We start from the raw sequence: 72,089 nt of genomic DNA, 5'->3' as shown, positions 1-72,089 counted from the left end.
CAATAAGCTGAAGCTAGGCCAGGGCCTGCACTCTGCATGGACACTGCTTCCTGACTTGTGGACATTCTTTTCTTACAGAGCAACCCAGTCGTGCCATGAAATCCATACAGAGAGAGCATCTAAATGGAAAATAAAAAGGATCCAAATGTTTACCCTGCCTATTAAGAGGTGCTGATTTATTACCAAGTAGTCGGCCAGCAGCGAGAGCTCTACAGGTGGTCGGTATTGCGTGTAATAAGCATGTGACGGAAAAACATTTCTCCCTTTCTCTCACTAGAGGCTGGGTGAGGATTTTCATTCATCCAGAGAAAGGGATAGGGCAAAATGACAAGGGTACTGATCTCAGAGCTGCTGTAAGGCATAAACCGGTCACCTGGTTCAAGGAGGACTCCTGTTTCGCCCTTTCATCAGCTTGTGGGATAACACTGCATGAATACAGGGGGCGCATTATGGAAAGGTCATCCCTTCCTCCAAAGCATCGGGCCGTCTACGTGCACCCCTGCTGGAAGCAGCATTCTATTGGTCTGTTCTGGTACAGCAGGGGACAAGGACACAGCACTGGATGGATCACTGGTCTGATCCAGTGTGGCAGGGAACCAGGATTAGGTGGGCCATTGGCAGCTTCTCTGGTGGATTTCATCCCATCTACACATTCCTTTTCTTACCCCCACATGACTGCTGCAATTTGTTTTCCCTTGGCTGGGAGCCAGTGGAATGTAAACCACGCAGGCAGCCTGAGGACTGACCTAGTCCTCCCAGCGTCCTTCATATGAATGGACTGACCTGGAACAGCGCATGCCGCTGGTGCAGGGTTTCTTTGTGACCAGGCCACCCCGCCACTCATGTGATGGTAGACAGAGAGAATGCCCGGCTCTGGGCTTTGTCAGTGGAAAGGGTGCATCAGTGTTCCCTGTAAGGAACACCAGGTTACAGAAGTCTGGTATGACAGGCATTTACTAGACTGCTGCGTGGTCGGAGTTGGACTGTGTTTTGAAGCCGTTGCTCTCCTGAACTCCTTTGAACGCCCAGATTGGAGTGTCTCCACCGGACCCCTCCCATCCTGTTTGAGTGTCCCCTCTGGAAATTCCCCGCCCTTTCTGAACGTCCCAGTGGGCTGTGAATGGATATGTGTGCTGTATGACTCCACCACTAGATGGGACTCTACAGCATTTTCCCTATAAACCTGGGTAATCTCCAAGCAAATCAAAGATTCAGCTTGGAACCGCTCCCCAAAATGGGGGTGGGGCTTATCTGACGCTTGTCTAAACTTTCCAAGCCTCCTTAATTTGCCAGACTGGGCTAGAAATGTTGTGGCAACCAGCTTTCTGGTGATGACCTAGAATAAGAAAGTCCTGGCCTAAACAGCTCACAATCCTGGTCTAATACAAAATACAATAGGAGGGTGAAACAAATGGGCAGGCAGGAAGGCTGAGGGTTTAGACTAGCTGTGCACTCAGCTTCTAGGCACTGAGGGTTTTCTGTTAGTTTGTCTCTAATTAACACAATCATAAATCTTATTTTCTTCTAAAAATCCTCTGTAAACTCTTCAGACACAGAAAATCCAGGACAGGAAAACTGTACCCAAAGTTATACACACAAATCTCCTGGGCCTAATGGCCTCGTAACCCACACAGGATCCCTATCCTGGTTACCATGATGCAAACTGTATCACTTGAACTCTTTGATGTCGCTGAAGTAGTGGTGAGTGTCACCAACCTCAAGCATTCAGGAGTCAGGCCCCAAAATATCATGAGACTGACTTTAAAATAATGAGATTTTAAAAAGTAATCATTTTGGGGGGTTCTTTTTATTTGCCTCTTAGTATTTGAGCCTTCAGGTTCATATTTTCAAGCTTTTCTGGCCTAAGTGGAAGAAGAGCATCTTCACGATCTTATGACCCACCATGTAGTTTAGTGCAGATAGCAGGAAACTACAGTCAGCCCATGCATTTAATCCACAGGGAGTGAAGCTGTTGATAGTTGCCTTTGCTGTGGAAGGAGAGAGGAGTAACTCTGACATGGTACTTAAAAGGAGAGAGGAGTGTTTCCTTCCCAAAAGGGATAGAAAAAATGTGGATGCTAGTGCCTGGAAGCCAACATAAGGCCATATCTAAACAAGCACAGCACTGTGATTCTGGTATCAGTAAGTGGTAATACATAAGAGACTGTCTAGTGATTTTAACTAAGGACATTACAGAAAAATTACAGTTAACGTTTGAGCTTCCTCTATTCCAGACAGTGCATCTGAGACGACAGTCTGAGCTACTGAAATGCCAGTCACTCAGCAAGAAAGTAGTGAAAGCCTAGTGCAAGACATAGCAATGTAAACATCCCCCCGGGAAAAGAGAAGCACTGTAAAAAATGCCCTAAAGTGCACTGAGTTCCATGGGTACAAATTGGCTAGTGTGTTGAGGATGGGAGGACTACTGGAGGGCACAGTCCTCTGGTTATTTTGGGCGACAGGGACTCAGAGGTGGCCAGGATAACTGTTGTAATGTACAGCAATCCCAAGGGCTGTTCAAAATTGCACTGGGTGCTGGGCCCAGAGTTCAGGGCGCACAGAAGTAGCATTAAGCCATCTTTGCCCTTCCACTGTCCAGGCTGAACCACCCGAGAGACACAACGGAGAATCCGGTCCTATGCTTCCAGCACCCTCAACATGCACATTCTAGGACCTTGTTGATATACTGATTTAGGGCTCATCTACACTTGACATGTAACATGGATTAAGGTCTAGTGTGAAGTTAAAGTGCAGAGGCCATTCCGGAATAACTCCATGTGTAGGCAAGCCCTTAGAGAGATGTAGGCTCACACCCTTGTTCCAAGATGCAACTTGCAAGCCCTTTGCAACATCACCCCTGAATTTAACCGACTGAGGCTCCAGCTACACCACAATCAGGGGTGTCATTAACAGCTTGCGTACATGTACCGCTGCTAGCTGTGGTCTAGCGAGCGCGCTAAAAGCTAGGTTGCAGTGACATGAACTTCAGAGGGGGCTGTCCAAGCCTGCTTGGCTTCCCAACAACATACATGCACTGCGAGCCAGTGCCACCATGTCCTCACTGCTGTTTTCAGTGAGCTAGCTAGATTATAGCTAATGCAAGCTGCAAATTACACCCCTGGGGGCAGCGTAGATGCAGACTCACTGAAAGTCAGCTCAGCACTGGTGTGAGCACTGCCTCCTGGACAGGGGGCGCAAGGGCCAGAAGAGAGGAGTGTAGCAGGAGAAACAACTGCGAGGAGGGTGAAAAGAGGTGTAAGTTTAGGAACTGTAGGGTTGGAGATCACTGCAGGGTTGGGACAGTGCTTCTGCCTTATGGTCCAATAGCTCTGGGGAGGGAGGTTATTGGACCCCACCCCGCCCTACCAGCTGACAACGGTGGTACGGAAAAGCGGGATTACTCAGCCTTCTCCCTGCCTCTCCAGCTGTCACTCATTTGGAGAGACTCTGCCTCCCTGGGCGTGGAGCCGGACCAGGCTGCAGAGCTGCAGCAGGGCTCCATGCCCTCTGAGAATGGAGTCAGGAGTTGGCCTGGAGTGAGGCTGCAGCTTTGAGAAACCTGGAGCCTGTTCAAATGGCTAGAAAGGATCTGGTTTATAAGAGAAAAGGGAGGAAGAGTGCCTTCCCCAGTGACTCACTTGGGGCGTGTGCATGCCACAGAATGGCTCCAAGCTTCTTCCAGAGAGAGAGAGAGAGAGAGAGAAAGCAGTGTGCAAAGGAACTGGGCTCACAGACATCACCAGCCATTTGTTAGCTCTGGTTATTTGTTATGGAAAGTTGTTACATACATTATCTAGAATAATAAACCCAGTGACACACTAGTTTAATAAAAAAAAAAAAAAAAAAAAAAAGGAGAGTCTTTGGGGTTGGGCTGAAGAATGTAACAGACCAAGAAGGCACAGATGTCCATCCCAAATGAGCTGGTACAGCATGTTCTCCGCAGAAGTTAGATCTGCCTTGACAAGGGAGGCACCCTGCAGGTGCAGGTGCGGTCAGGTCATATACAAAAGGCCAGTCACTCCTATTAAGAGAGCTAGACTAAAGGAGAGAAAAGCCATGCCTCAGGTTAGAACTGGTTGGAACATTGTGAACTTTTCACGAGACAAAAAAATAAACAAACTGTTCAGGAAAACCATGAGGATCCCCTATCGCTTCCATCCAGCTGGTGCTCAGGTAGAAAAAGCAGCTTTGAAGATGATGTCTGGGATTACATTTCCCAAAGGGTGGCTCTCTTTCTGCAGGCACCACTTGTGCCTGCAAGACTGTGTGAGGGCATTTTTTGCACCTGCAATTGAATTTCTGGCATACATTTAAGCTATCTGATTGTGAGTGCCAATTCAGGCATGAGTAGCACAAGAACGCCGCTTTCTACCTGGAGCTTGGTTTTGTGGTTTTTAAAGAAGGGAGAGTTGAAACTCTTAAAGTTTATCAAATGTCACCAAATGAAATTAATATGCAGAAGGTTTAAAAAACAAACAAAAGGAAGTATTTTTTTCACACAACGCACAGTCAACCTGTGGAACTCCTTGCCAGAGGATGTTGTGAAGGCCAAGACTATACCAGGGTTCAAAAAAGAACTAGATAAATTCATGGAGGATAGGTTCATCAATGGCTATTAGCCAGGATGGGCAGGATGGTGTCCCTAGACTCTGTTTGCCAGAAGCTGGGAATGGGTGACAGGGGATGGATCACTTGATGATTGCCTGTTCTGTTCATTCCCTCTGGAGCACCTGGCACTGGCCCCTGTCAGAAGACAGGACACTGGGCTAGGTGGACCTCTGGTCTGACCCAGTATGGCCGATCTTATGTTCTTATCCCTTGGAATCAAGAAATTCCATCAGCTTCTGCCTGAGAGGATGTTTGTAATTAGGGAGGCAATTAATTAAAACAACGTGGCTTCCTCAGATGGTGCATAATGTATGGATTTATGTACAGTATATCCTAAATATAAATCCCAGACAGCCAAAGACATGGCCCAGTGTTGCTGAGTCTCATGCCATTTATTGGAAATCTTGTGATATTTGGTGTTTTTTCCCCAAGCTCAAGCTCCTGGTGTCATGTGATTAGATGAAAATCTCAGCTTTTAGGGTTTTAAAAAAGTTTCTAGTGCAAATGGTTTCAGAGAAACGCTTGAAAACGGGACCCAGATGTACCCCAAAGGCTCCAGAACCAGAAAGCAAAGAAGAAAAAAAGCCACCTAAATCTCATGTTTTTTTAAGCCAATCTTGTGAGTTTTGGGGCTTGGCTCATGACTTCTGAGCACTTCAGAAGGGTGGGAGGGGCAGTACTGATAGTAACAGGCAGGCCATGGTGGGAGGGGCCAGAGGGAGAGGCGATTAAGGCGATGTATTTGCATTGGCTTGTAATTTACCTCTGGTCATTTTCTTGCAAAGCAGCCATGCTAACTCTGACCCCATTAGCACCTCAGAGCTGGAGGCCCTTGAGCACGGTTTACAGATATAGGTTTCAGAATAGCAGCCGTGTTAGTCTGTATCAGCAGAAAGAAGGAGGAGTCCTTGTGGCACCTTAGAGACTAACCAATTTATGTGAGCATAAACTTTCGTTGGCTAAAGCCCACTTAATCAGATGCATGGAGTGGAAATACAGTAGATATATATATATATATTAGTTTACAGGGACCCTAAATAAATTAGTTGAGAGAATAAGAGAGAGAGAGAGAAAAAAAGTGATTGTTGCAGGACTAGGATCTAATGTAACTGGGCTAAGCCTCTACTGCCCTCGTGTGGCCATTTCAAGCACCAATTTATGCAAGCTGCAGTAATGCAAAACCATAATCCAGCTTCTCCCCTCAGCTTTCTTTACTTCCTGCTTAACTTGTTTCCTCACACAATAAATAGCTTCATTTCCATTCCCTGGTGTCTAGTTCTGCTTATCTTATTCTCAGGCAGTTCGTTCTGACGTCAGTACTTGAAACCGCTGGCAACGGAGTTTCTCGCTAAGTGGATTATGGAAGAGCAAAGTAACTCAGGCTTCAACAAAGGGAAATGTCTCCAAACAGTGCTGAGGATTTCCACCGCTGCAGGAGTTTGGCTAGGAATGAACTCCACATATCCCCCCTACACTTCCACTTGCTGTTCTCATTCCACAGCATGAGGAAGATCAGGGGACCCATCCCTGCCTGCTCCCCCCACTCTCTAGTTTCAAGGGGGACATCCTCCTCCCCCCCACAAAGTGGCGCTCGTTTGACAAACTTTTCCTTTGACCTACCTCAAGGTGAGCCTGCTGGCCATCTTGGCTTCTGACAATGAAATCAACGGTTGCACATTCTACAGGAGGTTCCTGCATGTTCATGCAGAAGTAAAGTGGCCTTAGTTGATATTAGCTTAATATTCCTACCCAAACCCTCAGTCTTCTCTTGCTCCCATGTTATAGCGGGAGGGCAGAAGGAAGAGGCAGACAGAAGAGGAGACTTGGATCTGGTTAGGTCTGAGCTACAAGACACCACACCCCAGCTTTGCTCCTGCAGCCCCTTCCCCAAGTCACTTGGAACCAGCTGGACGGGAGTTCTGTTTTACCCAACCAGAGGTGGCTTGTCAGGCTGAGGAGGGTAAAGGCTCCCACAGCTAGAGGATACTTAATGATGGCTGCAGAAAGGCAAGCTCATAACGGAAATTCAGCGGCAATCTTACGACGGAGTGACTCCATGGCTGTAATAGTTCACGGGTACAGAGGAGCACTCAGCTTTGCTAACAAGTCAACAATGACACAAGGGGACAAGGGAATTCCCCATGGTCTAACTGTGATGTTCATTTTCCTTCTTTAGCTTTCTGTGTAAGACGACACATAAGAAATGTCACGTTTGTCCTTTTAAAAATTAATTTTCCCAAAGAAACAAAATAAAAAGGTAAGTGACCTGGCCCCCAGCTTGATCCTTGGCAATACTCCCGCAACCTTTCAACACTTGAGGAAAGATATATTCTGAGACATGCTCCTCTCTCACTTCCCTGCCCGAAGGTTTAGTTGGCTCTAGCTTCCAGCTCCTGCCTCTGGCTCCCCCGACGCCTGCTCTGACCACTGGGCCTGAAACCGCTACCTGCTCCCCCTTATCAACAGGCTCTTAGACCTGCTATATGCAGCCCATATGTTCAAAGTTAGACCTGTGCCAGGCCTATAACCTGGTGTGTATGTGTGAGGGATATGAGTGGAAGACTGCCTGTCATACCTGATACGGCCACTACGGCTATCTAGTCATGCCATTCAGCCTACGCAACACTCCAGCAACCTTTCAACGCTTTATGAACGATATATTCTGAGATATGCTGGACCACTTTATTACCTACCTTGAGGACATTCTGATTTTCTCCAAAGACCTGGCTCTTTATGACAAGCACATGCTTAGTGTTTTTGAAAGACTATGCCAGAATCATCTATATGCCAAGCCAGAAAAAATGCAAGTTTGGCAGGGACACCCTGAAATTTCTTGGATATATTATCTCATCCAAGGGACTGGCAATGGTCCCCTGCAAGGTGATGATCATCACCAATAGGGTGGCACTGAAGAATGTCTGCAGAATCCAATGCCTCTTGGGTTTTGCTAATTTTAATAAATGACTTATCCCAAGATTCTCTGCTTTGGCCACTCCTCTCACTGCTTTGCTGTGAATGGGAGTCCAGTTTCCATGGTCCCCAAAAGCACAGGCTGCCTTTGATCATTTGAAACAGAGTCATCGCCATTCCCATCTCAACCCGCCCAGAGTCTGCCAGACCATTTACGGTGGAGGCAGATGCTTCAAACTTCACCCGGGGGAGGAGGTGGGGGGGGGGGGGACGGGGACAGAGAGATCAGCACCAATCCTTTCCCAACACGCTGCTCCCAATGATCAGCTTCACCTGCGTGCTTTTTATGTGTGAACACTCACTCCCACAGAGAGGAATTATGACATCTTGGACAAGGAACTGCTGGCCATCAAAGCAGCCTTTGAAGAATGGCACCATCTTCCAGGGAAAGAGTGGGACTAGGTTCCCAGTCCACATTCTGATGGATCACAAACATTTGCAATACCTAAAAATGACCAGGCACCTTAACCGGCAGTAGGCATGCATCACATGATTCAAGTTTGTGGTTACCTACCAGCTGGGGACAAGAAACAGGAAGGTGGATGCATTGTTGCAAGAGGATGAGTACTACAAACCTGGTGAGGAGACTATGGCCATAATTCTCAAGAGGAGCTCAGCCAGCAGCCGCGCCCTGCTGCTTCCTCCTCCCTCGCACTGCATGGACACAGAGTGCTGTTGCCGGAGGGAGCGCTGCCCCCTTGTGGCTGGGCGTCCCCACCAGAGGCCTCCCAAGAAATCTGGGGAGGAGGCATGTGACCCCTCCCAGAACCTTTCATTTGTGCCTCCCACTAGGCACCAAACAACCACCAAACTTGCTAGCCATTTGCACCAAAGAGATGATTTGGCAGGGCACTTATAAGCCACTTCATTTAAGGTTATGACTAGCTCAGGAGAACGCTTCGCAGCAAGTTAAGGGGAAGCTTTTAGCAAACCCTGAGTTCTAAAGGTGCTTGTGTGGGAGGGAGGATTAGAAGGGTGGAGGAGGAAGAAGCAGATACCCCAACAGGCGAACCCAAACATCTGATTGACGGGAATGTGAGACAGAACAGAATGGGTTTTCCCTTCAAGAGAGTACTTGTCTCCCTCCCGGGGGACCAAACCTCATCCTCCCACACAACAGGTGGGGACATACAAGATGCTAGAGACAAGGAAAGAGGTGGTTTTAGGGCCCACACAGAGACCTAAGAAACCAGCAAGGGCAGCTACATGGTCCCCACCAGGCAAGAGCGCTCCTTTCTCACTTCCCTGCCCAAAGGTTTAGTTGCAGCAACAGCTGCATAGCAAGGCAGGTATTGCTTCACTCATGCACACAATTTACTCCTTGGGCCATCAAGTGGCTGGACTGCATGCCCCTTGGAGTTGGGAGGGCAGCAAAGATCATGTGCTTGGTTCCTGGGAGAGCACAGGGCCCTGTCTTAAGCATCTTCTCCTGTTGGAGCAGTGCCCTGGGAATCAAGCTCTCAAACACTGGAGCAAGGCTCTGGGGTGTGAGCACTCAGCCCCTCTTGGAGGGAAGGGCTCTAGGGTCAGTGGGGTCACACCCTCCAGCATGGGAGGACTCTGCAATCCACAAGTGGTGTCACAGAGCACTCATCCTCCTGGCAGGGGAAGATTCTGGTCCGAGTTCAGCTCTTGGCAGTGGAGATAGCTCTGCACTCACCCCCTATGGGAAGGGAAGACTCTGCTTGCTGGGTTATTGTAATACAGAGAGACTGCCACCATCTGAGGGTGGGATGAAGACATAATCACTATTGGGAGACACTGCCACCTAGTGGTGAGTTTGAGACACAAACACACAAACTACCATCCCATGCAGGATTAGACACTTTCAGCATTTCTCAAATGCAGCCACAGCCTCCTGAGCTGTGATGGTAGAGGACAGGGGGAAGCAGTGGCCCCTCCCCCTCCCTGGTGCTCCTGGTTACACCGCCTTGGTGTTGGTTGCTGGGTCCACCAGCAGGGGTTGGACCCTCCCCCCTCTGGAGACACCTCGGGCACAACACTCGAGGAGCAGCTGTTGAGTTCCCCACCTTCCAAGGAGCAGTGGGACTCAGGCTTTGGGCTTCAGGCCTGGGGTGGCGGGCTCTGGCTGTGGGGCTTCAGACTCCAGCCATGGGCTCTAGCTGCATGGTGGCAGGCCCCAGGCTCTGTCCTTCGGCCACGGGGCTTCAGGCTCTGGCCCCCCACTGCCCAGCCCCAGCTGCCCCTCCGGACCCCCCCATCCAGGGCTTAATTTGTCCCCAAACTTGCTAGGGGTGAGTAAGTCTGCTGTGAAAAGTGATACCTGTATGCAGTGATGAGCTGCCAAAATCTGAAGAACCAGTTCATAGATATTAAGATCAGAAGGGACCATTATGATCATCCAGTCTGAGCCCCTGCACAACACAGGCCACAGAATCTCACCCACCCATTCTTGAGATAAACCTCTCACCTATGTCTGAGCTACTGAAGTCCTCATATCATGGTTTAAAGACTTCAAGGTGCAGAGAATCCTCCAGCAAGTGACCCGTGCTACAGAGGAAGGCGAAAAACTTCCAGGGCCTCTTCCAATCTGCCCTGGAGGAAAATTCCTTCCCGACCCCAAATATGGCGATCAGCTGAACCCTGAGCATATGGGCAAGATTCACCAGCCAGATACCCAGGAAAGAATTCTCTGTAGTAACTCAGATCCCACCCCATCTAACACCCCTTCACAGGCCATTGGGCCTATTTACCATTGGGCCTATTAACCAGTCGCTCCGGGTCTTCGGCGGCACGTCCTTCACTCGGTCCGGGTCTTTGGCGGTACCGAAGTACCTGTCGCCGAAGTGCCGCCGAAGACCCAGAGCGCTGCCGGATGAGTGAAAATTAAAAAGGGGAGCCTCCCCAGCTGGGAACTCAGGCGGGCTGGACAGGACGGTCCTGCGGGCCGGAGTTTGCCCACCCCTTTAACAACCGGTTCTAAACCGGCTTCAAAATTTAACAACCGGTTTGTGCAAACCAGCTCCAGCTCACAACTGCTTGTATGTTTGTTAATATCACTTTTCAGAACAGACTTGCCAGCTAGCAATAAATAAATTACAATGATTTGGACATGTAGATGTGCATATGTATTTGTTTTTCCCTACAGCTAATTAAGTATTTTAGGAAAAAGCGTGAGAGCGGCCACCAGCAAGAGTTGGTGGCTACACTCTGAAGCCACCAAATAATTTGTCCCGAGAACCCTGGATTAGATACAGAACAGCAGTGCAGAGTCACTCTCCCCATCTGGGTGGATTAGAGTAAACAGCAAGGCAGAAACTGCCCTCCTGAGACAACCACAAACACAGGGAGGATGGCCTCCCTATGGCGGATTAGAGACGTTACTGCCATGCAGAAGATGCACCTGCTTAGAAGGTTAGGCACAAAGCAGTAATGCAGAGATAGGGCCACCCCTTGGTGAGACAATGACATTACAGTAACACAGAAACTGCCAACAAAATGCTGGATTAGATGTGTCACCGCAATGAAGAGACATTGCCACCCTGTGGTGAGTTAGTAAGATAACAGCTATTCATACACTGTCCTTCTGTCACCACCCTTCCTGTCTGGCTAGATCCATGACAACAGTGGGGGGCTTAGAGAAATCACAGTATTGCAAATACTCCTCCTGTGTTGTTGGATAGAGACATAAGAATGAGGCAAGTACACCATCCTCCCCCTCCCAGTTTTAGGTTAGAGACATAACAGCAATGCAGATAATGCTCCCCTCATGAGAGCATTGTGTTTGCAACCAGTTTAAGAGCTGCTTGCCAAAAACCAAATGAAGGGCACTCGTATTAGAGACACACATGGTTAGGGCTCCCAGCAGTTCTGTATTATAAGGGATGTCCCTTATTTGTATAAAAAATTGCCTGTCCCTTATTAAATCAGTGCAGATGTCTTTTATCCCACATGTCAAGCAGGGGCTAGTAGCGCCAGAGTGGTCCAGAGAGTTGCTGTGGCAACTGAAATCCGGGAGAAAACAGCACGCCACTTTGCAAAGTGCCGCTGGGTTGAAACTCACTCCCTTGTCGTAGACTTCAGAGTCACCCATCCCAGGCATCTCTGGCGCTCCTGCTTCTGGCAGCTTCCCAGGTTTTGTCAGCTCTGCTCCCGTCCCAGGGCTGCTTCCCTGTGCACCTGGCCCCTTACTCCAGGGACCCACCACCGGACTCCACTCCACTCCACTCCACTCCACTCCAGCTTCCCTTCCCCATGCAGAGCATGTCTCAATCACTCCTCCCTCCACCTCTCATTTCCTGCCCTTCATAGGCCCAGGTGCAGCTTAGCCCCCTTTAATTGGCTGGATTGGGCTCACCTGCTCTGACATACAGCACAGGGTCCAGCTCGACTTACAGGGACCAGGTTTTTTCTCTGTTCTTTTTACAAAACATTCTTTTTAACACTCCAGGACCCCAACGTTCCCCCAGACCAACCAAAACATTCCTCTTAGTGTTTTAACATACCACGGTTCTCCCAGTCCCAGGAACCCTAGCACAGTCCCTCCATCACAATCCCATGGCTCCCGTCACCCCGAGTCTAATACAGGGGGGCAAAATCACATCCCCAGCCTCACCGGGCACATGCAACATGCAGTCTTATCTTTGCTGCCTGGATTCAAGGTCCCTGCATGCTTAGGCCTTTCTGTCTCTGCGCACAGAGTTTCTACCTCAGCCTCAAGTTCATGAACCATGAAGAGTAAACGTCCTTTTTCCTCCTGGGTGTACAGAGGATCTGTGGTAAGTTGTTCTTTCTTGAACTTCAGGTATTGTAATTCATGGTCTGCTGCTTCTAATCACTCTTTAAGTTCCCTGGCCCTCAGGACAGGAGACATAAAACAGGTACCTGCTATCTCCTTCCCCATACCAGAGCCCTGGTTCCACTGCTGGCCCTTCATCTGGGCATCTATTTGTTGGTGTGGGCTGTTTGAATCCCCATGCTAGTTTGCTTAATGGGAAGTCCAATCTAGGTCCTCTCAGCCCGCTGCCTTCATCCCCTCTCAAATATTCACAGGAAGGCCTCGAGGTTCTGGTCTGAGCTTTGCTAGGCCCGGAGCCAGCTGGCCCATGGTCACCTCACTGACTGCGTGTCCTGGTGCCTGTTGGTCCAATCATTTCTGCAGCCACTTGTACGGTTGGAAGTGGACTTCTTGCCACCTCTGTTGTGCTGCAAATTGGGCCTCCTGCTGCTTTTCCATTAACAGCACGAACAGGGCCCCAAGTCTGCTTTTGCTGCTGCTGCCCAGTCACTAACAGGTGCATTACCTCCTCATTCTGTCCTTTGCCTCCCAGACTAGATGACGTCAGCTCAGCTTTCTTCTCCACACTTCCCTTATATCAGGGCCAGTCTCTCCACCCATATGTCGCAGCGCAGGGCTTCTCCCTGGCTTCCAAGCACACGCTGCCACACCTACACAGTCTCCGTTAGGGAGATTTATTTTCTTAAACCAGGCAAGTAAACAAAGAGAAACTTGTAATTCAGTCCTTTTTCTCTCAGGCTTCAGGATCACGCCTTTCCCCCATCCATGTCTCTGCTGCTCCTGCTCCTGGCAGCTTCCAAATGTTAGTCAATGCCGCTGTCTTCCTGGAGGAGCAGACCCAGGGCCGCTTCCCTGTACACTACACCTGCCCCTTGCTCCAGGGACCCACCACCAGAGTTGACTTGACTGCCCTGCACTGTGGCTTTTACTCACAGGGACCAGCTTCCCTGTGACACTGTTTTACTCATAGGAAGCCTTTGCCAATTAGACATTCAAAGTGGAATGTCAATCCAAATATCACAGCCAAAGCATGGGTGTTTCCTGGCTTGTGCACCCTAAAGCCAGATATACGTCTGTAGCCCAGCAATCACATTGCTTTATCTTTGGCAAAGAAAAATGTTTGTGATAAACACGTGATGTACTGCGTCACCCTTTGAAAGACATGGGTGTGTTATCAATCCAGAGGAGCCCTTGTGGAAAGGCAGTAACGAGACCCATACGTATACCAGACAGACACACATGGCTTGTGTTTGAGGCAGTGGATACTGCTTGAAGGCATTTGGAAATCAGACATGACATATTTAGATGATGGCTTGAAAAACACTTTTTAATAAACAATTTATTTCAAAAGTTTTAACAAGTTTACAAATCCTTGCCTAGTAAATATCAGAAACAAAACAATCATTACAGCAGTTAGCTTTTGCTTAAAGAGGCATTACACAGGAATATAGGCATCAGAAGATCTTTCTATTAGACAGGGTGTTATATTACATAGTGAGTGTCATTTCTAGTGATTTTATTATGTTGAGTGAAATCTCAATATACACAGGTTTAACAGACCAGGCATATCTAGCGAATGTTAATATCAAAGATAAAATTGAATAGGTATGCTGGGTTGGTTTTTTTTTGGCAGGTGAATGTACTTTTCCTGAGTATTGAATAAAAGGCAACCAGATATCTAAGTATCTATCTGTCCTCTCTTTATTTTCCTGGGTATCTCCCTTTTTTTTTTTTTTGAACCATTTGTCTCGCTATGGACTATTTTTCTTTTCCCAGTGAGAGGCTATCACTAGCCAAGCAGTTACCCAGGAAATTAATTCTTCATTTCCTTTTGTGTGACCATTTCCAATGGCAAACCCCAGGAGGATTACCATGGGATCATTTGGTAATAAATGTCCACTGATGTGTGATATTTGGTTACAGATTGCATCCCAATACTCTCTGACTGGACATGTCCACCAAATATGCACAAAATAGCTTCTTTCACCGTATATCCCCATTCAGTCTCTCTATATTATTTAATCTGATGGGTGTAAGGTAACACTGAAACAGTATCTTAAAAAAAACAACAACACTTTTTTTATTGTGCTACAGACTCAGGTTGTTGATCATCTTTTCCAGATCATACCCCAGTCCTTTGGTACAATTTGTCTATCCACATCCTTTCCCCCAACATGTCATATATGGACATTTTTTGTTAGGAAAGCGGTCTGCAAACATTGATATAAATTAGCTATAATTTTTTTGGTTTCTCAGTTGACTAGATGCCATTTTTTTTAGTAGAATGAGCTTTCTGTAGAGAACAGATTTTATAGTAAGCTTAGAAATGTAATGCCTTACTTGAAAGTACTGGTACTAGGGGAGAGTCAAATTCATTTTGATTTCTAAGTTAGAAAAATTTCTTTACTGGATAGTTGGCCAACTATGTGTATTGCATGGCTCTGCCAATCTTTGAAACTCTCTGCTTCGCACTTTGAGTTAAGATCGGGATTATTTGCAATCTGTGTCATTGGGGAGGGAAAAGCATTGATCTATCTGTAGTTCTATCCCAAACTCACAGAGCAGCCTTTGTTAAAGGATCTGTGTAAATTTCTGGAGGTGAGATTTTTTATTTATCTATGGTAGCCTTGTGATATTTACAGTGCCGCAATTTTCTTGTTCAATCAAGACCCCGTGTTTGTCTGGGTTAGGGCGCTCCCAGTCCACTACTGCTTTGAGCTGGCCGGCTTGATAGTACCATAGAACAGCTAGTCCACCCTGTTTAATGGATCTGTAAAAAGTATCTGCATACACTCTTGGTCTCTTCTTATTCCATACAAATTCTAACATCCTCTGTATTCCTGCTATGGTTTTATATGGGATAATCACAGAAAGATTTTGAAACAAGAACAAGATCCTTGGCAGAATGGTCATTTTGAATGTGGCTTTTCCTCCTAATCGAGACATTACATATTTCCCCTAGCACTCCTAGTCTTTTTTCATTTGCTGAACCAGCGGATTGCCATTTAAATCATAGAACTCTTCCAGGATGTTTGAGAATTGAATTCCCAGGTATCTTATAGAATGTGTTGCCCATTTGTATCCAAATGTTTTCTGGATGAATGCCTTCTCAGAGGCCAGCAAATGTATAGCTGGCATTTTAGATTTTGCAATATTTATTGTACATCCAGGCACATTCCCGAAGTCCTGGATTTTCTTAGCAACTAACTCTAAGGAAATATTTGATTTAGATAAAAATATTACATCATCTGCATATAATGCTCTTTTCTGATGTGTTCCTGCAAGTTTTATTCCTGTGATGACTCCATGGCTCCTTATCCTCTGAGGCCATTCCCAGTGCAAAAAGTAGAGAAGACATAGGACATCTCTGTCTAATCCCTCTTTAAAAAGAATAGGAGGACTTGTGGCACCTTGGAGACTAACAAATTTATTTGAGCATAAGCTTTTGTGGGCTACAGCTCACTTCATCGGATGCATGCAGTGGAAAATACAGTGGGGAGATTTTATATACACAGAGAACATGACACAATGGGTGTTACCATACACAGTATAAGGAGAGTGATCAGGTAAGGTGAGCTATTACCAGCAGGAGAGAAAAAACAACCACCCCTTTTGTAGTGATAATCAAGATGGGCCATTTCCAGCAGTTGACAAGAACGTGTGAGGAACAGTGGGGGGGGAAATAGTTTTACTTTGTGTAATGACACATCCACTCCCAGTTTTTATTCAAGCCTAATTTAATGGTGTCCAGTTTGCAAATTAATTCCAATTCAATAGTCTCTCATTGGAGCCTGTTTTTGAAGATTTTTTGTTGTAATATTGTGACTGACCACTATACTGACCTACATGCCTCCAGCTTTCATCCAGACCACACCACACGATCTATTGTCTACAGCCAAGATCTACAATACAACCGCTTTTGCTCCAACCCCTCAGACAGAGACAAACACCTACAAGATCTCTATCAAGCATTCTTACAACTACAATACCCACCTGCGGAAGTGAAGAAACAGATTGACAGAGCCAGAAGAGTTCCCAGAAGTCACCTACTACAGGACAGGCCTAACAAAGAAAATAACAGAACGCCACTAGCCGTCACCTTCAGCCCCCAACTAAAACCCCTCCAACGCATCATCAAGGATCTACAACCTATCCTGAAGGACGACTCATCACAGATCTTGGGAGACAGGCCAGTCCTTGCCAACAGACAGCCCCCCAACCTGAAGCAAATACTCACCAGCAACCACACACCACACAACAGAACCACTAACCCAGGAACCTATCCTTGCAACAAAGCCCGTTGCCAACTGTGCCCACATATCTATTCAGGGGACACCATCATAGGGCCTAATCACGTCAGCCAAAATATCAGAGGCTCGTTCACCTGCACATCTACCAATGTGATACATGCCATCATGTGCCAGCAATGCCCCTCTGCCATGTACATTGGCCAAACTGGACAGTCTCTACGTAAAAGACTAAATGGACACAAATCAGACGTCAAGAATTATAACATTCAAAAACCAGTCGGAGAACACTTCAATCTCTCTGGTCACTCGATTACAGACCTAAAAGTTGCAATTCTTCAACAAAAAAACTTCAAAAACAGACTCCAATGAGAGACTTCTGAATTGGAATTAATTTGCAAACTGGACACCATTAACTTAGGCTTGAATAAAGACTGGGAGTGGATGTGTCATTACACAAAGTAAAACTATTTCCCCATGTTTATTCCCCCCCCCCACACACACACACACTGTTCTTCACACGTTCTTGTCAACTGCTGGAAATGGCCCATCTTGACTATCACTACAAAAGGGTTTTTTTTTTTCTTTCCTGCTGGTAATAGCTCACCTTAACTGCTCACTCTCATTATAGTGTGTATGGTAACACCCATTGTTTCATGTTCTCTGTGTATATAAAATCGTCCTGCTGTATTCTCCACTGCATGCATCCGATGAAGTGAGCTGTAGCCCACGAAAGCTTATGCTCAAATAAATTGGTTAGTCTCTAAGGTGCCACAAGTCCTCCTGTTCTTTTTGCAGATACAGACTAACATGGCTGCTACTCTGAAATCGAATCCCTCTTTGTAGGTCAAATAGGAGAGGTTTAACCCTATTAACTGGCACAGCTGCTTTTGGGCAGTGTGAAGAGCAGTTATCCACGGAAGGAACTGTGGGGAGGGGATCAAAATCCATATGCGACAGAACCTGAAACAGAATGTTCCATTCTATTCCATCAAAGGCTTCCTCTGCGTCTAGTGATAACCAAAGAAATTGATATTTTTTTTCCATCTGGCATTACAGAGGATTGCAAGTACTCTCTGAATATTGTCTAATATTTTTCTATCCTTAATTAATCCAGTTTGATCTGGATTTATATAAACTGAGAGCACAGACTGCAGTTGGCTAGCTAGAATTTTAGCTAAAATATTTTATGTTGTGAGTCTTCTCCATCTTTAGAAAGAACAACCACAGTAGTTGTGGAAGTGCTTTCCCTAACAGAATAGTGTTGAAGGTTCCTCTCAAGGGACCCACTAATACCTCCTTAAATACCTTGCAAATTCAGCTGGAAAGCCATCAGGTCCTGGAGTTTTACCACTTTTCACACTTGCTGTTGCCTCTCGGCTTTCGTCTTCAGTTATTTATCTGAAGTTTCTTTATCAGGTTTGCTTGTCTTTGGCAAGCCTGCTACTTCCAGATAGTTTTGAATAACTTCAGAGCTTGGACTACCTGCAGTGTAGAGGTTTTTATAATAAGCAGCAAAAATGGCACATATTTCATTAAGGTGTGAAATAATCGTTTGCTGATTATTCTTGACTGGTGATTGCTCTTGATTCCCTTTGTGCTTTCGAGCCAATAGCCTATCACTTCTATTTCCTTTTTCATACAACTGTTTTGTATATCAAAGGGCTTTTTCAAGTGGCATCTGTGGTCAACATATTCAGTTTCCCCCTAATATTAATTAACTGTTGACATGTTTTTTTTTAACCTGTGTTTTTATTATTGTCTGGTATCCTTTTTATCTCCTGTTCTAGTTCTATTTATTCTGTTTCCATTGAAGGGCTCTGCTTATTAACTGACCCCTATATCCTGCTTTACCTGCCTCCCAGAGCAGGGCTCTTTTTATACTGTCTGTACCATTTATTGTCAAGTATTGAGCAATGTCCTATTTAACTGCTGCAACCCGAGCTTTGTCTTGGAGAAGCAAACAGTTCATTTACTAAAAAAGTGATCTTTGGGACTGTAACCGTGACTTTGCGGATCACAACTGAGGATGCCAAATTCAGGACGAACTGCTCAGAAATAGGGCAAACACAACCCAAAACTGGTGGTTATTTCTCCATAAGATATACCAAACCAGCCACAAAAGTAAACTCCTGTTTCACCACACTGGCTAACAAGAAAACAAAGGCAGTTTCCTCAGGCATTCTAGTTCTTAGATCACCACCAAAAACACTGGATTCAGAGATGAGTGGTTCTTTACAACCAGACTCATCAAATAATAGGTTCTTCTGACCCCAAAGGACCAGCCACACACCCAGGTCAATATATAACTGAGATCTTACCCAAAAATCACGCAGATGCCAATCCTTTAATATCTAAAATCTAAAGATTTATTTATAAAAAGAAAAAAAAAGGTGAGAGCTAGAATTGGTTAAATGGAATCAATTACATACAGTAATGGCAAAGTTCTTGGTTCAGGCTTGTAGCAGTGATGGAATATATTGCTGGCTTACGTCAAGTCTCTGAAGTACATCTACAGCTGGGATGGGTCATTCAATCCTTTGTTCAGAGCTTCAGTTTGTAGCAAGATTCCTCCAGAGGTAAGAAGCAGGACTGAAGACAAAATGGAGGTGTTTCCAGGGCCTTTTATAGCTTTTGCCATGTGGAGGGCATCTCAATGTTCTTACTGTGGAAAATTCTAGCAACAAGATGGAGTTTGGAGTCACATGATGAAGTCACATGTCCATGCATTTCACCTGGTCACAGCAGGAAATTTCATTAATTGTAGATAGGCGTCTCCCATTGTCCATTGTCAGTTAAATGTTCTTTCCGCGGGCCACTCAATTTGAATAGTCCCTCCAAGATGCGCTGGCTAATTACTGGGTGTTACCCCAGGAGCAAACATTTGAAATCCAAGTTTAGAGCCAATACTTATAACTTCACATACAAAAATGATGCATGCATACAGATAGCAGAATCATAACCAGAAAAGCGTAACCTTTTCATGGACACCTCACTCGACAACCTTTGTACAATATTTGCTGCAAATATATAACAGTGGTTGCAACAATGATCTATATCAGAGGTGGGCAAACTATGGCCCGTGGACCACATCCGGCCCGCGGGTCCATCCTGCCTGGCCCTTGAGCTCCTGGCCAGGGAGGCTAGCCCCCCTCCCCTGCAGCCTCAGCTCGCCATGCCGCCAGCGCTGTGGGCGGCGGGTTCTGCGAGCTCCTGCCAGGCAGCGCGGCTGTGAGAGCCACCGGGGCTCTAGACTGTGTGGAGGCATGGCTGGCTCTGGCCGGGCAGTGCAGCTGCCAGTTCTGGTGCTCTGAGAGGCGTGGTAAGGGGGCAGGAAGCTGGGGGGTTGGATAAGGGGTAGGGGGTCCTGGGGGGCAGTCAGGGGACAGAGAGCAGAGGACAGTTGGATAGGCGGGAATCCCAGGGGGCCTGTCAGGGGGTGGGGGTGTGGATAGGGGTCAGGGCAGTCAGGGGACAAGGAGCAGGTGGGGTTGGATAGGGGGTGGGGTCTGGGGGTGGTGGTTAGGGGCGGGGGGTCCAGGAGGGGGTGGTCAGGGGACAAGGAGCAGGGGCGGTTGGATGGGTCGGGAGTTCTGACGGGGGTGGATGGGGGCGGGAGCCAGGCTGTTTGGGGAGGCACAGCCTTCCCTACCCGACCCTCCATACAGTTTCGGAACCCTGATGTGGCCCTCAAGCCAAAAAGTTTGCTCACCCCTGATCTGTATGGTTATATTGTAATCAGATAACGTCACAGGGACCCATCCCAGCTATCAAAATACACTGTACCCATAAAGGCTCTTTCACATCCCTTCTCTCCTTTCTCCAGTATCCTTCATCCTTGGAATTCCCCTCTATGTTCCCCCTTTAATGTCCTTTATTCCCTCTACATTTTGAGATACAGAACACAGCTATTACAGATCACCCCAGTTAAAGCAAATTTCATATGGTTTTCTTTATGACGTTAATATAGCTACTGGTCAACTCTTCATTCCTAGTGACACCTTTCTGGCTAGTCTTTAGGTTACTCCTCAGGTATCATAGAATCATAGAATATTAGGGTTGAAAGAGACCTCAGGAGGTCATCTAGTCCAACCCCCTGCTCAAAGCAGGACCAACACCAACTAAATCATCCCAGCCAGGGCTTTGTCAAGCCGGGCCTTAAAAACCTTTAAGGCTGGAGATTCCACCACCTCCCTAGGTAACCCATTCCAGTGCTTCACCACCCTCCTAGTGAAATAGTGTTTCCTAATATCCAACCTAAACCTCCCCCTCTGCAACTTGAGACCACTGCTCCTTGTTCTGTTATCTGCCACCACTGAGAACAGCTGAGCTCCATCCTCTTTGGAACCCCCCTTCAGGTAGTTGAAGGCTGCTATCAAATCCCCCCCTCGCTCTTCTCTTCTGCAGACTAAACAATCCCAGCTCCCTCAGCCTCTCCTCATAAGTCACGTGCCCCAGCCCCCTAATCATTTTCGTTGCCCTCTGCTGGACTCTCTCCAATTTGTCCACATCCCTTCTGTAGTGGGGGTCCCAAAGCTGGATGCAGTACTCCAGGTGTGGCCTCACCAGTGCCTAATAGAGGGGAATAATCACTTCCCTCAATCCGCTGGCAATGCTCCTACTAATACAGCCCAATATGCCGTTAGCCTTCTTAGCAACAAGGGCACCCTGTTGACTCATATCCAGCTTCTCGTCCACTGTAATCCCCAGGGCCACTGTATCCAAGGTCTCTTGTTCAGCTTCACTTCTGCCATTGCCAGTACAGTTTCTAGTCTTTTGTCTTTTCTTTCTTATCTTCTTTTTCCTGGGTTTCACTGTTTGCCACCCAAACGTTTTTCAGAAGCCTATTTGTAGTCACGACTTCTGGAGGGTCTTTTTGTACAGCCGAGGTTTGAATTTCTCTCCCAAGTGAGTGGACTGGACTTTTTCCATGTTTAAAGTCTCTTACTATAGAATACTGATTTTGGAAGCCGAATGAGAGTTTCAGTGGGAATCCCCATCTGTAGTAGATCTCTGCCCTCCCGTGTGCTGCTGTAATTTACTCTAGCTCTCTTCTCTTTTTTAAAGTTAGGGCAAAGAGGTCAGGGAAAATGTACCGCTTGTGGCCTTTGCGTATGAGCTCTGAATGCTCTCTGGCTTTTTTCATAATTCGATTTTTCTGCGGGTATTCGTGACATTTCACAGTTGGGTTTATGATGATGACGACGACGACGAGGCCCAGGTAGGGGAAGCAGTGCCCTGTGTGCGCTCTGCACTTTTACCTCTTCCAGGGAGCTCAGATGTAACACCTCCACAATTAAAGTGTTTACACATCAGTTTGGGAATCCTCCTTCAGCGTTTTCAGGCCGTCCCCTGATTCTGATGTTGTTCCTTCTCGGATTGTTTTCTTGATCATCCACTTTAAGCTACATCTCTCTCTCATTGCTCCATCTCTCTCTCCTTGCCCCATCAGTGCCACGCAGCTGTTTCTCTCTCACTTGCTTCTCTTAGGCTGGTCTCTAGCAGTGACTCGCTCTTCCAAATCAGCACTTTCCTTCTTTACTGTGAGAAGTTTGGTCGTCAGCTCATCTCGCATGGCCTTCAACTCAGAGGTCATCTCCAGAATGTCTGCTTGTAGCCATTTGATTTCCCAAACGTTTCTGCCTGATTTGGCTGCCTTGTGTTCATGTGGGGTCCGAGAGGTCTCTCCATGCTGTGAGCCAGAAACACTCTTCTTAGTGAGGTATCTTTAAATTTCTGGGTTTTCTTGGAGAATCCATCCTCTGCAACTCTGCATTCTATTTTCTGGGAGAGTTTAATAGGTTTAGAGCAGGGGTGGCCAACCTGAGCCTGAGGAAGGAGCCAGAATTTACCAGTGTACATTGCCAAAGAGCCACAGTAATACATCAGCAGCCCCCCATCAGCGCCTCCCACCCACCAGCAGCCCCACTGATCAGCGCCTCCCTCTCCATCCCCACACCTCCCAATCAGCTGTTTTGTGTCATGCAGGACGCTCTGGGGGGGGGAGGGGAGAGAGGGCACAGCAGACTGAAAGGAGGGGGCGTGAGGGGGTGGAGTGGGGGCAGGGCCTGTGGTAGAGCCAGGGGCTGAGGAGTGAGCACCCCCCCTGCACATTGGAAAGTTGGCACCTGTAGCTCTAGCTCTGGAGTCGGTGCCCATACAAGGAGCCGCATATTAACTTCTGAAGAGCCACATGTGGCTCCGGAGCCACAGGTTGGCCACCCCTGAGTTTAGGGGGTCAGTGGAGGCAGATTGCTTTGCTATCCCTTCGGAGCTCAGACTTCAGGCAGCCATGTTATTCTGGCCCCCTGCTGCTCCACTGAAAATCAAGAAAACACTTTTTATTTTAACAACAGACCGCAGCATTGGCAAGGAACAGGATGTGGAGGACGCACCCCTTAAGGTGAAAGTCCAAACAACTGGAGATTGTATGCAAATAATTTAACATCCTCATTTGCATATGTCATTATGTTTTTCAGCCCCCTCCCCCTTCTAAAATTTCTTCTGCAGTTTTAATGGGCGTCACCTTCCCCTCCCCACATTTCCTTGTGTCCCTGTCATGCTGCATCTCCCGCTCTTGTGTGAAACACCCACACCCACTCAGCGATCCCCATTGCACTCCAGCTGCTGCTATTTGTATTTGCTGAGCCCCAAGCGGGGCTCTTTCCCTTCCCGTTCCACATCTGTGGCTCTTGGCTCTTTCGTGCTGCAGGGACCTTGCTGCCATTGTTCTATGCTTCTCTAAGGCCAGGGCCGTCCTTAACCATACGCAAAGTATGCAGCTCCGTAGGACACCAGGAAATTTGGGGCACCAAATTTCCTGGTGGCCTGTGCAACTGCATGCTGCTCCAGCCCCTGCCCTGCTCTTCCCCATGGCCTCTGTCCCAGCCCCGCTCCCGCCTCTTCCCCAAAGCCCCTTCCCTTCCCACCCCAGCCCTGCCTCTTCCCGCCCCTAAGGACTACAGCAGGGTCGGGCCTGCACTCACCAGCGGCGGGAAGTGCAACAACCTGGCCCCAGATGCACCGCCGGTGAGTGCTGGGGGGCGGATCCCCCCTGCCCCCCAAGCCAGCCTCTCCCCCGCGGAGGCCTGGGGCCAGCCCTCCCCCCCCAGAGGCCTGGCCCCCTCCCTGCGTGGGGGGGGGCTGCGTAGGGCCCCAGAATAGCTAGGGACAGCCCTGTCTAAGGCCATTGTCCATCATGCGAGGCCTATGCTTGGGATCATTGCCTGTCCACAAGGGCGATCTAGGCAGCTAGTGGAGAGCCCTTCAGCGAGCACACAATGTTGGGGTGTCCCAAGAGACTGAGGCACCCAGCAGATGTTGGGGAGGGATGTGCGGGGCACCAGAGCACACAGCGACAGGGCCAGATTAACTTTTTGTGGGAATATATTTGTGGGCTCCCATGGGGCATGGTGCAGGGGGGTGGGATGGTCAGTCTCGGGAATGAAGGGTGGGCTGGGGGCAATGATGAGGCACAGCACGGCGGGAGCAGCCCTGCTCTGCGCAGCCCAGCAGGAGGGCACTGTTTACGAACCTGCAGCTGCCAGATGCACACAGGCCTGCTCAGCCCTGTGCTGCCAGCATGTCCCTTCCCCAGCGCCCCCTCACCCAGAGGCCTCCACCACAGATCTCTATGCCCAGCCCCCACCCCTCCCAGAGACCTCCCACCACAACTGTACAGCACTCTGCACACCACACTGCTCGCCCAGCGCCCCCTGTCCATAGACCTCCCTACTGCCCACCACCTTTCTCACAGTCCCACCATGACAGCTGCACAGCACCCCATATTCCTGAGGGGATTCTGCACCAAAAAATTAAAAATTCTGTGCACAATATTTTAAAATTCTGCAAATTTTATTTGTCAATAAATAAATGTGGAGGCTCCACCATGGCAGTTGGGAGCACAGGCCACTGGTTGCATGGAGGTGGGAGATTACCCTGCAGCCTCCCCCCACCCCACCCCGGGACAGGGACTCGGCAGTGAGGTTGCACCCGACTCTGACACAGTGCAAGGGCCAGGCCTGCCCCCAAAATACCCTGGGGCCCTGCCCCCTGTGCCAGGCGCACCAGGTGTGGGTGAGTAGGCTCAGCCCGGCAGCAGGATCCAAGAGCAGAGGGACTTAGTGTGGGGGGATCCAGGTGGGGGTAAGAGAGTTCTCTGTGGGGCAATCTGGGTGCGGGCGGCTCAGTGGGGGATCTGGATGCACAGAAGCTCATTGAGGGTTCCCGGTGCAGGGGCAATGGGACTCTGCAGGGGATCCAGGTGAAGGCGTGTGGGGCTCAGCGCACGGGGCTAGGTGCAGGGGAGGTGGGGTTCATGTGAGTGGGGGTCCAGGTGCAGGTGGTTGGGGCTCAGTGGGGAGGGTGTCTGGGGGGGGCTCACCGGGATCGTACAGATGCAGGGGAGGTGGGGCTTGTCAGGGTGAGGGTTCAATGGGCCTGCTTAACAGGGGAGCCCCAGCTTCTGCCAAGGGGATGCCGCATGCTGGGGTCCAGCTTCCCCCCTGCCCCCGCTTCCCCTATCCCCTTCTCTTCTCCACCCCACCCCCTTCCTTCCCCACTGCCTCTTTCCTCCTAGCCCCAGCCTGCCCCTGCCCTTCCCCACCATAGGCACTCACTGTCGTACAGAAAACAAGATGGCTCCCAGCAGGCAGAAGGGGAGCTCAACCAGCACTAGGACCCAGAAGGTGGCATCTTCTGAGCAGCGCCCTCTTTTTTCAGGTGGGCAGCTCTGTGCTTGGAAGAATCCCTTACCAGAGCCTTGGTGGGGGATTACTAGGTGAATGGGAAGCCCCGGGCAGATGTTTTGAAGATCTTTCCATCCGAGGATAGGACTTCTGGGGCATTATGATAGGTCTTCCGGGGACCCTTATTTCTGGCAGCAGTAGGTTCTGTAGCACTAGATGTGTTTAATAGTTTTCAGTTAACTCAGGCAGAGGAGGCTAACTATGAAATTATAGTACAGAAATTTGAGGAGTATTGGGCTCCATGCAAAAATAAAACACCAGAGAGATGTTTTGATATGATATTCCTGCTGAATAAACTCTGAGAAGACTGAAAGTCCTGAATACTTCAAGGATAATAAATAGTCAGGAATGGATGTCTTTAAGGATTGAAGGTCACACTGAGCTGCCAAAGCAAAAAACCTTTCCCTTTGGATCTACTTGTGACTCTTGTAGAAGCCTTTCTGCTTTGAATCAAAGTATCAGAACAGCTCCTGTCTAAAGCACTTAACCAGCTAGCATCCAGGCGGTCAGATAGAGAGACAAGGGGGTACAGGTGTAGGATCAGGCTCGGATTCTGTAACATAACGTTCAGGAGATCTGGAAGAGCAATGGGCAACTGAATCGATAGGTGCATCTGTTCTGAATACCGGAACGGACACACCCACACGGATGCTATCAGCATTAGTAGGGCTTTGTCCCATCTAACTTTTCTGAGGCCCTCTGGGGATTAATGGGATTGGCAGGAAGACATACATCAGGTCTGTATCCCACTAGCTCAAGAATGCATCTGTAAGGGAGCCTGGGCTCATGCTGCTTCAGAACAAAAATGTGTGGCTCTTGTGCAAATTGGTGGCTGTATGTCGGGGGACCAGTACCTCCCATCACCCTGGGGTGGGATACGTGTGTGGTAGCCCCACAGTTAAGTCAATATGGTTGTGCTCAGCCACTGGGCTGCATAGTCCAATAGCCAGAGTCAACAGGACTCCCCTTAACTGCAGGGGAGTGTGGCCCAATGGTCAGAGTCAGTAGGACTCCCCTTAATTGCAGGGGAGTGTGGCCCAATGGCTGGAGCCAATACAACCACCCTCGACTGTAGGGTGGTGTGATCTAGTGGCTGGAATCAATATAATCACCCTTGGAGGCAGGGTAGGGTGGCATAGCAGCCCAAGTCAATACAGCCACCCTTGGAGGCAGGGCAGGATGACCTAGTGGCTGGTGCCTGGGAGCAGTCACTGGGGGGGGGGGGGAAGGGAGTGGCCCCGGTAGGGTGGCCCGGGCCCACCCGACTCTACCGGGTCCTGACCCAGGGCCCTAACAGCAGTTGAGCAGCCCACCACTGGGTAGGCAGGGAATCCCACCGAAACATGCTGACCTCCTGCGGGTGGGAGGAACCACTCCCTTACCCTCCCTGAGACAGTTCCTCCCGGCTTTCCTACAGCAGAGGTATCAGGGCTTCCAGGCTCCTCAGTGCCGGACACTCCCTGGGGTTCTACTGGTGGCAGGCCTCCGGTTTGGGTCTCAGGGTCTTCGACTCCCATTGGTAAGGGCTCTAACAGCTCCTGGGCTGGAGCCCCTACCAAGCATCCTTCCTCCTCAGCAGAGTGCCCAGACTGAGCTATGCTGCTCCTTTTTATGCTGCAGCAGCAGTTGGAGCATGCCCAGCAGGGTCAAGGGGGTGTGGCTTTGGCTGCTGAGAGCACTGCTTTAACCCCTTTTGCTCCAGTGCGGGGCCAGTCTACCCGGTCACACTGTAGTAGGAAGAGAGCCTGAGACATAAGCTCTTGTATCAGAGGCCTGGTATGAGGCAGGACCTGCTCACACAATCTGGCAAGAACAGGGCTGAAATTGCAGAAGTACACATTCCTAAGAAGTGCTAGTCACAGAGTGCTTGCGCAAACACATCCCGATATCAAGTGGTATCAGAACATCCCGATATCAAGGATGGTACAAAAACATTCCCCAAGGATAACAGGATCACATTGATCCCTCCTAAATGGTAAGGTCAGGATGACAGTACGTAATAAAGATGTTTTGATCGAACCAACATGTACAAGGTGATGGGTGATAACTAGCATCGGCGGGAAGCGGTAACTAACTATGTCAAACGGGCAGTACTAACTTGTTTGTATCAGGTGGAACAAAGCTCTGTCCTTGTCTCCGTGCGTCCCGCGTTTCCTGGTGGATTTCGCTAGCCTCAGAGGCTCACTATGACCCTCCACGTAACCCTTCTCTCTCTAGAGCAGTGGTTCCCAAATTTTAACCACCTGTGAACCCCTTTCATTAAAATGTCAAGTTTCACGAACCCTCTCCTAAAAATGAATATTTCCAGAGATTTTCTCCTTTACTGAGTATAAATTATAAAAGCAGTCATCTTAGAAATATAAAATTTGTTTTTATGACATGCTTATTACACACTATTAATTATGTATAATTACAGTATTTTTATTACATTATGAAAATGGCAACACTCTTCCAAGATCTCACTTTCGTAGCATGTATCATTTTGAATAAGCCTGTTAGAAGACAAGGCTCCTATGTTTCATCAAGGAGTATCAGATGTGAAATAGCAGGACGGTATTTAAGAAGCCAACTCAAAGAGTTCCTCCTACACAAGCATTCAGGTCTTGAGCAGTCCAGGCAAACACCACACGTTACAACAAAGCTTAAACTTGTTCTTCATAATAATTTTAAAAACAATACTAGCTGCCTATTTAATTTTAAAAACAGAAAAATATCCACCTCCCTTTTTATTTTGTATAAGGACTCTTGAAGTTTAAATCTCCTCAGTGTGATAGATATGCTTGCTTTGAGCTGCTTAGCTCTTGGAAGTTCAGGGCCTCTGGGCTGCTGGCCCCATGCTGCCTGCAGTCCCTAGAGACAGCTCTGTCTGCCATTAGGGAATTTTTTCCTGAGAACCCCTGTAACATTTCACAAACCCTCAGGGGTTCACAAACCCCAGTTTTGGAACCACTGTTCTCGAGGCAAGGGTCACAGCTTACTGAGCCATTTTCATCATAAGCCAGCAAGGGAGATGAGGAGAAGCAACCCTCCCTCACACAGTCTTTGTCGTCTCCCAGCCTCAGTGATTAATCAGGGAAGGGAGGGGGGAGCCCGGGTCCACCCTCTACTCCGGGCTCCAGCCCAGGGACCCTAATAGTAGCAGCTAGAGTAGCTGACTTTTTGGAAATAGGATGTGTACAATTCTCTGGGCCACTTCCCCACGGCAGCCCCCACTCAATATCTTCTTCACCGTTACCTCAGGGCCTCCTTCCTTGTGCCGGATATGGATTTGTACTGCTTAGTTCCTCCAACAGCATGGCTTCCTCCTACAGCTCCTGACGCGTGCACCTCACTGACTAACTGGGAGGCTTTTAACTAGTTCCAGCCAGCCCTTGATTGGCTTCAGGTGTTCCAATCAACCTAGCTATCTCCACTGCTTTCTAGAAGGATCTTAATTGGCCCCAGGTGTCTTGATTAACCTGGAGCAACTGCCATTTGGTTACCATGGTACCAGGGATTTGTTTAGCCTGGGGCTAACATACTTATTCCTCACTACTTTACTATAGCCATCTGGCCTTGCCCCGTCACACAGGGTATAAAGATGCATCTCAGAGGGAGTATCTTTGTCCAGCCGAGGGGGGAATGGAAAGTCCCGCCATTCACTGAGCTGCGTCCACTGTCACTGGCATTAGGACCTACAAAGTTCATGCTGTGGCTGCCTGGTTGACAAACTAATTTCAACTGCCCCAGAAGAGGCCAAAGATAAAGTCTGGATGTAGCAAAAGTACAAGGGGCCACGTGGCCCAAAAACCCAAGACAGACTTTCACTGAAGTCCTTGGGTGTTCATGTAGATTTGAAATGAGTGCATTACACTGCAAAATCTGTCCTGTGGGAAATAAGCTCTCACGGGCCTTGAACTGAACCTATGAACAGTTTGAGTGGGAGTGAGAGTTGACTTGTCCTGATTGATCTGGAGGCCTGAAATGGCAAAGAGGTGGAGAACCATTCATACTGCATTGTGTTAACCAATATATGCTAGCTAGCATGTATATATATCGTATTAATAATACATATTATTTGTTCATATAAGGGATGTGAACATTGGTTAAAAAAGTTAATTGGTTAAACTATTAAAATTATATAATTTAACCGGTTAACTGAGGTCACTCCGGCGGGCTGATGCAGGACAGCAGGGGCTGCGGTCCTGCTGGCCCGGCATGGCCGGGGCTGGGGCTGGGGCAGCTCCAGCCCGCTCAGCATGGCTCAACAAGGGCTATGGCCACTCCGGCCAGGCCGAGGCTGAGGTCCTGCCAGTCTGGCCTGGTGCGGCTGGGGCTGGGGTCCCAGCAGCCGGCCGGCCCGACTCGGCCAGGGCTGCTAAGGCTGGGGAGCTTTCGGCCAGCCGCCAGGGTTAACGGTTAAGGTCCGGTTAACAGTAAGCCTAATGCTTAACCATTTAACCTTTTACATTTCCCCCCCCCCCACACACACACACACTCTGTTAATAATAGTTATATAGCCCAAAGTGGCCTATACCTTTTATAATTGTGTACAATTGTGCTAAGTGTCCCATAATAACTGGCATTAGCTGAAGTAAGTTTTGGCTTAAGTAGATAGGAAAATTGTCAGAATCAGTATATATGAGTGTTTTACCATAGCAACAGCTAGAGAGTTATTCCCACAGGCCAGTACTGGAATGTCCCAAAGGAAATGGACAAGATATATGTGTTTTCTACCCTGATACAAATCAAGGAGATGCATTCACAGACTAGTACCTGGAATGCTAGTATCCAAAACAAACAAGGAAAGGAACATAAGTCAAGGAACTGGGATGGACTGCTGGGTTGGATTTTAGTGATGTGTCAAGAGTTTTATAACTTTTAAAATATCTTATAACTAGTCCTTGCTGCACTGTGTAACTTTGGGAGCTCACTTTCTGTGTAAGGTGAATGTAACATTGCTGTACAAGATGGCTTCCCAGAGACTGGTATCAAATAGAACTTTTTTTCTGTACGATATTATTATTGGCTTAGAGCAATAAACCTGACTGATATTGCTTATTTGGTCTCTTGAATGTATTTCATAATGAAGCAAAGTATGGTTGAGCAACTGACTATACAATTTATCAACTACTAAGAACCCAAAGAGAGGATTAAGAAAAACCTTTTCACTAGGAGGGTGCTGAAGCACTGGAATGCGTTACCTAGGGAGTTGGTGGAATCTCCTTCCTTTGAGGTTTTTAAGGTCAGGCTTGACAAAGCCCTGGCTGGGATGATTTAGTTGGGGATTGGTCCTGCTTTGAGGACTAGATGACCTCCTAAAGTCCCTTCCAACTCTGATATTCTATGTTTTGCCCCAAATCAGCCAATCTTTGAGATATAGGTAAATGTGCAGTCCTTGTCTTCACAAATGAGCTGCTAAGATTGATAGGCATTCAAATAAAAACTCTTGGTGCCATGGAAAGGCCAAACTGTAATGCTCTGTAGAGCTAAGTAGACAAGCACTTCACTGGGTAATGTACTGACTTTTAAGCATCTAATGGATGAGGCAGACAAGATTTTCATCGGGTGTCCTCTTGTTCTTGCTGTTCATCTCATTCTGTGAAGGTGCTGTGTTGTAGATACAAAACAGAAAGAAAGATGGCTGCCAAATGGGGGCGGGGGGGGAAGGGATTTATGTATCAGTCTCGGACTCTTGACTGTGGACTCAAACTTGCTCCTGAGGCGAGGTGTCATGTGATCAGCAACGGTAGATGAGGCCGAACTTCTCCTTCTCTGGTTCCGAGGTCTTTTCTTGGGAGGTTTTAAGGACTTTTTTGGGTAATGATATAAGGAGGCTGGTCTTTGCTGTAAAAGGTTTGAGGCCTAACCCACCTCTTCTGGGCTGGAGTGTAGAGGCCTAAACCCAGATACTCAAAGGTCGTGTTCAACTTCCATTGGTTTCAAGAGGAGTGGAGTGCTTTGTCAATACTGGAGTTAAAAAGATCATGACCTCCCAACGGTAGGGTCTCAATTGTGCTGTGAATCTCATTTGGTTTGCCTAATGATTGCAGGCAGGATGCCTTGTGCATGGTGACAGAAGTAGCCCTTGTCCTTGTGGCTAGGTCAAAAGCATCTAGTGCTACAGACAATACTGTCTTGGCAATCAGCTGACCTTCAGTATAAACGGACTTCAGTTCGTCTTTTTGAGTCCTGTGTAAGTCTGTCCACAAACTGGGAGATTTTGTCCAATCTGAGGTGATCATATTTCACTAGCAAAGCTTGATAATTTGCTGTGTGAACCTGGAGGCTAGCAGAACTGATCTTCCTTCCAAATAAGGAAAGTTTCTTTGGCTATTTATCATCAGGCATCAGTTTAGAAGGCTGGCACTATTTTGTTTTCTTGTGTACTGCAGCCACTAGTAGAGATCCAGGGACAGGGTGGATATAAAGACCCTTTTGGAGGGACTTGATAATTGTGATTTGTTCTTTTAGAAGTGGCTGCGATAGAGGCCAGGGTCTGACACAGATCCTGGCCAGCTCAAAGATGCCCTCATTAACGGGCTATTACTCTGCCTCCTTCACCACTAACAGGTACTACTGTGAGGGCCAAACTGTGCCCTGAGATACACAGGCCTGGGCCACCGCCTCAGCTCATGTCACTTAGCATAGCTGTGTTGATTAACACCAGACATGGAGCTAATCCACCCCTGAAGCCACAACAGCACAGGTTGTAATCTAATCAAAAGTCATATACTAAGCCAAGCTGGGCTTGGTAAGATTTTGATTCACTTTCAAGAAAAGCCCAGCAGCTGCCTGCAATAGTGCTAGGAATTCCTTACTCCTCCTGCTGAGTGAGTACAGAACCACTATCCCAGAATGGAGCTCGTGGACTAGCATAATTGGCCTCTTTCAGATGTGAGGTAAAATTAGGGTCATGACCAATTGTGTTCATGGGTTATGTGACCCAGGGTGCCTGGGCAGCCCTCACTGAAAATGCCAAGGGCAGGGCAGGCTGCAAAAAGGAGAACAGATTCTCCCAAAGATGTGTGGTTAACACTGAAGTTAAATTCACCAACCAGTCACAAACTGTGCTCCTGATCCCCCACATTGGTTATCAAGAAGCACACAGGTCCAGTACAGGCAGAAGTTATTTGAAACTCTGCTCACTATACAAAATGTTCTTCTGACCCCAAAAGGCCAGCTACGTAACCAGGTCAATATTAGTTTGGATCTTACCCAAAATACCACGCTGCCAGCCAATCCTTTAGTGTCTAAAACTCAAGGTTTATTATAAAAGAAAAGAAGAACAAGAAGAGAGTTGTTAAATGGTAAAGCAATCACATACATAGAGACTTCAAAAGTCCATATATCAGATTCTTAGTAGCATTGGTGAGTTTGCTGGCTTGAAAGTCCCTCTGGAACACACCCACAGTTTGAAAGGGTAATTCAGTCCTTTGCAGTGGTGCAAGTAGGATCCATTTCTTACCGGTACGGGGGTGGGGGGGCACCAGCTAAAGTGGGGGATGTGACCTTCCCACTGACCCTCCATGTGACTTCTCTCAGCCCGGGGCCCCCATGCTCTCCCCATCCCCTCCCCATGATTCATCCCACATCACTGGGGCGGGGGCTCTGTCCTTCTCCTGCTGCCGGAGGAGCTGCCGGCGTTCTGCAGAACCCCCAGCCCCGCCCCCTGCCCTTCCACGGAGCTGCATCTCCTCTGGCGCCATCTGTACAGCAGCAGCCCTGCCGGAGGACAGGGCTGGGGGTTCTGCCCCTTTCCCCGCTGGGAGGGGCAGCAGGGAAAGGAGCACAACACGGGCAGCTCCTCCGGCAGCAGTACTGCCCCCAGCCTCCCCATGCCAGCCCCGTCCTCCAGCAGGGCTGCTGCTGTACACACGGAGGAGACGCAGCTCTGTGGAAGGGCAGGGGGCGGTACAGCCGCGCCAGAGCAGCTCGGCTCCTCCTGTGTCTTTAAATACCTTGCTGGTATGGTGTACCACACCGGACCACCCTACTTGCACTGCTGGTCCTCTGTTCAGAGCTTCAGTCTGCAGAAAAGTTCCTCCAGAGGTGAGAAGCAGGAATGAAGACAAAATGGCCTTTTAATATCCTTTGCCATGTAGGGTGACCAGACAGCAAATGTGAAAAATCGGGATGGGGCTTGGGGGGTAATAGGAGCCTAGATAAGAAAAAGACCCAAAAATCGGGACTGTCCCTATAAGATCGGGACATCTGGTCACACGATTGCCACGTGGCCTTTGTCCCAAACACAAGCCTCACAGCACGTGGCATGGAAAAGCCTTAGAGTTCTGCCCAGAGGCATGCCCCTGCTTGTCTTGACGACTCATAAGGTGTAGTCCTTGGCTTTTTCAATGGGTTCATTGTACAGCTGATGACCCTTGATGGCCATCAAACCGGCTAGGCAGTGCTGATGCCAATCTGTCTGGGGGTGTCACCCAGAAACAAGCACAAGTTTGGAAATAGAGCAATACCCTATGTATCTATAACTCAGAATACAAAGGTGATAAAAATATATAAACAAGATCATACTTGGCAAATTGTAACATTTTCACAGATACCTTACACAGCATATCTGGTCCGATTCCTTGCAATTTTATATTATTGGCATCAACAATATCTTGAAGTGTCTCCCATATTCCATACAGCATCACAGGTTATCCCACAGTTACTTTTCATAAGAGTTGTACAATCAAATCTGGTGTCCTGGTCAGAGTCCATTGTTCAGGATGACATTGTGCATACCTCAAATCCCCTCTGCAGTTTCAGGTGGATTCAGTCTGCTTCACTTCTTGTCATAAATTACCGTATGGCGGAGGTGCGTATTGGTAAACCGCTGCTGTGTGCCGTAGCAGCAGAGGCTCCATATGAGTGGTGGGGGAAGAGAGAGGAGCACCACTAAGCCCTTCATCCACAAGATGTCACGTCCATCTTCTGTGGTTGGTGGTACGGTAGGTACGAGGCACCTGTCCCAGCTCCGTGGCTCTTAGAAGTCATTCCTAGCACCAGAGATGTGGGACAGGCCCTGATTCCCTCCACACAAACCCCTGCTCTGAGCTGCCTCAAGGGATACTAATATAAACCTTCCTTGACCTGGGACCAGTGCTCCCTGCACAACAAGCCTTCCAAACACAGGTTTCAGCCACGTGGCACCCAGGCAGTCTTCTAAAGGCTAATGAGTGGGGGCTGGTCGTGAACTTTTGAAAAAAATTTTGTCAGAAAATGCTGATGCATCAAAACTGGCACTTTTTGCTGAAACCTATCCGTGTCAATGCAGCTTCCATTGGGAAGGCGCCTTGGGTCCAGGGTGGAATTTCTGGTCAAAACCAGAGTTCACCTCAGAGACTAGACAATACCCTGTAATTATAACCCTCACCTGGGAGACCTTCAAGTTCTTCCTGTCAGTCAGACAGAAGAGGGACTTGAACCTGGCTCTCTCCTAGACTGGGCTGTAGTGGGGCCAGATTGCACTGCAATGGCATACCTGCATTTTCGCTGCATGGAGAACAAAATGGCGTTCTCCAAATGGCATCCTCCACTTAGCATGACCTCTCATGCACTATTTAGGACTTCACCACTACTCTTATGCCAGGGGAGTGCCCTAACCAAAAGGCTATTCTGGAGTCGGGCCTGATCAATCACTCCTGTTGGAGTTGTTCCATTTTGTATAAATTATTAAATATTCATTGGGCCACAAAAAGCAATAGACAGACTCTGTAGTCCAATGGCTAAGGTACTCACCTGGACTGTATGAGACCCATGTTCACATCCCTGTGCTGAATCACACTCTGATAGGGTGGTGCTGGGTGTCTTTTCTTTTTTTGAACTTCTTGATTTCATCCCAGGGTTGAATGGAAAAACAGTTGTGAACCTTTTTGAGAGTTCAATGGATAGGAAAAGCAGTTCCTACCCAGCTCTGAGAAAGAAGCATGGGGCAAACCTCAAAGGCTAGGGATCTGGATTTGATAAATAGCCAAACTCCCATCCCTGTGCTCTGGACCATGAGACCTGAACAAACTCAGAGATGTGTTGCTTCCATTTATAAAATCAAGGAGAGAGAAAAGGCAGACTATAGAAAAAGTATTCGTGGCCATACCACAACTTGATGCTAGAGGGTGCTGCAAGTCCACAATTACCAGTATAGGTGGAAACTTGGCGTTCCCCAGCCCCTTCCATCACTTTTCAAGTTCTTTGCAGCCCTACTGTCATCTTCTGTTCATCTTCACTATGTGGGTGACTGTAGGATGGGGAAGAGGCCAACCTGGCGAATGGACGGGTCTCTTTATAGCTATTTTGGAAGCTCTCCATTTCCTTTTTTCTCTCCATCTGGGGACTGGGCAGAGAAGGGGTTGTAACTGAATGCAACCCCTCTCCCACCCTTACAGAATTATAAAGGGTGGCAGAGATGACAAGAGAAACAGCGAAGGAGCAGTAGTGACTGCTGTACAAGCAGAAGCTGCAAGCTTGCATGAGATTTGCATACCACGCATGCTGAAGGGGGAAGGTTTGAAAAGACCCACAAGGAAGGACCTATCATGGAGATGAAACAAATTTTCCCTGAGTGCAGTGATCACATCAGGCAGAGTCATCTTTGTTGGTGCTGCTAATGGAGACCTCTTTTATCGAACTCACATTGAATTCCCTTCCCAGCATGAGTGCTGAGAGGAGGTGAAAGACAGGCAGGTGCTGTAGGGGAACTGCCTTAAACAAGACAGTAAGTTCTGGGGAAAGGAGGAGAGAGGGGAAAGCGGCTGGAGGTGAAAAAGAGTAGTCTGGGGCAGGAGGATGGAACTGGAGGACAGAGAATGATGGTATCCTGCTACCAACTCAGAAATGGACAGTGATACAAAAATGAGCCTATCAAATCCACGAGACCTCCTTCGAGACAGACTCTCAGGCTGTTAGCTTGGATGACACTTGTATTCCTTGTCATGTCAATGATGTTATTGAAGTGAGGGTTTGGGAGAGAGAGTATGAGAGGGCCAGACATGGGCAAAAAGCATCCTTGGATATGAGAGAGAACTGGGACAAAGATGGCCTTTGAGAAGGAAGGGCTGGAAAGAGACATGGGGAGGGAGCTGGAAACAGATTATTATTAGTAGGGCTGTCAAGCAATTAAAAAAAATTAGTTGTGATTAATCGCATGATTAATTGCACTGTTAAACAATAATAGAATACCACTTATTTAAATATTTTTGGATGTTTTCTACATTTTCAAATATATTGATTTCAGTTACAACACAGAATATAAAATGTACAGTGCTCACTTTGTATTTATATTTATTACAAATATTTGTGCTGAAAAAAACAAAATAGTATTTTTCAATTCACCTAATACAAGTACTGTAATGAAATCTCTATCATGAAAGTTGAACTTACAAATGTAGAATTATGTACAAAAAAATAACTATTCAAAAATAAAATGTAAAACTTTAGAGAGTCTACAAGTCCACTCAGTCCTACTTCTTGTTCAGCCAGTCACTCAGAAAAACAAGTTTATTTACATTTACAGGGGATAATGCTGCCCGCTTCTTGTTTACATTGTCACCTGAAAGTGAGAACAGACGTTCACATGGCACTGTTGTAGCTGTCGTTTCAAGATATTTATGTGCCAGAGGCACTAAAGATTCATATGTCCCTTCATGCTTCAACCACCATTCCGGAGGACATGCGTCCATGCTGATGACGGGTTCTGCTCGATAATGATCCAAATTGGAGTGGACCGATGCATGTTCACTTTCATCATCTGAATCAGATGCCACCGGCAGAAGGTTGATTTTCTTTTTTGATGGTTCGGATTCTGTAGTTTCCGCATAAGAGTGTTGCTTTTTTAAGACTTCTGAAAGCAGGCGCCACACCTCTCACCCCTCTCAGATTTTAGATGGCACTTCAGATTCTGAAACCTTGGGTCAATTGTTGTAGCTATCTTTAGAAATCTCACATTGGTACCTTCTTTGCGTTTTGTAAAATCTGCAGTGAAAATGTTCTTAAAATGAACAACATGTGTTGAGTCATCATCCCAGATTGCTATAATATGAAATACATGGCAGAATGTGAGTAAAACAGAGCAGGAAACATGCAATTCTCCCCCAAGGAGTTCAGTCACAAATTTAATTTACACATTGTTTTTTTAACGAGAGTCATCAGCAGGGAAGCATGTCCCCTGGAAAGGCTGCCAAAGAATGAAGGGCATAGGAATGTTTATCATATCTGGCACGTAAATACCTTGTAATGCCTGCTACAAAAGTGCCCTGTGAACACCTGTTTTCACTTGCAGGTGACATTGTAAATAAGAAGACGGCAGCAGTATCTCCCGCAAATGCAAATAAATTTGTTTGTCTTAGCGATTGGCTGAACAAGAAGTAGGATTGAGTGGACTTATAGGCTCTAAAGTTTTACATTGTTTTGTTTTTGAATGCAGTTCCGTAACAAAAAAAAAAATCTACATTTGTAAGTTGCGCTTTCATGATAAAGAGATTGCTCTACAGTATGAGGTGAATTGAAAAATACTATTTCTTTTGTTTATCCTTTTTACAATGCAAATATTTGTAATGTGACAGGGTCGGGCCAGATGGCTACAGGAGAGTGATAGAAGACATATATTAGCCCCAGGTTGAGTAGGTCCCCTTTCCCTGGGTAAGGCAACAGGGAAGGTTCCAGAACAATCAGGAACTTTCTGGAAACAATTAAGACAGACAGGCTGATTAGAACACCTGCAGCCAATCAAGAAGCTGCTAGAATCAATTAAGGCTGGCTAATCAGTGCACCTGAGTTTAAAAAGGACCTCACTTCAGTTTGTGGCATGCATGTGAGGAGCTGGGAGCAATAGGCACTAGGAGCAGAGAGTGAGAATGTGTACTGCTGGAGGACTGAGGAGTACAAGCATTATCAGACACCAAGAGGAAGGTCCTAGGGTGAGGATAAAGAAAGTGTTGGGAGGAGGCCATGGGGAAGTAGCCCAGGGAGTTGTAGCTGTCGCACAGCTCTTCCAGGAGGCACGCTAGACAGCTGCATTCCACAGGGTCCTGGGCTGAAACCCAGAGTAGAGGGTGGGCCCAGGTTCCCCCCAAACCTCCCAACTCCTGGGCAGACACAGGAGGAGTTGACCTGGACTGTGGGTTCATGAAAACGGCCAAACTGAGGGCTGCCATGAATCTCCGAGGCGAGCAAATCCTCCAATAAGCACAAGACTCACCAAGGTAGAGGAGGAACTTTGTCACAGTAATAAAAATAATAATATAAAGTGATCACTGTACACTTTGTACTCTGTGTTGTAATTTAAATCAATATATTGAAAAATGTAGAAAAACATCCAAAAATGGTTAATAAATTTCAATGGGTATTCTATTGTGTAACAGTACGATTAAAACTGCGATTAATCACGATTACTTTTTTTAATCACGATTAATTTTTTTTTATTTAATTGCGTGAGTTAACAGCGATTAGTCGACAGCCCTAATTATTATCTATATTGTGGGAGGCCTCGCTGCCCCAATCAAGGATCATTGTGTTGGGTGCTGTATGCACTCATCATGAAAAGACAGACCCTGCCCCAAAGAGCTTACAATCACATGAAAAGGTGTAAGGGGCTAGAGCAGAGCTCATGATGATCCCCAGGCCATGATAGCTAAGAGAAGGTTTCTTTTTAAATTATGTGAGCATGTTATAATCCAGCCAGCAATTTACGGTTCTAGAAAATAAAACACTTGATTTTAAATTTGAGTCATTTAAGAACATTAAACACAACATTCACTTTAGAACTTTTTTTTGTTTCTTTTCTCAAAACACTAGCACTTTATTTTTTATATGTTATTTATATAAAGCTCTGGAATCCTCTGCAACTAGGAACCTTTGACAAATTCTCCTTCTGTCTCTAACAGCACTCAGAAATATACAGGTGCTAAAAGGTGAGAGATCAGTTCGTCCCCCAGACAGCTGGGCAGAGCCAGATGTGCTAGAGAGCTCTGTCACAGCAAACGCCGCCGGGGGCTGACAGCATGGCACTACACAGGTGGCAAAGGCAAACCCGGGAAGCCTGCCCCAAGCAAAACGTGAGACAAAAAGACCACGAGGGAAAGGCAAAAAACAGTATCTGAACTATTCAACACTTATCAATTAAACTCTCTTTACCATGAGGGCGGGACCCACATTTAATTGTGGAGGGAGGTGAGAGAGACTGGCTCTAACAATAACACCTTGTGATTGTACCGAGGTCTCCATCTGAGTATCTCATTGCACTGTACAAACATTCATTCAGTCTCACAACAATGCTGTCAGGTAGGTAGGTATTAATTCCATTTTACAGATGGGCGAGGAGGCAGCATAGAGGAGTCAAGTGATGAACAGAAGGCCTCACAGCGAGTAGGTGGCAGAGTAAGGTCTCCTGATTGCTAGTCCCCTGCTCTTACCACTAGACCACTCTGCATTTTGGCCTATGAGCCATAGGACTAGTGACAAACAGTGGGGCAGTATCTAGTCTGGTTTGTTTTGGGGATCTGGATGGCAGTGGCTCCAAGACAGGCAGCTCAAGCTGTAGAAAGCAAATTGCAATGGCTGGGCATCAAGAAACCCTCTAGTTTTGTCCTCTTACTGCTCTCAGTTTGACTCTTCTCTTCCATACTGCACGTGCCACATGTCTCACGTTCAAGGTCACAGCATCTACTGAAAGGTCAGGAAGAACAACTACAGACAACAAGAAGGGCCAGGTAGTAAAACAAGATTGGGATAGCAGGTTCTCCCTGCCTCAGTCCAGGCAGAGCACGGGGTTCTCCAGGAAGACGGCGAGCTTGCCTGCCACTAGGTCCAGGTCGCTGGTGTTGGCATACTTGAGCAGGTTGGTGCCCCTGACGAAGTAATGCTTCAGGAAGTGCTGGCTCACGCACTTGTGCAGCTTCTGCACCATGCGCAGGAAGCCTTCCCGGAAGCAGAGCCAGTCCTTGGTGCGCGGGTACTTCTCACATGTCCAGAACAGCACCATCTGCAAGAGGCAGATGGGAGGGAAGGAGGAAGGAGAGATGTTACAGGGATGCTGCCAAAGATTCACACAATTAGCGAAGGTAATTTTTCTGCTGATGAAAAGTGCTGGAGTGACTGCCCTGAAGACTGAAGGCAATGGCAACGCAAGCGTCTCCTGCCACTTTACCTCCCCCCGACACAGAGGGATCATGCTAAGTCAATCCTAGCCCTCCTCTCTAATTACCATACCAACAAGGATACTAGTGGTTCACCGGGGGCTGGGGAGTGAGACCCACCAAATTCATTTCAGAGAGGCCACCAAACAGCCATCCATTGGGAACAATTTTCAGTCACTACTGACCTCGGCAGGCTTGGAACCAGTGACCACCACCAGCATTCACTGTGTGACCCTGGACAAGTCACTTCCCCTTTCTGTGCTTGTTTCCTACCTCCGTACTTACCTTGCTATCTCAGAGATGGTTCCGAGCATGACCAGGTAAAAACTTTGAGCTCCTCAGACAGAAGTCTCAGTAGAAATGCAAAGTGGGTTAGGTTGTAGCAGGCAAAGTAGAGTATAATATAGGATATTGGTCAAGAAATAGTGTGTGATCATGCAGTTGAAAGCTGTACTGTAATGCATATGGGGACTTAAGGTAGCCATGGGCAGCCTTATCTCTGAGACTGCCTGACTTGTGTGTGTTTACCTGTAACTGTGCAATCATAATGTTCTTTTAACAAATCTTTTTGTATGGAATGTAGACAAACAACAATTCTCACACCATGTAAGGAAAATAGATTAATGTGATGAGGGTCGTTACCTTTGGTGTTTGCTAGGGGGCACTATAGCCACTTAGGCCAATTATTGTATTGTAATTGTTGCTACAGGCCTCCCGCAGGAAAGACACTGTGGCTGCTGCTCTCTCCTGATGACAGTATATTCCCCTGCCCCGCTCAGACTTCACCACTCTTGCCTGCTATACACACCTGTAGGTGATAGGTCGTCAGGACTGGCTTATTTCCTGTACACCAGACATCCTCCTTCATTTGTCTCATGACCCGGAAGCACTTCAGGCGGCAGCCACCGTCCTCGTCAAGGCCCTCTATCAGCATGCGCTCAGCTCGGGAGAAGCCCAGCTGCCAGTGGTAATTGGAGCGGGCCAGGAGATTAAAGCCAAATGACTGCAGAAGAAAGGGGGAGAAGCTACAGAAGGGGAGATACAAACTTATCTTCAGAGCAGCATGAAGGGAGGATAAGGGAAGGATCCACTGCACCTGCCTTTTACCGCTTGAGATCAGGTTGTGCATTATGGACTGAGTTACAAGGGACAGCAAGTTTGGGTTTCCTAATTCCCAGTGGACGTCTGTCCACATCAAACCAGGCCAGTTCCTCACACGTGGATATTACTCACTCCAGAGAGACCCAGCTCCAAAGCAGAAGGGGGAGCTGCAAGCAGTGCTGCACTGGCAGAACTGTCTGGGGATGTGGTAATGGAACAGCAGGGCCCACTGCACATCAGGATGAAGAGGCAATTGAGTTACATGGGAAATCCCTGTACTAGAACAGCAGGAATCAACCAACATTGTTCACTATGTCAGGATCGAGGTGGCCAGAGCTCTGCCAGGGGTGTAAGACCGGACTCACCATGTACAGGGCAGGACAAGATGGAGGGCCATGTGCAGAGAGGGGTGTGTGGGGGACAGTAAGAGGCAGAGTGAGAAGACCAGAACAACAAGGATGGTGCTGGTAAGGACTGAGTGGCATTCGCAGAGTTGAGGGAGAGGCGTGGGGAGTCTTGCTCAACATCTGTCTATACAGTTCCATACATTATCAAACCTGCACAGGATTCACAAACGCTAATATTAAGAAACCTAGTACACTTAAAAACATCTGAATACTTAGAAATGCTTATACTAAAGACAGTAGCCCTTCTGGGCATTTAAGAAGCATGACTCTTTCTCAAGCTCTTTCTAGGTCTGATTTCAGGCCAGGAAGATCATTTTAGATGGATACAGAACAGGGAGACCTGAAACCTTAAAACTGACCCCCCTAGAAAGAGAATGATGCCACTAATTGGAAATCCAGTACTGGCTGCTTGGCACTCCTCCTCCTCTGGGGAGCAATATCTGCAGACTATGGAAGTCAACAGAGCTCTCAGTGCCTGATGGAAAATGGTCTCTTCCTCCCCATAAAGGGCCTGGTTCTCCCATCTTGCACCTTGTGTTATTATTTACATCTGTGCCAAATGAGTGACAAGTGGGTAGAAAATGCTGCTGTTCTGATTTGGGTCAAGCCACACTGACAACAGTGTGCCTCAACTTTTGTGCTTCTCAGAAGCATTTAACGCTGATATCTTCTGAGAGTTCCAGCAGGTTTCCCAGCTCTCAGCTGGGAGAGGTTTTCGACAATATGGTAAGACCTTTCACAGCGTTACTGGCCCTTTAAGTCCCCCTCTTGTGCCAACCTGCTTTGTACCTTGATGCACTGTACTTTCTCCTGGGAAGGCCAGCGCTTGAAGCAGCGGGGCCACCGGGCTCTCTCAGGCCAGCAGGTTGGGATTTCCACAGTAGGGACCAGCTCCACCTCTACCTGGGAGTCTGGTGTCTCCACAGCAACACGGACCACTGAGCTGAAACTCTCCAGAATGCTGACTTTACCTGGGAAGGAAAGACGGGAGGAGATGATAAAGACAGGGCTGACCTTATGCATAGGTCAAGCAAGAGGCCGTTTGGGGCTATGTATCCCTTGCAAACCCTGCCCCTCATGGACCTGCTTCCACTCTCACTTTCCAGCAGTGGGACCAAAGAAAACAACTCACCACCTGGATCCCCCCCGGGGCACCAGGACAAGAGGAGGAGGGGGCAGCAACTCAACATCTTGTTTCCCCCTCAGCCTCGACCCTTTGTGTGGGGCCAAGCACATCACAAGACCAGCCCAAGATAAAGAGGAGCAGAATTGCTGCAACCTAAATGTCTTCAACAACCCACTGGCACAAGAGGCAGCAAGGGAGTTCAGTGAGTCTGAGTGGAGAAGAGTCTCGATTGAGCCCTCAGCTTCAAAGATCCCCTCCTCTTTAGGGGAAGTCCAGATCCATGAAACTCTGCTGTGAGGCGTATCTCTGCCCCTAGTGGTTATTAAGGCTATTGGGAGAGTTAGGCATACTCTGGTCTGGCTGGGAACTCACAGGGAAGCCAACTCCTGTGGACAGTCTGACCAGTCTGAAGTGACGATGGCAAACTGAGGCACTGCAAAGCCTCCAAATCTGCTACTGCGTGGCAAAGAGGCAACAGTGAAATCAGGCAAGTGTTCAGGTAACTTAAGCTGTCTTTGACAGAGTTTGTCCTATTTGAAACCAGTTAATCACACTGTCCTCCTTCAGTCCCTTTCTTCTCCCATCTGTTGTGTTCCAGAGGAGTCAGCACCATATGCCCAGACATCTTTGATCCAAACAGTTTTGGAGCTGTTGCTTTAAAGATTGCTAGGTTTTCACCCTGACCCCTTGCCTTCCACATAAGTAAAATATCTGAGGCAAGAAACCAAAACATTTGACTTTCTGCCAAGCCATAGCATCTGCTTGGTGGTGGGATTTTTTTTTCTCACCACTCCATCTCCCTCAATAGTAATAAATATTTGCTACAGGAATGAGTTGCTAAATGAATTGGTTGAACACTGAGTTTGATGTTAACCGGTCTCTCCAGGATCTTGCAAGACCAAAATTCAGTTACATTTGGGTAGGGAATGTGGAATCTGTGCGTTTGCAATGCCAGGATGCAGTGTCATCCCACTGAAAGGAAAAGTTGTCCTTAGAAGAGAGGCATCATGGTCTGAGGTCGGCCTTGGACAAGATACAACCGATGTGCCTCAGTTTCCCCAGCAAAAGAATGGAGATAATCATACTTACTCACACCAGAGGGTGTGGGTTTAATAAGTTGAAGCCAGTAAAGTGCTTCAAAGACGACAACTGGTAAGTATGATTATTACTATTATTAAGGTGGCCACACATAAGCTAGCAGTTAGAGATGTCTGCAGCCACAGCTCTAAAGGAGTATTTAAAACACAGCACAAAGCACATCACATCTGCAATCAATTCTTCAATTTCTTTCGTATGGAAGGCTGGGATGTAAACACATATTTTGGAGCTGCCTATGAGAGGTAGCAGCAATGTTGCTAAAGTGACCTTGGGTGACATTACCTCGAAGCACGATGGGGTGGGAGCAGCCTGGGCATAGCTAATATTGGTCTAAAGTCTGAATAAAGATAAAGGGTTTTCCACAAGGAGAAGATCTGCCACCCAGTCACTCAACTCTACAAGCTGGCAAGCTATGAAAGCCTGGGGCTTCTCTAGGGGAATACTCACCTCCAAGCAGTGGTGCCTGCAGCCGAACGCACATTACACACGGTGCAAGCCACTGGCAGGGGTGGCAAGTTGTCAGCGTTGGGCCCTTCCCAGGGCAGGAACAGTGCTGGCTGCCCCACCGCCCACTCAGGTTTGACCCCACCGGCCCTGCATCATGATGGGAGGGCAGCAGTGCCAAAACAGAGTGAGCGGCATTGCAACATGGTGTACGGGAGTTGTAGCACTATTCAGATTTGGCACCACAACCCCTGCATCCAAACCCGAGCGGCACGGCAACCCCCATGCACCAGGTCGCAATGATACTCACTCAATTTTGGCCCTGCCGCTCTCTCGCCCCTGCCATAATTGAGCGGTCGTGGGGCCAAACCTGAAGGGGCAGCGCGGCAGCCAGCACTGCTCCTGCTTACCACTGCCATGGGGCTGGCTCCTGCACTAGGCTCCCTACCCAGCCTCACCCCACAGCAGCCCAGGTCCCCTCTGCTCTGCCCACAGGATACACTCAGTGACAGCCTCGAGAGCTGGCTGGGAGCGGGCAGCAGGGAGTCTTGGGGCGTACCATGTCAAAAATACCTGACGGTGCCCCTGGCTCCCAGTACCATTCCCAGTCCTCTCTCCGTTCACTGTCCTAACCTTCATCCACACCAGAGAGTGTCTTTCTGGTTGGTCTAGGCCCACAAAGGAATGGACTTAAACACCAGCTGGTCATGGACACAGGTTTCAACCTCAGCTGCCTTCATTTAAAGACATTTGTAGGCAAAGAGGTACCAGTGCTTGCCCTCTGCAGAGGGCACAAGGACACCCCATGGAAGCTCTGCAGCTTGGCCTGGAGAAGCCTAGAAGGCCTATCGGACCCACATAATTTCTGGCCCAGCAGAAAAGCAGGTTATTTTCTGAAAATTTAGGCCAAAGAAAATGTTGGTTGATTTTTTTGGGGTGGTGCTGAGGGAGGACGGGGTCCAAATTCATAACAGAATCCAAACATCCCTGAGCACTGAGAGCTTGTAATCTGAACCTGGGTCGAGAGGTCTTACTTGTGCAAATGGACCTCATCTTCATCAAGGTGTCTCCTCAACTCTGGCGTGTGTGAGCCAATCTCTGTTCACAAGGAGTGAGGCAAGTGGCCAAACACCCGCTAGGGGTAGTGATCACAGTCCCATCAGAGGACTGCACTTGAGAGGCAGACTCATTTCACACCTTTCCCGCTCAACTCACTGGAGAGGTTACAGGAGGTAATTGACTTCTCCATCAACTCCCTGAAGATGGCAAGGACCTTGGCTGGAACGAGATCACCTTCGATGTTCACCTCTGTCTCATGCCACTGCTGCAGACTCTTTGAGAACTGCTCCACCTCCAGCCACTGCTGCAGCTCCTCTGGGTCCCGTACTGGGGAAAGGAGCTTTGCTCCATGCACGGTGTAATACCGCCAGTGCCGTACCTGGCGCTCCCGGTACCCTGTCAGGCCGCGCAGTGGGACTGTGATGAGAAAGTGGCTGGGCGCTAAGACCTAGAAGAGTTCAGAGAGATTGAGAGAGGAAATGAGGGCAGATTTACAACCTGGATTCGGGATACATGGTCACAACAGGTAGAATCACTGGGGCTTCTCAGCAAAAGGGAAAGTCACGCTGGAATGGAAGCAGCTCTGTGCAGATAGGTCCTACTCCAGGCCTATCTGGCTAGGACGCGGTCTTAGAATAAGGCTGGAGGCTAGAATGTGTCAGCCATGTGCTATTTAGGTTCACAAAACAAGAAAACTGTCATTAGAAGGAAGCTGAAGTGACCATCACAGGCAATGCTACCAACGTCAAATTGGAACACCATTGGCTGATTTGTTACCTCTCCCTCCACCTTCCCCTCCTTACCCTTCGTTGGATCCATAATCTTCCATGGTTAGCTCTGCAATTGCAAAAGATGCAGTTACAGAGAGAGATGCTAGGACGGAAGGCAAGATATGTGTAAATTATTGCCTGAGTATTCTTTCTAGAGATGGCCCGAGAGATTGCTAGTAGTAGTAATAATGTCAATGCTCACTTCTCTAGCCCCTTTCACCCAAGAATCCAAAAGTCCCTTAAAGACATTAGTAAAATAAGCCTTTTACAGCCTGCTTTGTAGTGGGGAAATACTGTCCCCATCTCACAGATGGGGAAGCTGAAACAGAGAAAAGTGAAGTGACTTTCCCAAGGCCACACAGTGAGTCAGTGGCAGAGCCAGGAAGAGAATCCAGTAGTCTGGTCACCTATGTCACATGGAATTGTTTCTGCTCTTTGATTTGGTGACAGAAACTTTTAAAACATGAATGTAATAAACAAGGTGATAAATAACAAATAGCCACTAGTCTTGTTTGCATATCAATACGGTCTTCATATGAAGAACAGCCATTCTCCAATAAAAAACTCTTTGTGAATAGTGAATTAGCAGGGGAATGAACATAGTCAAACCTATTAGCTACTCAGAATTTGAACAAATGTTTCCTAACGCTGTTTTTGGAGATTTTAAACCATCTCAGCTCTCTCGGTCCAAACAACGTGGCTAAAATATCCAGACGTTTACCACTCTGAAGCTTTTCAGCTTTGCTTATCACTAATCATAACTCACCCTGACATTATTAGAGGAAAACCTACGAGAGAAACAGAATCTAAACTGACAGCAATTGCTGGAAGGTGGTTACCCCAAGGTAAACAAAACACTACGCCATTCTCCAGTAATGGTCCAAAGCACTGTAGTAACACTTTTGGTAGCTCCACTCACTTAGGGTATTGCTACTGAACACGGTAGGATTTTTTTTAAAACCGAGACTACCAGCAGGAAGCATAGAAATGGCAAATGCAACAGCGGAAACCTTTGCTTAGTCAAATCCAGTTCACCGTTTATATAAGGGCAGGAGGAGGAAAGAGGACAGTCACCACAGGAAATTTCAGAACAAAATGGACCCCACAAGAAATTTTTTTTTGTTTCTGGGTGTTGAGAAATAAGCAAAGCCAATCTAGGAGCTACATGCTACACTCATTAAGAACAGAATACAGCAGTTTTCATAGGACGACTGGCTTATTTTACAGTGCATCTCCTTAAAATCACATCTGCACAGAAAAAATCGTGCAGGACAGAATCCATTTTCCCCCCAGCCTTTTCCTGTTCTAAGATGTCTGCTTTTACCTGCTCACCCTGATTGTAATGTAATTGTTCGGATGTAACCTGGGAACCACAAACGCTCCCCTCCTAGTGAATTACTGGTGATCCACAGGCTAAGAAACGCTAGTCCAGTGATCCGAGCCAGATCCCAGGCCCTAATGTGAACTCAGCCATTGCTTAAGCCTTGCTCAGACTGAGATTCACTTGTCACTTCGAATTACTCTTAAAGTGTTGTAAGGCCTCTCTCACTCATGATGACTGATTCTCCTGCAGTGTGTTTCAAGGAGATATTTTAAAATCTCACTTCTTCAAGCTGTCCTGGCTTGGGAGAGAATCTCTGTGTGCATGGCCTCGGGGCAGGGCTGCTTTGTGCCACATGATCACTCCTGCCTCAAACATTGGGCTTAAAACAACAGCAGGGCCTCAGTGAATGAAACATCATTGAATCTGTGCTGGGTAATGTCATACATGAATCTTACTTTTCAGAAGGCTGGAGATGCAGTGAGCAAGCCCCAGTGTATTGAACAACCACATTGCCATTCCCCAACTTTCAAAAATCATGAGTCGAGCCATAAGAGATCATGAGATTTAAACAAAATAGTAATGATCTGGGGGGTCTTTATATTCACCTTCTGGTTTCTGAGCCCCGGGGGCTGCACTCAAGTCGTGCTTTCAAGCTTTTCTCTGCAACCGTGAGCACTAGAAATGTACTTTTTTGTTTTTCAAATGAAACCTGAGATTCTCATGGAATCACAAGACTCCTGCAGATGGGGCTTTAGCAGAAAACACCAAATATCAAAAGACTCCAGACAGAATCACGAGAGTTAGCAATAACGGAAGAGGTGCATTCACACTGCAGCCCATTGGCTAAATAGGACTCACACCCACCTTTGTCTTTCATATGGACATTCTGTACCTGCTGAATTTACTACAAGCCCCAGCATGCCATGTACCACTTTTATCTGAGCAATGCCACTGGGAGCAAACTAGAGCAATCTGTGCTGGCACCTGTAGTCTGCTGCCCATTCTCCTGTATTAAAAACAGTTGGTACAGTTATGCAAATTAGGTGCAGCCCAGCCCTTGGGCTCCTGGCCATATACAAAGCATTCCTTAGATGGGTACCTCAGTATAGCAAGAAGGAAGCAGTAAGTTAGAAACAAGAGTCCTGTGCTCCGAGCTCCCTTGCAAGGAGGCTGGGAAGGTCAGAGGGGAGATTAGTTATGTGGAGAAGAGGAATGGATGAGGATGAAGCAGGCATGGGGGCAACTGTTTGGAGGAGTCTGTGTGAGGTATTTGTACCTGGACAGATGGGTGAAATGGGCGTTTCCCCCGAAGCAGAGCGGACCACTTGGCCAGTAAAGCTAGCTGATCCTGAGAGAAGCAGAGAGGAAAATAAGAAGTATACATGGAGAGAAAGCACGTGCCATACAGTTAGTTCTTGCGGCATTTTGGAGTTTCTGCCGAGCCTAATAATAAAGAAAAGGTTGCACAGCTATTGTCCACAGAGAAAATACACTATAGGCCTTATCAGTGCTGGTGGAAAGTGCTACAGCTCTGGAGAGGGAGCTAAGCTGCCCAGCTCTGCCTCACCAACACCCCTCAAACTGTCCCATCTGCCCCGGATTGACCACCCCTACTGCAGGAGGGGAGTCCCATCTCTACAGCTTGTTTAATCTGTAGGGTCTGTGTTGAGGCCACCAACATGGTGTCAACTGTGTGATGGTGGTTTTGCAATCTGGAATCTCTCCGCCAGGAACTGAATTGAGACCCCTAAACTCCTTTTGTACAGGCAATAATATTTGAATCAGTGACCTATATGTGAAAGGCTTGAGACCTGATTAAATCTCTCCCTGTGTAATCTACCAACTGGACAGATATTGCCACTAGAGTACTATTTCCTGATGACAACCATGGGGTATGTTCCCTTTTTGTTGGGTGTAAGAGGTATTACTTACCTGTAATTGTTGTTTTCTGAAATTCTGACCTGTATATAAATTCACATTCTTGCGCCTGTTATAGCTGCTATCGCTGAAGAACTCCCACTGGCAGGCATAGGAAATAAACAGTGCAAATACTGGGCAGGGAGATGAAAATAAAGCCCTTTTCTGAAGAATAAACCATGTCCACACTGGAGCATCTGGCTACCAGGAGCAGGTGAGATTTGCTTTGGCAAGAGCCTTTGACATACTTGCACTAAACAGTTTCTGGGTAGAGCTGATCAGAAATTCTTCAACAAAATGATTTTCTGTCAAAAAATGCCAATTTGTCAAAACTAAAACTTTTTGTGAAAGGGAAAGGGTCAGTTTCGACAAATTCCTCCTCTTGACAAATTGAAAAAGTTTTGAAATTGTTGAAATGAAAAGTTCCATTTTTTTGGTTCAACATGGACTTTTCGTTTCCGAGTTTAAGTTAACGTATACTAAAAATAGTTTTTAAAATAAAAAAGGTCAAAATCAAAAGAAATCTTATTTTATCAAAACAAAATGCTTCTGTTGACCTAAATTGATTTCCCCCTCCCAGGTATTTAGTTTGTGAACATTTTCAAAACGTTGACTTTTTGTCCTGATTCAGGATGAGAAATCAGAAAAAATCTTCCCAAGGCAGGGAAACAATTTCTTGCCCAGCTCTATTTCTGGAAGAACACAGTTAGGAATGCCTAAAATACAACATGGATGTCTGGATCTTCCCAACAATTGGGATCCCACAATATTAAATGATTCCTGTTCCCAAAAGCAGCACCTCAAAAGTTCTACTGCAAGGACCATAAGAACGGCCATACTAGGTCAGACCAATGGGCCATCTGATCTAGTCCAAAATCCTGTCTTCCAACAGTAGAAGGTGCTTCAAAGAGAATGAACAAAACAGGCAATCACTGAATGATCCATCCATTGTCCACTCCCAGCATCAAACACAGACTGGCATGCGCTCGGTCGTCTTTTCCACCACATTACTCTCCCAGAGGCAGTCACAGCAATAACTTTATGGGCTTTGTTTTGGAAGCAGGAGTAGCTAGTGCCCTGAGCTAACTGTCATTGCCTATAAATACATCTTTTACAACTCCATTCCTACACAATATAGTTAACAGACAGATACAGTCCGTCCGTCCCCCAACTTGAATATAACATGCATATTTTTAGCACTGGATTTAGTTAAATATGGATAATACACTAGCCACTTTACAGATAGTTAAGTTTTCAGAGTCTCACTTGGGCAGAGATTATTCCTGATTATTCCCTCAAAAAAGATTATCTTGCTTTTTTTGCAGGCCTCGGCAGCCATTCTGTCTTGGACTGGGATCTTGCCCCATCTTGCATGTTAAGCGGAATTCATCTAGGTCAGTATGGGGACCAGTTGAATGATGCACCAAGTGGTGTTTGTGGTTTGGAGTGTGGCACTCTTTGTGGATCAATACAGCAGTACTGTGCTGCTGGAGAAGCCATATTTCAAAAATGGCCTAAGAATGACTAAGACTGCGTGCCCCAGAGCATAGCCAAATGCCAACTCGGGTAATAATGTTCTGCCTCCCCAAATACCCGTTGAAGCTTCAATCACATACACTTATTTTTTTCAACTTTCTGCCCCAAACTCTTGCAAAGATTGCTCTGTGCTTTTATTCAGTTGCTTTGTTCCACCCTAGAAGTGACTGCATTTCAGTAATGGGGTCTATAATGCATAACTATAGTAACACAATGCCCTTCAGGTGAAAGGGTCTGCTCAAATTTATTATTTTTTCATTATTAAACTAATTTATTTTGGACTTAAAGAGCCACATGAAATAACCAATCTTCACACTGGCAGAGTTGAGAGTGAACATTCTTATTCTGGTGGGTATCTGACAGTCTAATCCAGGGGGAAGTTTCACTTTTCCCACCAGCAAACTTACAGCCTCATGATGAAAATGGAGAAATTCCAGCTTATGAGTAAAATCTCTGAAACCTCCCCTGGTGACAGAAGTCCCTTGGTTATCCATGTTTCAGAGTAACAGCCGTGTTAGTCTGTATTCGCAAAAAGAAAAGGAGTACTTGTGGCACCTTAGAGACTAACCAATTTATTTGAGCATGAGCTTTCGTGAGCTACAGCTCACTTCATCGGATGCAGTAGCAAGGCAAACTACCCAACTCCCTAATCTTGCCTTGCCAGATCCTCCTGTAGCAGTAACAAGGGAATTCAGTTGCCACGGTCCCTTCAGACCTTGGCTTCTCTGCCGAGACTGCCAGTAAAGATAACAATATGCCAACTAGAAAAGGAGTACTTGTGGCACCTTAGCGACTAACCAATTTATTTGAGCATAAGCTTTCGTGAGTTACAGCTCACTTCATCGGATGCATACTGTGGAAAACACAGAAGATGTTCTTATACATACAAACCATGAAAAAAATGGGTGTTTACCACTACAAAAGGTTTTCTCTCCCCCCACCCCACTCTCCTGCTGGTAATAGCTTATCTAAAGTGACCACTCTCCTTACAATGTGTATGATAACCAAGTTGGGCCATTTCCAGCACAAATCCAGGTTTTCTCCCCACCCCCCCACCCCCAAACCCACTCTCCTGTTGGTGATAGCTACTAAGCTATCACCAACAGGAGAGTGGGTTTGGGGGGGAGAAAACCTGGATTTGTGCTGGAAATGGCCCAACTTGGTTATCATACACATTGTAAGGAGAGTGGTCACTTTAGATAAGCTATTACCAGCAGGAGAGTGGGGTGGGGGGAGAGAAAACCTTTTGTAGTGGTAAACACCCATTTTTTTCATGGTTTGTATGTATAAGAACATCTTCTGTGTTTTCCACAGTATGCATCCGATGAAGTGAGCTGTAACTCACGAAAGCTTATGCTCAAATAAATTGGTTAGTCGCTAAGGTGCCACAAGTACTCCTTTTCTAGTTGGCACATTGTTATCTTTACTGGCAGTCTCGGCAGAGAAGCCAAGGTCTGAAGGGACCGTGGCGACTGAATTCCCTTGTTACTGCTACAGGAGGATCTGGCAAGGCAAGATTAGGGAGTTGGGTAGTTTGCCTTGCTACTGCATCCGATGAAGTGAGCTGTAGCTCACGAAAGCTCATGCTCAAATAAATTGGTTAGTCTCTAAGGTGCCACAAGTCCTCCTTTTCTTTTTGCGAATACAGACTAACACGGCTGTTACTCTGAAACGTGCCAACTATGGGTGTCCATATCACAAACAAACACCTGCCCACTATGAACAGGGGTGAACCACCAACTCATTGCATGCAGCTCACCAGACGGTACACTAAACCCTTCGCCCTTACCCTAAAATTCTCGTTGTGAACACCAGAGTTGGAGATGGCCTGAAATCGCGTGTCCCTGTAGCTGATTTCTGCGGTCAGCTGTTGGATGATCTTCTGCACCTCGTCCACTGTCTTAGACACCAGGTGGTGTCGCCGTTCCACCTGTAGACATCAAGCAAGTCACTTTACATCATGGCGGACTGCAAACAATCTCTGTCTCCAGCCAAGAGATCACCTGAACCTGGGGCATCTTGAAACGTGTGTGAACACATGCGTGTGTGTACAGAACTCTGGGCAATAAAGGTTTAGAGTTCTCCTCTTGATAATTGCCAGCTTACTCCATCTGGTAATAATGGAGCTCTGGCTGGAGGCTCTAAAGCAGATGAGGCCATTCAGGAGTGTACTACAGCATGGAAGGGTAGGTAGAGAATTCATTATCTTGGAATCTCCAACACCTGGGTACACTCTCATTCTTTGGCCGATTTTAGTTTTGGCCCAAGACTATGCAGCTTTTCCTTTGTGTAGGCTAGCCAGTCACTGATCCAGGAACTGTAGCCTCCTAGGAGCTTGTGTGGCTCAGGTATTCTCTGCTGGGTCAAGCGCATTGTGACAGAAAACACTGACTCAAATTCATTCCTGGCGTAGGCTGACGCAACTCAACTGACTGGTCTGAATTGGTTCAGTGGCCCTGTATATGTGAAGCATAGGAGCAATTCCATTCCTAAAGGGTGCTGAAGCTCCTCCTCTGTGCTGATCTCAGCGGTAACCACAAGCTCTCACGAGAAGTTCATGCCTTGCTGTACCCTCCCTGCAGTCAAGCAGTATCAGCAAAATATTGATTATCACGAGTTTCAGTGGAACGGAGGAGGTGGAGGATGAACTGAGGTGCAGGATGGGCAAACCAGATAAATAAGAACCAGCATGAACTGTCCCACACCAGCACAAGTGCAAGGCTCATACAGGGATGATACAAGATACAGGCAAGAGTCAATTATTTAGGGTTTAATCGAAGGAATATACAAGATCATGCCTAGTGAAGGACACTGGCATATTCTACACATGTTCCTCACACATTTGTCAATATGGGATGCAGGCTTATCCACACCAAACCATTCTGAGGCTAGTTCATTGCTACTACTAAGTAAGTTAATTAACATATGCCTAATTACTCCTCCATCCAGGGATCGCTATGCAGGATGATGAGTGAGGACTGTTCAATGCACTTCCGTTCATCCCAGTGCCTGATCTTATATGATGAGGATAGAGGCAGTGAGGAAGAAACCCAGCAGAAACTCAACAGCCAGCGTTAGCAAAACTAATTGGGAGAAAATGAAACCCACCAGAACCTGCAGCCAAAATCCCAACCAAACTATTTGCAGATTTGAAATCGCAACATTTTGAAATAACAGCACTGAGGCTCAGCGAGGGGAAGTGATTTGCCCTTAGGCCACACAGTAAGTCACTGGCAGAAACAAGAATAAAAGCCAGGTCTACTCCCAGTCACTTCCTCTGACCTCTGCACCTTAGTTGCCACTGATTCACTCTTCATTAGAGTACTGTGTCTCTGAAAACTCACCATTGCCATGGTGGTTACCACTACATCTCGTAATAGATGAACCTCAGGCCCCAGAATATCTTAGGTCTGCAGAAACAGGATGGAGGTCTTGGGAGAAGTGGCTTTCCCATGAGATCTCTGATGTTTGCCACTTCCCATCACAGTTATAAACACTGTACTGAACAGCCTCTTTTGCCATATACTGGTGTTTCCCTTTCCAGATCCCAGCTTTGGGAGTGTCAAAGCAAATGTTAAAAACTGAACACCAAAGTATTAATATTTTGAATATCAAAAATGGGTTTGATTTGGGATCTGGAGCCAAGTGTAGGTCAGGTCTAATTCGTCACTCCATCTCCATCCAATACATATTTGGATTTTTTCGTTGCTACAGGAGTGGGTTAACAACACTGATTCAGAAAAAAAAGCAGGCAGTAGCTTGCAGGCAGGCTGGTGGCTGGCTGCTGCCCTGCCTCCCTTGGGAGGAAGATCAATGACCGAGGAGTGGATAGAAGAATCCATACACTTAATAGACAGTTGTAAAAAACCTTTTAAGTTAACATGCATAAATTATTACATGGTATCTGTGCTGGTTCATTATATGATTATAAGTTTTAGCAAACAGGCTGTGAAGTGACATGCTTTAATACAGAATAATAATGATTAATAACTGGAACCTTGTCTTTCTCACTTAGGCGGATGCTGGAAGGGAGTCGCTCTCTGAGGGATGGGAAGCTTCTGGTGGAACCTAAAATTCTGGTGGCTCCAGGCCCCATTTAAACGCTACTTCTGGTGCTCGGTACCACTGCAAATGAGGCAGCACACTACCACAAATCTCTCTATGCACAACCATGCCCTCCGGTTCCTGTGTCACCCTGCAACAGAAATCTTTACAGCGAGAAGTACTAATGGGCAGAGTTGGCTGGAAATTTTCGGATGGAACATTTTTCCATTGGAAAATGCCAATTTGTCAAAAGTGAAACATTTTGCAAAGACGTGTTGATGTCAGTGATCTTGAGTTTAGAAAAAATGAACAAAGTTCTGATAAGGGCAAAACATTTCCACCTTTTTGAAACAGAAGCCTTGATTTTCTGTTTAATATTACTTTTTGTTGAATTTTGGTATTTAATAAATAAATATAAAATATAAGTTGAAATTGGAACAAAACATTTTAGTCGACCTGACAGGATTTCTCATTGTGCAGACAATTTCAATTTTTTTTTTTGTTTTGGTCCATTTCAGAACAGAAAAGAAAAAATTCAAAATCGGAGCAGTTCCCGTGAAATTGAAACCTGGTTCCTGCCTAGCTCTCTTAAAAAGGTTAGATGGCTTGTTTAGATAAGCATCCAAGGTTTAGGAAAAGGATTAGTATTCTAGTATTATCCACCTCTTCCTAATTATTAAACACATGCATTATCTTTCCTAGAGACAAACTTGCTGCTATATTTTTGGTCCTGTTTCTACCAAATCTGGGTCTTTGGCTGGATAAAGATGAACCCTAGAATCTCTCCTAGTTCTAAACACAAACAACTCCAGCTGTAACCACATTTGAAATTCCAAGTTTGGAGGACAGAGCCCAAAACACAAACTAATTCTGAAGAGGGACAGGATGACCATGTAGAGAAAAGCTAAGAGGCCACCATACCAAATCCTTTGCTAAGGTTCTGAAAGGGAAGCATTGGAAATGTCACTAGAAATCTTATCATGATACTTAAGCCCCATTTTGTCCCAAGATTCAAGAGTCAGACAAGCATCCAACCCTTGAATTCTGAACTTTTCAAGACCATCCCTACTTGTGGAGACAGAGAAGAGACATACACACAAAGACTTACCTTATTCTGGATGTAAAATTCCACATCTTCTTCAGTGAATGGTTTCATGGTAGGAGTTCTTCCTTGTGCTCCAAAATTTAATTTTATTCTCTTGCTTGGTTCTGGGTGTTTGAGAACCACTTCCAGCTTTTGGTCTGCAGCCTTCCTTGCCTTGCAAACCCAAGACACCTAATTCCTCTGTGGATGGAGAAGAGGGGAGACAAGCTGGGAGGTTTGCTTGTTTTTTCCATTTTGTGTTACAGTTTGTTTCAACTTACTAGGAAAAAACATGTCCAATTATCTTTTTCAAGCTCTGGTTTTATTAATTATTATTATTATTTTCAAATGGCGATTCTTAACATATATAAAAAATATCCCAGACACTGCTTTGCCTTTGGTCTGAATTCGAAGCACCTTTCAGACTTTGTTGGGGATTCAGAGCTCTCTTGCCCAGCATTATTTGCTGATTGCCACAAACACTTCCCTGTTTTCTAACTCTTATAACTAGATCGTGTATAAACCCTTTCAAAACACAGAGAAACACTCCCTTGTCGAGGTCAATCCACCCACTTTCCTTCTGTAGCTGTACTGCTAGGTTTACTTTCAGATCACTCATTTGGGTTGCAGTCCACGGCCTCTGCTCCTTATATTTCCTCTCTCTTTCCTGCTGTATTGACAGTAAACGTCCCACCGCCTGTCCCCAGACTGCAGTTTGCTTCGCTTTCTTTACAATAAACAGATATAAAGCTTATATTATTATACTCTTATTAGCTGCCAGCTGCCCAGATAACAAACCCAACACATCGTTAGAAGGGAAAACCATTGATTGGGCCTTATCGATCTGATAAGAGTTGGTGGCTTTTAAAAAAAGGGTACGTCATCCTGGGGGAGAGTGGCAGAGCCCTGTAGAGACGTGCTGCAAACTGTCCCTGGTTAGGAAGAATGGGCCCACTGTTTAGCAAAAGTTATTTTGGCCCAGATCCACAAAGGTATTTAGGCTCCTAAACTTCCACTGATTTCAGCAGAAGTTAGGAGCTTAAACACCTTTGAAGGTCTGGGCCTTTTCCACTCTGTGTTCTCCCAGCCCTCTTTTGTGTGTTATTACTTGTACAGTGCCAAACGCAATGGGGCTCCTGTCCTGACACTACCACAATACACTTATTATTGTTCATTATTAGCCAAATGATGATAATGTGCTTGGTGCTTTACAAGACCCAACAGAAAATATGGTTCCTGCCTCGAGGAGCTGATAGTCTAAAAATCAAACCTGCTTCTGTATCTCCCAGGGTATTTTCTATTGTCCGTTTATTTAAAGCATTAGCCTCCCAACCTTCCCGCCACTCGTTCTCCTACTCCTTTTGGGGCCCTTCTTTAAGGTGATGGCCCAAAGGATTAGCAACGTTGTGAGCTTTGCAGGAGAAGTCAGATTTAAGGTGGAGAGAAAAGGGAGTGTGGAACAGTGGGCTAAGGAGGGCACTGCAGGAACCAGGGATAGAATGGAAGAAGATGTAAGGAGAGGCGGGACAGGACACACTGGCAGAGCACAGGGAATGAGGGAGGGTAAGGAACATTTTAAATATTCAGACTCAATTAAAAAAAGTGTCCTTATTTCCCCTCCCCACCCTCTTAGTTCCTAGTTAGAGATTTCAAATCCAGGAAGGTATGAGGACGCCGTAGTCATTTTTCTTCACCTCATACACCCACAAGGCTTGTATGTGTGTGGTGGATTTCAGATTCCCGTTTTCCCATGCCCACCAGCTGTCTGGTGCGAGAGCAGCTATTGGACAAACAGGCATCAAGGGATCTGGTCCCAGTCATTTCACATTAAACAATAACACACAGCACTTGACGGTTCGAAAGCACTTCACAAAGAGGAATTTAATTCTCACCTCCCTCACCCCATGAGGGAGGCGAGTATAAGCAGTTTGGGCCAAGGACCCTCTTTTTGTCACATGCATGCACAGCACCTAGCACAATGGGGGCCTGACCTTTCTTTGGCAGCCTCTAGGTGCTACTGCAGTGCAAATAATAAATCATCATTAGGATTATTGCCCTCCTTTTACAGATGGGGAACAAAGACTAAGAAAGGAGAAGCGACTTGCCTGAGCAAGTGTCAAAGCTAGGATGAGAACGCAGGAATTCCTGACTCCCAGACCCCTGCTCTAACCAGTAGGTTTTGCTGCTTTATTTGCTTAACTTTAGTTAATTCCAATGGAAAACAAAAAAGCCAGGGGGCGGTGCAAGAGCTGACCCCAGCAGCCAATGGCAGACTGTGGTGTACCGGCCCATGGGGGATTCCAGTGGATTTTGACATGCCTATTTTGGAATCACAGTGTTGCTGAAGGACAGCCAGGAAATACTGTGTACAACAAAGGGAAAGCCTCTGACACAGGCAGTAAAAGTTAGGTAAGCACAAGGAGTGTCAGCAGCTCCTGCTGGAAAGTGAAAGGGTCGGGTTTGGCCAGAAGCAGCAAAGCAGCATGGGCAGCAGGTGCTTACTTGTCCCTGGCCTTGTGTCAGGATCAACAAGTCAGAGGCAAATACACCAACTTGTTGTTACAAAATACGCGAGGGAGGGAGAGCACTCTAAAGGGGGAGAGAATAAGAGGGTTGTGGGAGGGTAAAGAAAAATAGAGAGAGTGGGGTAGAGAAGGAAAGAAAGCAGGGGAGAGAGAGAGAGAGAGAGCTCTGTAGAGAGAGTGGGAAGAGAACAGAGAAATGGAAGAGAATATAATCCAGGGACCCCCAATGAGCACTTCTGGGTGGGCTGTACAGCAGTTTGTTACAACGGTGCAGTGAAGCCTCCATCAATCTTCAAGCCATGAACCTTGATCTCCAAGCCAAATGCAGGATTTCCAGAGGCTTTTTTGACCAGCTAAACTAAAAAAGCACACCTGAGCTCCAATCTGGCCTCCCTATGGCTGCTTCAACCCTCATCCCATTTGTAGCTGAAAATAAAACTGGAGAGGGAGCAAACACTCAAGGAGGAGGGAAAGAGAACCAAACCACAAAGGCACCTGGACTGGTCAAAGCAGTGGGGTACATAACAGGGATGTGCTGCCAGAATGATAAAAACAAACTCCCACAAAAGTGCTTCCCCCCAAGTTTATGAGTTTAGGAGACATGGGCATCAGAGAGAAGTGGCGAGGGAACAGGGAAATCGATTCATTTGTTTGGCCATTTGAACAAATGGCTCTCTCAAACCCCTAACTAAGGAGTGAGGCAGCACCATGCAGCAGACTCCTCGTGAGTACCCTTCCTGGGAAATACTTAGACTTTCTTTCTAAAATAGAGAGTCTGCTCAGTACTAACTGTAGCTCTTTGAGTGAATTATCTGTATGGATCACACTCTTGCAATGGGGCGGCATCCTGGGGCTTCCATTCAGATCTTGTTAGAAAGCAGTATCAGTCAGGGCCACATGGATTCTGAGCAGGCATGAACCAATGCTGAGTGAGGATAACAGAACTTTATTTAAGTAATGGGGAAAACCAAGTTTAACTAAGGGAGTTTCCAAAGTACTAGGCCTCTGTCATAAATATAAAGGGAAGGGTAAACCACTTTAAAATCCCTCCTGGCCAGAGGAAAAATCCTCTCACCTGTAAAGGGTTAAGAAGCTAAAGGTAACCTCGCTGGCACCTGACCAAAATGACCAATGAGGAGACAAGATACTTTCAAAAGCTGGGAGGAGGGAGAAAAACAAAGGGTCTGTGTCTGTCTATATGCTGCTTTTGCCGGGGACAGAACAGGAATGGAGTCTTAGAACTTTTAGTAAGTAATCTAGCTGGGTATGTGTTAGATTATGATTTCTTTAAATGGCTGAGAAAAGAACTGTGCTGAATAGAATGACTATTCTTGTCTGTGTGTCTTTTTTGTAACTTAAGGTTTTGCCTAGAGGGATTCTCTATGTTTTGAATCTAATTACCCTGTAAGATATCTACCATCCTGATTTTACAGAGGTGATTCCTTTACTTCTATTAAAAGTCTTCTTGTAAGACAACTGAATGCTTTTTCATTGTTCTAAGATCCAAGGGTTTGGGTCTATGGTCACCTATGCAAATTGGTGAGGATTTTTACCAAACCTTCCCCAGGAAGTGGGGTGCAAGGGTTGGGAGGATTTTGGGGGGAAAGATGTGTCCAAACTATGTTTCCCAGTAAACCCAGTTAAAGTTTGGTGGTAGCAGTAGAAATTCCAAGGGCAAAGGGTAAAATTTTTAATTTGTACCTTGGGGAAGTTTTAACCTAAGCTGGTAAAAGTAAGCTTAGGAGGTTTTCATGCAGGTCCCCACATCTGTACCCTAGAGTTCAGAGTGGGGAAGGAATCTTGACAGCCTCAAACTGGAGCAAGACTTAAGCATTTGAGATGTTTCAGATGGAAAAGACCTTTTATATCACATCTAATCCACTTCCCCTTGGACACTGCAAGATTGTGCCCTACAATATTCTCTGGGGCTGTGCCAATTTTTAAATACCCCAAGCAACGAAGCTTCCACCCCTCCCTTTGGGATTCCACAGTAGAAAAGATCTCACTGTCATGATGTTTTGCCAGGTGTTCAGCCTAAATTTTCCCTTTCTCAACTTCATACCAATATCCCCTAAGAAAGCAAGACAGACAGAGAGCTGGAGCTTTGTTTTGAAACAGTTCAGTTCAGGATGGCTGGGAGTAAGCAACCAAATTCCTCCCACTGCAGTAACACATCCAGTCAGTCAGACACTAAACATAGGTACATTCTGGAATGAAAATAAGCCCTAGCACAGCTAAGTGATCAGCAATGGGGACACTGATGGCTTTGCAATATCAGGGTCATAGAATATCAGGGTTGGAAGGGACCTCAGGAGGTCATCTAGTCCAACCCCCTGCTCAAAGCAGGACCAATCCCCAATTAAATCATCCCAGCCAAGGCTTTGTCAAGCCTGACCTTAAAAACTTCTAAGGAAGGAGATTCCACCACCTCCCTAGGTAACGCATTCCAGTGTTTCACCACCCTCTTGGTGAAAAAGTTTTTCCTAATATCCAACCTAAACCTCCCCCACTGCAACTTGAGACCATTACTCCTTGTCCTGTCCTCTTCTACCACTGAGAATAGTCTAGAACCATCCTCTCTGGAACCACCTCTCAGGTAGTTGAAAGCAGCTATCAAATCCCCCCTCATTCTTCTCTTCTGCAGACTAAACAATCCCAGTTCCCTCAGCCTCTCCTCATAAGTCATGTGTTCCAGACCCCTAATCATTTTTGTTGCCCTTCGCTGGACTCTCTCCAATTTATCCACATCCTTCTTGTAGTGTGGGGCCAAAAACTGGACACAGTACTCCAGATGAGGCCTCACCAATGTCTAAGTAGGTCACCACAGTCTAAGTAGGTTAGGCCAAGACATCCAGCTGGAAATAGACCATAGAAAAATGCCAACTGCCCCAGCGTTTCAGCCTTAGTGAGCTAGTTTGCTAGTCCATGAAACCTTCCATATTAACATTTCCTGGTAGCGCAGCTCACCAGCGTGCCACCCAAGCAGTCTTGGTCATTGGTACTCTCTTGCCATTTTGTGATTGCATCAACTCCCACATAAGAAAGGCCATATCGGGTCAGAGCAATGGTCCATCTAGCCCCGTATCTTGCCTCCTGACAGGGCAATTATCGAGTGATCCATCCCTTGTCCTCCACACCCAACTTCTGGCAGTCAGAGGTTTAGAGACACCCAGAGCATGGGGTTGTATTCCTGCCCATCCTGGCTAATAGCCATTCATGGACCCATCCCCCAAGAAGGTAGCTCATTCTTTTTTGCACCCTGTTATGCTTTTGGCCTTCACAACATCAAGCAACAAGGAGAATGAAGAGACCCTTGTGTGGGGCTAGCAGATGGAGTTAGGGATCCTTAGAAATACTGTGCAGAGTAGCTGTCTCTAGCAATGACCAACTGCTGCTCAAGCCGTTTTTCACGCAGGCTGCTCTGGGACAAGACCTGCACTTGATCGGTTTACTTTGGGCAAAAAGTTCTCTGCATTTTACTTTTTCTTCCTTTAAAAAAAGCCCAGATTTGTTCAAAAGCGATGTTTAAATAACAGTGCCCTGGGAGCGTTTAGAGGCGAGAGGAGGAAAGTTTTCTGTGAGTGCTGCTAATTCATTGTGACAGCATTGAAGTCACACACAGCTGCCACATTGAAATATGCTCCCCCCACCCCCATTTATTTCCTGTCCACGGCCTCCCTTCTCCCCCCACCCTCCCCCTTACCAGGGAGCCCACAGGCCACTCGGGGCCTCGTTCAAATCGGGCGCTGCATGATGTCGTCATTGGAGGGCGCCTTCACCAGCAGCGCCTTCACCACCCCCACCAGCACCCTTTGTTGACCGCAGGGCACAGAGTGGCCACCCTACCCACTGGGGTGGGGCTTGGCCCCGCTGGAGCTGGTCGCCCGCTGAGGGGAGAAGCTGGTCATGCAAGTGTCAACCTTGCTGGGCGGGGGCAGAAGGGGGAACCCTCCTCTGATTGGCTGCCTGCCCCACGGCCCTGTCTCCTGGGGGAGAGCAGCCACTCAGAGCTGCTGCAGGAGGCTGACAGAGCTCTTCCCCCCTCCCCTCAGGGGATGAGATAGGGCTGCCAACCTTCCAGGATTGTCCTGGAGTCTCCAGGAATTAAAAGATTATGTCATGTGATGAAACCTCCAGGAATACATCCAACCAAAACTGGCAACCCTAGGCTGAGAGGAGGGCAGGGCAGGGAAGGAATAGTGGCACCATGCTCTCAGGAGGGGAGGAGGAGCCGAAAGATCCCAGGAGCTCAGGGTGTCTCCGCTGCCCCCTCCTGTGAACAATGGGCAGGAGCACCGGGCGAGCAGAGCGGTGCAAGCCCCCCAGCGCCACTCCCTGGCAGGAGCATGGGGGGTGTGTGTGATGGGGGTGGGGAGGGCCCCCCACTTGCTTTGGCCCAGGGCCCCTAAAAGCTTAATCCACCTCTGAACGCACCATATGTGTTGAAAGGGGGGAGGTTTGTGGAGTTGCCGTGTGGTTGGGGTTGCAGTGGGCTGCCAGGTTTTTCGCATTTCAAAAGTGCTTACCCCAGCTATGGTACTTACCTGGCTCCCATCACCCTAGTATTTGAGCACTGCGTGTGATGTATTCATCCTCCCCACATCCCTCTGAGCTAGGCTGAGCCATCATCCCCATGTCACAGACGGGGAACTGAAGCACAAAGAGATTAAGTGACCCACTCTGGCTCATCACACACGGGAAGGCTGTGGCAGAACCGGGAACCGAATCTGGACTGCCCACAGCAGGTCAGTGCTCTGCTTCCTCCCACCACCAGGCTTGGGAAGGAAGAGAACTCCACTCCAGCTGCCCGCACCCCCTTGTGGCCTAGGAGAGGGGTGAAGAGCCCTTGGAGCTTCAGAAAGAGTCAATATGAGGGACTGGAGGAGCAGGCAGATGTGGGGCTGGGGGTGTGAAATTAATAGCTGGGCTGTGGGGGCAACACACAGTTAGCTAATTAGACTGTTGGGGCATGGGGAGAAGGTGGCAGCTCTGCTCCATCAGCAGCCCCGAGAGCTTCTGTAGCAGGGCCAGAATCGCCTCATGCTGTACAGGCAGGGGAGCTGGCAACAGCGTAACTGCCACCCCTGGGGTGTTCGAGAGACCAGGTGGGTGAGGTAATATCTTCTATTGATGGTGGGCAGGGGGAAAGACAGGCCAAAATACTATATAGGCTTTCAAAATATTATGCTTTGAGGGGAATAGCTCATCACTTTTGAGCATTTGGGGGATGGGAAGACCGGCAGCAGCTCCAGCTGCACAGGATCAGTCCAGATCACATGGCCAGGCTCAACATGTGTAAAAGCCCAGCCCCAGCGCTGAGCCGGCAGGCCCACAAGGCCGATTTTATAAAGTTACTTTTCACACTAGAAGTGCATTTGGGTAGTGCTCAGTATTACTTCCCCAAAGGCCCAGGCCCCATGCAGAGGGAAGGCAGCCTCCTCACCAGTCGTCAAGACTTCTTCCTACAGCAACTTGGCTTTTGCTTGCAGGTTACAAAGTGTTGCCAGTGCTCATGATATTTGGTGTTTGTCTTAGAGACCCAGGTGTTGAAATCAAGTAATTATATGAGAACCTCAGCTTTCTTTTTATAAAAGCCTCATAGGATATGGCTACAGCTATGTAAGCCCAGGGTCAAGCCTAACCCCCACTTGCGTCCACACACCCATTGTGCTAACTTAGGGCTCAGGCCCAGGGCCCTAGGACCGTGCAGAGCTGGAGGGTCTGAGCCTGTGTTAATCTGGGACCTAGGGTCTGACCCCTGTTGCTTTCCTGTGTGGACGAAGACCCAGCTTGACTCAGGTCCCAGAAGTCCTCCAAACGTATCCCAGAGTTCCCAGAAGCAGAGGAGCAGCACTACAGGCCGCAAGCACAGTGGCTGGAAGTGCCATGGCTGCCTGGCTGAGCATGGTGCCTGTGGCAGCTCTTGCTCCAGCTCCTCCCCACTGCTGGGTAGGGTTACCATATTTCAAGTTCCCACATGTGGTGTTTAGATGTTGCTTGTAATTATTAGAACTGGGAGCACTGGCTGTTGGGAGTCTGAAAGGACAGGAAACAGGAAGGAGGGGAAGGAGTTGAGAGGCTGGGAGAAAGCTACAGAGGGTGCAGCAGCAGCTTGGTAAAGAGATTTCCACTTTGAAAATAAAGTCCTGTTGAAGTTTGTTAGTACCTTGCCTGGTTGATACAACATTTTGGCAACGAGGATGGATCTTCTGCCTCTGAACCCACCTGCACCCTTTCTGCAAAGCCCAGGTGAGCCTCCAAGTGCTTTTACTACCTGGATCCATATGTTTGAGACTTATCTGCTTGCAATCAGTGCTACAGAGATTTCTGAAGAAAGCGTGCTCTGCTAATCCCCTGCCTTGGAACAGAAGGGCAGCATATTTTTTACACTTTTCCCCTTGCAGATGATAAATATGAGACTGCACTCACTGCATTAAAGAACTTTTTTGTACCAAAAGTTGTAGTAGCTAATCGCTACAGATTTTGCCAGCATGAGCAGAAACCAGGGGAAACTATAATGCAGTATATTGCTTCCTTGACAAGTCTGATTGTAATTTGTGACTTTTGGAATATGACAGATGAGATGATTAGAGACCAGCTCATTGAGAAAACAGCCATGCTTCATGTAAGAGAATGCTTACTTCTAGAACCACAACTTACACTAGAAAAAGCAATAACCATTGCTACTCAGATTGAGTCAGCTACAGCTGAAGCCAAAATAATGAGCATGGATACAGGAGGCACAGTCCAGGCTGTGACTCCTTTGCAGAAAAGTTCACTATCGCTGCAAACAATTACAAGAGGAAAACTAATGAAAAGCCACCGAATCAGCAAATCAAAATACAGTAAAAGCATGCTTTTGCTGTAGATCCCCACAACACCTTGCAAGCGACACAGGATGTCCAGCAAAAGTAGCTCAGTGCAATCATTGCAAAAAGATTGGGCATTTTGCTAAAGTATATCACAGTAGCCAGTTCAATCAACAGGTGCATGCAGTTACAATACCAGATGTTACTGTGCTGAGCGTGGACAAAATCGCTACTGCACATATTCCAGAACAGATAAAGTGCACGGTAAACGTTTCTGCCACACCCTCAGGCAAACCACACTATTCAGCTAATGTTGGACACTGGCTCAGCAGTATCTATACTTCCTGATTCCATCTATTTGCATTACTTTAAAGACGTGCCTCTTACTGAACCCAAACTTCACTTGGTGTGCTACTTGAAAAACCATATTCCAGTACATGGCTGCCTGCCAGTAATAGTTACTTTTGGTGATTGCTGTGTAACTGCAGAGTTCTACATTGTCCAGAAGGTCACTCCTATCCTTGGCAGAGATTTATTAGCTGCTTTACATCTCAGGGTAGTTAATGGACGAATTGATCTTCCTCAGCAAAGCACTCTTGTGGTACACACACCAGTTTCAGCCGGGACCCAACACCAGGTTGAGGAGAAACTCGGCTGTGCTTATGGGTTTCTGCATAAAGTTAAAATGCGGAATAATGTGATGCCTGTACGACAGAAGTTACGGCGCTTACCATATTCAGTCAGGGAAGCTGTTTCAGAGGAACTTAGAAAACTTGTTCAAAAGGACATTATTGAAGAGATCGACTCCTCAGAATGGGTTTCACCTATAGTAGTGATGCAGAAGGGTGGAGGCATTCACCTTTGTGTGGACTTAAGGGAGCCGAATAAAGCTATTGTGATTGACAGCCATCCTCCTCCTCACATAAAAGAAGTATTTGCAGAACTCCGTGGAGCAAAGATGTTTTCTACTCTTGATTTGCAGAGCGCATACCACCAGGTTATGTTGCATGAAGATAGCAGAGACCTCACGGCATTTATTACACATGAGGGACTATTTCGTTTTAAACGTGTTCCATACCATCTCGCATCAGCCCCAAGTGCCTTCCAAAATATCATGTCATTGATACTGAAGAATCAACATGGAGTTCAGTGCTATCTGGATGATATTATTGTGTTTGGAAATACTTCTGAGGAGCATGACAATAGCCTGCAGTCTGTACTAAACTGCATCAGCTCAGCAGGCCTCCAGTTTAATAGGTCCAAATGCAAATTTAGACAAACTGAACTCTTTCTGGGGCATACAATTTCACAGGCTGGACTAAAGCCTATCCAGATCATATCCTGGCAATTTCAAACGCTCCTCCTCCAACAGATTTGCAAACCTTACGTTCCTTCTTGGGTCTTACCTCCTGGTATGCAAAATTCATTCCCAATTATGCTTCTGTCATTCAATCGTTACAAGAATTACTACAGGGAAGTTCAACCTTAGCGTGGACAATGGATGCACAAGCTAGTTTTGAAATGGTGAAAGACTTGATTGTCCATAGTCCAGAACTTGCACTATTCAGTCCTGCATTGCCCACAATTGTAACTACTGATGCTTCTGATTATGGACTTGGGGCAGTTCTCACACAACTGCACGAGGACAACACAGAGAGGACTGTTGCATTTGCTTCAAGGACACTAAGTAATGCTGAGAGAAAATATTCTACAGTCGAAAAAGCAGCACTTGCTTGTGTCTGGGCTACTGAAAAATGGAGAACTTACCTGTGGGGCCGCACATTCAAGTTGCGCACAGACCACAGCCCTTTGATGACGTTGCTCACCACAAAAGGACTGGGAAGAGCAGGATACCGTTTTGCTCGATGGTCTGCAAGACTACCCTCTTTCAATTATGAGCTGGAATATAAGCCTGGAAACCAAAATGTGGTCGCTGATTGCCTTTCTCGCCTGCCTTTGCCTTCACCAGATGGTCCACCGAAAGATGAGGATGTAGTGGTTGCGCTTATTACAAGCACTCTCACTGCAGTTACGAGAGAACAATTTCAAGCTGCTTGTTCAATGTGTCCAATTCGACAAAAACTACGGGAATTTCTGACAAAGAGATGGTCCAGTCACCCTAAAAACCTTGACCCAGTTGTGCTGCCTTATTTTAGGGTTTGGGATGAACTTTGTTTGATGGCTGTGTGCCATGAGGTACACACCGGCTCCTTGTGCCAGAAGAATTACAGTCAAAATTCATACACCTGGCACACGATACTCATCCAGGAATTGTCAGAACCAAATGACTATGGGATCTGTATTGGTGGCCAGGGAAGGACTCTCAAACTGAAGCACTCATAAAATCCTGTGTCACTTGCCAAATGCATGATAAGACAGCAGTGACATGTACCCCTCCATTATAGCCTGTTCCTCTTCCTGAATCTGCATGGGAAAAAGTGGCGATTGACATTGTTGGACCCTTTGATACTGCTCCAATTGACTGCCGTTATGCCATCACTTTAATAGACTATTTCAGTAAATGGCCCGAGGTAGTGTTTACATCGCAAATCTCTTCTGCTACAGTAATTAAGTTCCTCTCTTCAGTTTTTAGCAGGGAAGGTAACCCCAAAGAACTGGTTTCAGATAATTGTAGTCAATTATTTTCCCTGGAGTTTGAAACTTTTCTAGCACAGAGGAAGATTTTACACAGAAGGTCATCCCTATATTACCCTCAAGCCAATGAGGAAATCAAACAGTTTAACAGAAGTTTGAAAGAGTTTGCCAACGGCTAAACTGGAAGGGCAATTGTGGATACCCTTCACTACTGATTTCTTGCAAGCACACTGGGCTACACAACATGCCACAATGCAAAGATCACCCGCAGAGTTATTGCATGGGAAACAGATGAATACTAAACTGAACATTGCTGGATTGTTAAAGGCACGACCTGAGGCCCCAGCCGAGGATGATGTGAGAAAAACAGTTGAACAGAACCAAGCAAAGTCTAAGGCTTTCACAGAGAAGCAGTGGGGTGCTAAGAAACCAAAGTTTGAGTGTGGTTCCTTCGTTAGAATATGAAAACCTGGAATTTTACGCAAAGGGGACTATATAGTCACAGCTCCTCTTAAAATCATAGAGATGAAGGGGTGAGTATGAAATGCTTCTTATCTTGCACCTGCCTATGCACCAAGAGGAGATTATGCCAACACCCAGTCTGCACTGGATGACTTCACCGTAGTACCAACACAACAAGACATTGCACTGGAACCGGGGCTTGAGAGACTGCCTGTCAGACCCAGACGACCACCTGTCTGGACTAGAGACTATTTTATGTAGTATCTACAGTGTTTTCAATGTAATATTTCTGCCAACAATATAGTGTCTTGTTTCATATTTGTTCCTGTGGTTAGAACAATAATGTTTATTTTAAGTGGGAGAGTTTCTTAAGAGAGGAGGGAATGGGGTGTTTAGATGTTGCTTGTAATTATTAGAATTGGGAGCACTGGCTGTTGGGAGTCTGAAAGGACAGGAAACAGGAAGGAGGGGGGAGGAGTTGAGAGGCTGGGAGAAAGCTACAGAGGGCGCAGCAGCAGCTTGGTAAAGAGGTTTCCACTTTGAAAATAAAGTCCTGTTGAAGCTTGTTAGTATCTTGCCTGGTTGATACAACACCACACAGAGGACACTGCCCACCCCCACCCCGCACTGTTCCTCAGACGTTCTTGTCAACTGCTGGAAATGGCCCACCTTGATTATCACTACAAAAGGTTTCCCCCCCACCCCGCTCTCCTGCTGGTAATAGCTCACCTTACCTGATCACTTTCGTTACAGCGTGTATGGTAACACCCATTGTTTCATGTTCTCTATGTATATAAATCTCCCCACTGTATTTTCCACTGAATGCATCCGATGAAGTGAGCTGTAGCTCATGAAAGCTTATGCTCAAATAAATTTGTTAGTCTCTAAGGTGCCACAAGTCCTCCTTTTCTTCTTGCCAGGAGGAGAGGTAGCTGTGGGGGATGGGACTGGGGGAGGGGGGCGGGGAGGGACACAGTTTCTACTGTACAGTTTCTTTCCACTTTGACTATCTAACATTTATAAACAACAAGTATAATGGCCTCAAATAAATGTAAATCAAATTTAAATGTACCTTTTTACATGCAGTCAGCCATTTCCTACTGCACTTCTTGGGCCCATGCACATTTTTTTGAAGAGCGTATCTTGCTCAGCAGTGGTTGACTGCTCATCAAGTAGCCATGAAAGTCTTTGCAAGATGTGTGCCTGAAGTTGTACTGTACAAGCAGGATCCCATTCAGCGATTCAGTCAGTACCATGCCACCCTTCCTTCTGCGCTGTTCCCGGCTGGGGTGTTGCCTTCAGAGCTGGCAGCCGGCCAGCAGTTGCCACGCTCCAGCTGCTCTGAAGGCAACACCCCCAGCAGCAGCAGTACAGAAGTAAGGGTAGCAAACCAGTGAACACGCACACTGCTATTAAGGCTTGCCGGGAATTGCAGTTCTACCAAAACTGATGTTGGAAAAAAGACGAGCAAGGAAAAGTGACGGACATTTGTTCATATTTCAAAAAATCTGCCCGAACAGAAATTGGAGGACCAAAAAAAGAGCTCATGTCCAGGAAAACCTGGATGTATGGTAACCCTGTGGGCGGAGCTTGCCTGCAGCAGGGAGCAAAAGCTGACAGGCAGGAGCAGCATCCCCTTCCCCAGCCATGCTGAGCTGGGAGCTCTGCTGCTTCCCTTCCCTGCAGGGCAGCTGCATTGGTCCCTCTCTGCTTGCTGCCCCTTGCTCTCAGGCCCGCCCTGCCCTCCCTGGGGCTGTGTGGGCATCCTGCACTGTGAGGGCAGTGAGTGACAGCCAGCCCCAAAACTTCCCCACAACCTCCCAGGGATCCCATATCCCTGCTTCCTAAGCTGCAGCAAGGGCAGGGCTAAGGGATCCCGAGGGTGCTGGAGCACACTACACCCCAGGCCTGAGTGATACATTTCACCCTCTGCAGCCGACACCAGCCAGGCTGGGTGGGTGTCTTTTCTCTGATACCTTCATTTTATGTCAAACTTCAAAACAAACAGACAAAAACAAATAAAAACCAACCAACCAAAAACACCTTCATTGAACAGCCCAGTTTAAAAATTAAGAATTGCAAAGTTTCATTATAATTTGACAGCCCTGGAGACTGATGTGCTAATTATCCTCAGAGCAGGTGCACATGGGTATTGTCCTGCCATGGGACTCAGCCTGGGGAGCCCAATTATCAGATTAGATGGTAGTTCAGTATAAAGCCTTCTCAAACTGCCATCATTTGACTGAGATAGTCACCAAGGGAGCGGATTATGGACTTGTATGTTCTTTATGGGCACCTGAGGCCTATCAATAGCCCCGCCACAGTTCGGAAACAGGGTGGGCAGTAGAGTTTTCCCACAGTGCACCACATTCCTAGGGCTAGAGTGTCAACATGTAGAAGGTGGTAGGCACTTTGGGATATGTTTACTTTGACTCGGATCTGTGCACTACAGTGTGGACGCCTTCAAGCACAAGTCAGAAAATTCTTAATCTAGGGTAAAAATGCAATGTAGACGCTCAAGCCCAGGGTTCCTCGATCAGATGACTTGAGTCCCACCAACTTTAGACTTACATTGCTGTGTAGACATGATACCCTTAGTTGCAGAGACAAGCTTGAAAACATGAATGCTAAAAGCTCAAAAAACTCGAAAGCAAATTGACCCCCACATTTATTTTTCACAATCTCGTGATTTTTGAACACTTGCAGTTGGAAATACACAGTATCCTAACAAAATGTTGTCCAGACCAAATTTATGAGCTCTCACTGAAACACAATCTCAGGTAGCCCAGGATAGTAGTTTTAAAGCCAATCTGCTTGTAACCATTTCTGCTGGCTATTAATGTTTCTGCCCTGTGTTTAAGAAAAACTAGGTGATCTCTTAAATTACTGCAATAGAATACACCAAGCCTCAGCAGAACAGAGTTAAATGGAGTGTTTTCTTCTTAATCATCAGGGAATTACCATTGGCAGCTCATCTCTCCTCCTGGCTATTGCAAACATTCAAGGACAAGCAAGAGGGTTAAGCAGACACCAGCAAGAAGCCCAACTGATGGTCTCTAACTGGATGTGTGATGTGGCATGTTTGCACCCCACACATTTCAGTGTAATGGAAAACCACATGTGCAATTGCTTCAAGCAGGATTTTGTCATGATTTCCTTCTGGAGGAGATGTCAAGGGCTATTGCCTCAAAGGAATAATAGCAAGAGCAGAGATGTGTGGCAGATGTTAACTGGGGCTTGATGAGTGCTAGTTAATATTCAGCTTTGCCGAGTAATTGGATCATAGGACTTGGGAGGCAGGCACAAAGATATTTGTCTAGGTTCACCTGCATTGAGAGGCATTGGGT

General features: G+C 46.9%; 1 protein-coding gene across 1 annotated transcript; it reads right to left on the bottom strand.

The window, feature by feature from the left end:
• Positions 1-39,802: 39,802 nt before the first annotated feature.
• MAB21L3 (mab-21 like 3) lies at positions 39,803-69,910 on the bottom strand. Its single transcript, XM_074947532.1, has 7 exons — positions 69,815-69,910; positions 56,376-56,552; positions 53,013-53,153; positions 45,833-46,124; positions 42,739-42,920; positions 41,250-41,444; positions 39,803-40,287 (listed from the first exon to the last, which is right to left on the bottom strand). Exons 2-7 carry the CDS (start codon positions 56,421-56,423, stop codon positions 40,054-40,056), a joined length of 1,092 nt encoding a protein of 363 aa, XP_074803633.1. The 5' UTR covers positions 56,424-56,552; positions 69,815-69,910; the 3' UTR covers positions 39,803-40,053.
• Between the last annotated feature and the right edge of the window lie 2,179 nt (positions 69,911-72,089).

Source organism: Natator depressus, chromosome 1 (assembly GCF_965152275.1).
Source record: "Natator depressus isolate rNatDep1 chromosome 1, rNatDep2.hap1, whole genome shotgun sequence".
In the NCBI taxonomy this organism is placed as follows: domain Eukaryota; kingdom Metazoa; phylum Chordata; order Testudines; family Cheloniidae; genus Natator; species Natator depressus.
Note: the sequence above shows the minus strand (reverse complement) of the source record. Positions and strands in the feature narration are given on the sequence as shown.

Coding starts and splice junctions, on each gene's coding strand:
- MAB21L3 (XM_074947532.1), bottom strand. CDS start 56,423: ATGAAACCATTCACTGAAGAAGATGTGGAATTTTACATCCAGAATAAG. Junction 46,125..53,012: donor TTCACAACGAGAATTTTAGG/GTAAGGGCGAAG, acceptor GAACTCTTCTAG/GTCTTAGCGCCCAGCCACTT. Junction 42,921..45,832: donor TACCTCCTGTAACCTCTCCA/GTGAGTTGAGCG, acceptor TTTCCTTCCCAG/GTAAAGTCAGCATTCTGGAG.